This window comes from Kogia breviceps, chromosome 10, assembly GCF_026419965.1.
Source record: "Kogia breviceps isolate mKogBre1 chromosome 10, mKogBre1 haplotype 1, whole genome shotgun sequence".
NCBI lineage: Eukaryota > Metazoa > Chordata > Mammalia > Artiodactyla > Physeteridae > Kogia > Kogia breviceps.
Window position 1 is genome coordinate 59,995,666 of NC_081319.1, and position 72,089 is coordinate 60,067,754.

Sequence of the window (72,089 nt, forward strand, 5' to 3'; positions counted from 1 at the left end):
AACCAACTGGTTGAGATGGGGGTAAGGGTGAGAGGTGGGTACAGTAATTATTTTGAGCCTGAAAAAATAATTCCTCTAAAGACCACCTATTCTATGACACCATTTATAGGACGTGCCCAGGGTTGGCAAACCCATAGGGACAGAAAGAAGGTTAGTGGGTAGGGAGTGCTAATGGGTATGGGATTCTTTGGGGTTATGACAATGTTTGAAAACTGACTGTGGTGATGGGATGTGAATACACTACCACTGAAGAACACACTTTAAAAGGATGAACCCACATGGCAAGTGCATTATAGCTCATCATTGGCCAGTGTTTGCGAGTGCATTGATTACACGAGCCCTGCTGGTTCCAGGAGGAACCGTGCACCATGTGTATTTATTGACCTGACTGAATTTTCACCTACATACAGACTGCCTTGACACACCTGTATTTGGGGCCGCTGTCTCACCTGTCTACTGTTTGGGCGCACTGTAGGCCTCGTGTCCCAAGAGGGGCGGACCGCATGGCACCCTGTGGATACATGGACTCGTGGTGAAGGGTTACCTGGAGAGGCGCCTCTTGCATGCGCCCTGATACCTGGCCAGGCCCCGGGCGGCCCCGCGGACACTCGACCCAGATGTCTGACCATCGGACACTGGACTCGGGCGTTTGGCCCCTTGGACATTGGGATGTGGGCGGCCCGGCCCTGCGGACACTAGACCCGGGTGGTCTGGCCCCTCAGGCACTGGACTTGGACGGCCTGGCCCCGCGCGCCGCAGTCTCGCCACCCACCACCCGCGACCCCGACCTGCGCGTGCAGCTCCGGACCGGGCGCAGCGGAGGGGGTGGGGCGGGCGGTTGGTGCGGCCAGGCTGCAGGGCGGGGCCCTGCAGGGGAGGGGCTGCCCTGCGGGCGGGCGGCGCAGGCGCACTGCGGCCGGCGGTTTCTGCGACCCTGCCCTCCAGGCCTGCCCCAACAGGCCCAGCCGCGCGCCCCACGCCATTGGCACCGGCTTGTCAGGCCCCGGGCAGCGGGAGCCGCCGCAGGTGGGTGGGCCGGCGGGCCCCGAGGGCGCGGACGCAGCGCCGGGCGAGGCGGGGCAGAGTTTCACGACCACCGACCTGAGCCTTGTGGAGATGACCGAGATCGAGTACACGCAGCTGCAGCACATCCTCTACTCGCACATGGAGGCGGCGGCGGCCGACAGCGAGCTCGAGACGCGCCTCAACTCGGCCTTCCTGGCGGCGGCGGTGCCGGGCGGCGCGCCGCCCGTGTACCTGGTGCTGTGCCCGCCTGCGCTGGCCGATGGTAGCTTCGCGGGCGCCAGCCAGTGCCTGGGTCACATCGACTTCCAGGAGCTGCGCATGATGCTGCTGAGCGAGGCGGGCGCGCCCCCCGCTGCCGAGAAGACGCCGGGCGCCGACGGCCCGGGCGCCAGCGCACCCCGGCCCAAGGCGCCCGACGGCGCCGGCAAGGAGAACCTGGAGGGCGCGCCCGAGACGCGGGCCAAGTCGGCCGTGCGCGTCCGCCTGGAGGACCGCTTCAATAGCATCGCAGCCGAGCCCCCGCCAGCCCCGCGCGGCGTGGATCCCCCCGAGCCCGGCATGGCGCTCAGCAAGTGGGTGCATCCCCCAGGGAGCGGGCCCGTCTGGGTCAGGGTGTAGACCAGGGTCCTCTGCAGAGGCCACCAGCCCCAGCCTGGGTTCGGGTGTAACTAAGGTCCTCTGCAGAGAGACAGCAGCCTGGGTCCGGGTGTAGACCAGGGTCCTGTGCAGAGAAGCACCAGCCTCGGTCTGGGTGTAGACCAGAGTTCTCTGCAGAGGCCAGCGGCCTCACTGCAGCTTGCATCTTAACAGGGAGCAGACCTCAGTGGGTCTGGAGGCTGAGCTGAAAGTTTGTGTGCTCTGTGCAAGCACAGCAAGCAGATATTAAGTACACAGCCTGCAGCATTACCTTTGCGGTGTGCACTCTGCGTCTGCATGTGGAAGGGAGATGAGTTAAGTGCACACATGTTCCTGAGGAACAAAGGTTTTGCCCCCAAGTCACCCACCTAAATGTCAGGAGAGACCTCTGCTTCCCCCTCTGTTGACTCAGGTTGAGGCTGACCTCATCTTGCACAGATGCATCCCCTGGGAGGAAAGACGTCATGTTGTGAGGCTTTGAGTGTAAAATGCAGCTTCATCCTTCAGCCAGACTGCCAGCCCATAAGTGATCTCGCAGCAACAACTATCGGAGAGGAGTAGCCTGTCTGCTAGGGTGTCTCCTCAGCTTTCTGTCTGTCCCCACCCTGTAGTTTTCCCCATTTTGCCCATAGTTGTCAGATTTTGGAGGACGGCCAAAATAACAGAGATTGGTGTCAGAAGTGTTATGGGAAGGGAGGTGTAACTAACAGGTGACACACAGCCACACCTTCCAATGTGAGGAAGAAAGTTTGAACTTGTCCCCTACACCACTAGCCGATAATTGTTTTGTAGAGATTTCCATGATGGGGGGCATTGATGGTAACAGATTTGAGTTCCTATCTAGAAAATCAAACGTTAGCCATTAGAGTGTGATAGTTAGTGATTGTGGTGTTTCCGGAAACTTACCTGCCACATACTCTTTATGTGTTTCTGGGTTTCTTTTGTCTTGGCAGTTTGGTACCTCTTATTCGCCATCCCTCCGAATTAATGTACGTTCCTCTTCATCAGCAACAAAACAAATGTACAACATTAGTGAAAAATAAAACTGCTGCTGCAACTACTGCCCTGCAATTTAGACACCCTCTGCTTACTGCCAATAGTTGCTCTACTAGTGGAAATTCTCATCTTTCACAAACACAGGTAGGGAAAATGATTTGTGAAGCTTTGCTCTTTTGTATTAAATGGATAAATTGTATTTTAGTTAGGTCCCAAGGATTTTTTTTTCTTTCATTGAGCTCAATAACTTTTTAAAATCACGAGTATTTATGTGGTTCGGGGATATTTAAAAATCCTTAGTGCACCGAAAGTTCTTCAAGTTCATGTGAATAGCTTTGACTTTACTTCTATTAAAGTGCATTTTATTTGTGCATAGAGAGGAGATTGTCACCTGTTGATAAAGTTCCTGTTGCTTCATTTTTTTCCAGAGTTCTAGTAACTCATGTTCTGTACTTGAAGCTACCGAGCATCAGGATATTGGATTGCCGAGGACATTTTCTTTCTGTTATCAGCAAGAAATTGAATCCACTAAACAGACTTTGGGTAGTAGAAACAAGGCTTTGCCTGAGCAGCTTTGGATTAAAGTAGGAGGTAAGCGATGAAACAGAAGGTGGCAGGTGCTTTCTCCTCCTGCCTGATGTCTTTGCCCACCTTTTTTTCCGGCCATGGGTGGGGGAGGGGAGAGAGGTGGTTTATAAACAAAGAAAGGATCTCGGAAGCCTGCTTGCATCTTAGGGATCCTTCCATTCCTCTAGCCAGTCACCTCACTTTGAACATCCTTGCGAATTTTGAACATCACGTTTATACTTGGCCTGGAAACGTTGAGTTTAGGGGCTGCTTTTTCTTAACAGTAACCTCCTTAAACAGAAAAATGATAGACTTAGGTACATTTTCGTTACCTTCAGGTTACTGACAGCACTTTTAGGTGTTTTTTTTCTCTTATTTCATACTTCATGAGCGAGGCAGGAGTCTGAAATCCACTCAGAGCTTTAGGGGACGATCTGCAGATGGGCAAAGGATTGAGCTGGGAGCAAGAGGCCATAAGGTGATACAGAAAGTTTTAGAAATAAGGAAACTTCTGAAGGCAAACTTTGCTTACCCCGACGTAAACCCTCAATCCGTTTTTCCTGGAAAACATTCTTTTTCGAGTTATCCAACAATAACACAGCTTACACTCAGCTTTTCAGGAGCTGATAAAGACAGGGTAGGGATGGAACTCTCCTTCTTTGTCCCACGCCAGTGATTAATTTTCCATTGTTCACGGAAGTATACATTCACGTTTGTAAGGTATAAAGGTTAATATTAAAATAGTCCCTGTAGTGACTACTCAGCTGAAGAACCAAAATATTACCAATACTTGTGAATTCCTCTCTATGTCTTTTTTTTTGCAGTTACTGGGCCTCTCACTGTTGTGGCCTCTCCCGTTGTGGGGCACAGGCTCAGTGGCCATGGCTTATGGGCCCAGCCGCTCTGCGGCATGTGGGATCTTCCTGGACCGGGACACAGACCCGTGTCCCCTGCATCAGCAGGCGGATTCTCAACCACTGCGCCACCAGGGAAGCCCCTGTCTATGTCTTTTGAAAAGTTACCACTATTCTGAAATTTGTGTTAAGTGATTCTTTCGCTGTAGAGGGTTTGGCTTTGTCCGGTACCTCGGGAACGCACATCACCACAGGTTTTTTAGACGCCTGCTGTACTTTGATAGAAATTTGACCTATTTCTGTAGTGCAGGTCAGAGCTATGATGTGATTACTCCTTTTGTGGGGGGAATCTCACTTGTAAGGTGAGGGCATGTTTAATCCTAAACCACTTAGGTTTTGTCCTCTTCTGAGCATTGCAGTTAGCATATCGGTTGTCATATTAGAATAATTACATATCAAGAAAATCTTTTGGAGAAAATATTTCTAGGTTTTGTTTTTTTTCCCATTCTGAATATCAGAAAAATCAAACAACTTCTTGGTATTTTTATTCATAGATGACAGTTAAAATGCCTTTTGATTTAAAAGGGGGACTTTTGACCATATTGCTCTATAATCTGTATTGATTACATAATAGCTGGGGTGCTTTAATTTAGTTCATGTTCAGTTTTATAGTTTGAAACCTAGAGCCTTGTGCCAACTGTTTCTATGGAATTTTGGAGTGCTTCCTGTTTGGTTCTGTGTGCTCCTTACCCATTCATGTTTATATCTTGGATCAAAAATACCAAAAAATATATTCAGCATTCACGAGGGTAAGTTTAGAAGAACAAAAAAATTAAAATATCACTCTTTCCTACTTTTTCAAAGAAGAAGCGCTACGTAAACAAGAAATACATAAGAGGAGTCAGAGTAGGATACGTCAGTTGGACACAAACATAGAGCGAAGAGCCCTTGGAGAGCTCCAGAATGTGGGTGACGGCTCCACAGCAGCGCAGGGTGCTTGGCAGTCAGTGGAGTCGTCCCAGACCACCCTCGGGGAGCAGACCCAGAGCTGGCCCCGGGGGGGCAGGTCCCAGCACAGGGAGAGGCACAACCACATGGAAGGAGATAGAAGGTAATGCGTGGAGTTGCTGGTGTACAGTTGTCTTAGACGCCAAGCTGATGACAGTCAGTGGTGGTAACAGGCGCCTTTGTGTAGAAAACAATGGTGTAGCCGTTTCTGTGTTCAAGGGCGGGAAAGCTGGCAAGAGTCAATGGTCACCTCGCTTTGCTAGGTGGATGGGGGTACCCAAGACCACCCCCAGGTTTGATGATTCATTAGGAGGACTCATGGCTTTGATTTATTTTGGACAAAGAACCCAGTAAAGTCAGCAGAGGCGCATGGGGAGAGGTCTAGGGGCCCCAGGCGCCAGCTCCACAGAACACCTCTCAGTGGAGCCACTCAGGATGCCTGTCACCCCCCCAGCACTGGTGACATGTTCCCGGACAGCAAAGCTCCTTAGTGACTTGGGGCCCTGGATCCTACTGGGGGCTGGTCGTGGGGGGCATTCCCTACCTGGCACGTGGCCAAATCCCAGATGCCCAGAAGGAAAGCTGGTGTTTAGCATATGCCAGCGAACAATGGTGGCAGGAACCCCTCCCCGAAATCTGAGTTCCCAGGTGCTGGCTGGGGCAGCCTTCCTGGGAGGGAGTCTGCCTGTGCGCTGGGTTACTCAGTTTTGCTTGGTTCCTTTAAGGATATTGAAGAAGCAGGAAGTTACGGCTTATGTCAGTTGTTTTATCTGTGGATTTTATTTGTGCTGTTCTGTGTAGAAGCAAAAGGTGGTTAATTTTTCTGTTATAGATGGGTACAGGATGATTCCCTAACATATAGTTAATTAACGTGGTCATTTATTGAGTACTTTGTACCAGTTTCTGTTTTAGGCTCAGGAAATAGAGCATTGAGCAAGACAGATATTCATCTCTGAACCTACAGTGTTGAGCAGTGGAAATTTGTTTATTTAAAGGGATATATTAAAGCTAGGCAGCTAGATACCTTTCCTAAGGATGTGTCCGCATATACACGCCAAGTGACGGCCATCACTGAACTCACCGTGGAGTATAACAGGCATTGTTTATATTTATTTAATAAACATTTACTGAATACCTACCATCTGAGAAAAAGCCTCATGTGTACTACGTGTTGATGGCAAAAGTTTAAATTCTTACTCTGCCATTTCCTAGTTTAACAACTTCCTACACATTCTTTACCTCTCCACCTGAGTCTCTCGTCTATAAAATAGGGATATTACCTACTGCGTAGATGGGACACAAGAATGAAACAAGCTGAAATGTAGTGTCTGGCCCAGTGCCTGCAGTTACAGAGCATCTAGTGAATTACTGCTGTTGTTGTTACCTTACCAAGTTGCTCTAAAGTTCTGAGGGTGCAGGTGGGGAAATAGAAACAAGGGCCGTATTATCTGAATGTAATCCGTGAAAGTTAAAAATGGTCTAAGACTCGAGTTGTGATGTAAATCATCCCGAAAATGACCAGGTTTGGGGATATTAACAGGCTGGTAGTCTATGGTCCTTTATGAACCGGGGTCCCTTGGAGAATCAAAGCTGTGAATCCTAGCTTGGCACCTGGAGGGCAGGTGAGTGAAAGAAGGTCCTGCCCAGAAGAAACACACACAATTTTGCTTCCAGTTTCAGGGGGTTTGGGTCCATCCTTGGTCTAGAGACTTGGACCTGGTCCTTGCTCCTGGCCCAGGAGAAGTAAACGGGAAACTTTCCAGGGAGTGCGACTGGGCTTAGTGGGCCACTGGGGGGAGTGGGTGGTGGCTGGCCGCTGTAGAGGGGAGCCCCGAGGTGAGGGGCTGCCCTTCCTATGCTCTCAGTGGCCAGGCCACGAGCTGATTCCTCAGGACACACAGACACCTGCTTTATTCCTTTGTTCTGCTTCAGCTTCTCTATGTGATTACTTTGGGTTTTGACTGTAGGTGCAGAATCCACATTTGCTGTGATGAGTTGAATCTTTTAGTCCCATTCTGCAACGCTGAGACCGATAAGGCAACGACCCTGCAGTGGACCACAGTTCCTGAAATATATTCAGGAAAGACATGGAGATTCTCTTAAAAAGGTTAGTATCTAGGCCAGGACATTTTCAAAATCCTGTAAATGTATCAGTGTTGTTATTTATCCTTTTTCCTCTAAGATGTCCCAAACTGTCCTTTGTTTTCTGGAACCAAATGTCAGATGCTGAGTCCAGTGTGAATAACACCCTGCTCATCACTTATCAAGGTACTAACGACAGCCTGGATTTGTGGTCAGCTAGCAGTTAGGCACCTGCTCTGTGCAGTGGAGTGTTTGGGGGCTTAAAGGGGTTTCAGAGACCTGCCTGTAGGATATGATTTTTTTCCCCTCAGAAGATGTTGTGAAAGGGATAAAACACAAATAGAAAAAAAAGAGGCAATTAAATGTCAAATAAATAATCTGGATTTCAAACATGTTCAGAAGGCAGAGAAGACAAACACTGTGGCCTGGGGGATCCGGGGGCACTCGGGGGCTCGCGGGGGCTCGCGGGGGCTCGAGCGTCTCAGTTCCTTAGTACAGCCAGCTCGACCTTGACCCTGTCTGTTTGGACCGAGGAGCCATTGATTCCCTGCAAGCCAGCTGGGCTCCCGGTGGGAGCGGATGCTGGGTGTGAGTGAGGGTCCCAACTGCCCCGTCCTTGGGGGTTCACATGGGAGAACATCCCCTGCACTGGCTTCTGTGCTCTGCCTTGGGGAGACCTTGGGTCCAGGTACCGGCCTCAGAACTCTGGGTATCGGGGCGCATGGGATGAGGCCTTAGTGAAGAGCGTCCTGGTTTGGCTGCTGGTCCGGCTCCCGTGTAGTCGCCACCGTTGACAGCAGCACGAGTCTGATTAGAGAACTGAGCTGAGGTTGGCACTATAAACGTGGAACCTTTTTAAAAAGAGCCTTCCGTATCTAGATCCTGGGGCAGCGGGCGGCCCAGCACCCCAGGCTGCCTGGAATGAGGCCCCTTGGGCTGAGTGCTAAGAGTTTGTCTTCTCCGGTTCCCTTTTCTGTGCCCACGTGCATTTCCATCTTGTGTGTTTGGTAATTTCATCAAGTTCCTTATTTTCATTGTATATTTAATTGCCTTTTAAAGCAATACCTGTGTCAAGTTTGTGCTGATTGGATCATTTATGGTTATTTATAATGTAGTTACTCTTTAACATTATTTTTTAGTGATAGACTTGGTTTATTGTAATAAAAGAAAGCTTTTATATTTTAAAAAATGATTTAATGGTTGGCTCTGTGTACCTAATAGTGGTAAATTATTATTTATATGATTCATTCAAATATGATGGTGTTTCCAACAATAAAAAAACTTAACTATCTATAGCCAAAGATTAAATAGGTTCAAAACTTATGGACATTAATTTTTATGTGTATTAGGCTTCCTGAATATTTCTGAAATTTAGTTATATTGAATTTGTAGATTGTTTCTGGGTTGGATTACGAGACCCATCAAGAAACAGGCTGAAGCGACGTCAGTAGCAATTTGGGGGGGAATTAGAATGTAGGTAGCTTAAACCCTTGTGTCCTTCCTGTTTCCTTAGTGACTTTCCCCCTCTTACTTGCATGAACATTTTTGTTGTGAAAGATGTTATACACAAAAGTCTTCAGTGATTTTCCTAAATGATTTCAGTACACATCTCATCCCACAGGTCTGTTCCGACTCTAACCAGGCTTCTGTCCCAGACACTGGGGGCACCTTGACTAAGACAGAGACCCCGTGGGCTGGAGGGAAGCGGCTAACAGGTCGAGGGTGAATGGACCAGCTCCATCCCAGTGTGGGGTCTGGTTGACATGCTGCAAAGATGGCTCTCCCTGCTGTGCAGCAGGGAGACTGGACTCCAGGAGGAGAGGTTGGGGGTGGACAGGAGTGGAGACACAGACCCTGGTCAGAGGCCGCAGCTGCTCTGCTGAGACTGGCCAGGGCCTGTGGTGCTGGATGTAGGGCTGCTGGGCAGAGGAATTGGGGACCACGGTGGGGCGTCTGGCTGGAGCAGCTGGGCGGGTGGCGCTGTTTCCTGAGATGGGAAGAGGTGTGGAGAAGCAGGATGGGGTGGGGCGGAATCCACGTTCTGTGTCCGGCAGGCTAGGTTTTCAGTGCCCAGGAGGCGTCCGGTGGAGAAGTTGAGAAGGTAAAGGAGTCTGCAAGCAGGTGGTTCCCTTTGTTTTATTTTTCTAATGAGCACAGAGTTCACTGAACACCTGCCCTCCCCTCACCTAGTCTGAGCCGACAACATTTACCATGTTTAACACACACGTGCACGCGCACAGCACAATTTCAAAGACAATGACAGATGTCATGACCCTTCACCTCTAAATATTTACGCCTGTGTCTCCCATGTAACGCCAGTGCCGTTTTCACACCTCACGAGGTCGATAGTCATTCTCTTATACCATCTACTACCCAGTCCATATTCCCATGTCCCCCAGATGTTCTAAAGGTGACTTTTATGGCTGCATTTTTTTCCAAACCAGCAGCCAGCCATGCTTCTGTGTTGCATTCAGTGACGTTTTTCTGAGTCTAAGCTATAGCAGTCCTCCCTACCCCACAGTTTCTATTATGGCACTGAGATTTTGAAGAGATCAGGCCAGACAGGTGCCTGTAGAACCCTGGATTTAGATGATTCATTGTATTTATTTATGGTAATTAAAATTTTTATATAATTTCAAACTTGCAGGAAAATTCCAAGATGAGTGTTAAGAGCTCCTTGTGTGCCCACCCAGCTTTACCCAGAATCCCCAGTTGTTCACATTTTGCCCCATTTGTTCTGTCTCACGCAGTCTAAACCATTTGATGGTAAACTGTGGGCACCATAAGCCCCTTGATACCCAAACGCTTCAGTCTGTGATTTTAAAGAATATCACATTATCTTACATAACCAGAATACAATGGCCAAAATCAGGGCACTTAACATTGGTGTAATACTCTTATCTAAATCAAATTTTGTCTCTTGTCCCAATAACATCGTCTACACCATTTTCCCCTGTCCAGCCCCAATCCAGGATCACTGGTGACACAGTTGTTGTGAGGTGACATTTTGGGGTCGTGACCTTGAGCCCTAGCCAGGCTCTGGGGCTGCGGGGCAGTCTCTCACTCTGTGCTTCCCTCTCCTCTGTCTTGTCACCATCACAGTCTCTGGGCAGGACAGTGGCGCTGCCCCCCTGCTTTGTCTTCCCTCTTCCACCTGAAGTTGGGCTGGGGGCCGCCCCACACCCACTTGTCCTTGAGCACCAGCCCCAGTGATCAGGTGCAGCTGTACTGTTACTTCTGCCATTCCTGTCCAGTAGGAATTCAGTCCTTCTTATTTTAAATTTATCTTATTGAAGTATAGTTGATTTAAAATGCTGTGTTAATTTCTGCTGTAGAGCCAAGTGACTCAGTTGCATATATATATACACACACACACACACGTATATATATACATGTATTCTTTTTCATGTTCTTTTCCGTTATGGTTTATCACAGGATACTGAATATAGTTCCCTGTGCTATACAGGGAACTGCAACCCTATATAGGGTTAGGACCTTGTTTATCCATCCTATATATAATAGTTTGCATCTGTTAACCCCAAGCTCCCACTCCATCAATCCCCCACCCCCACCCCCTTGGCAACCATCAGTCTGTTCTCTATGTTTGTGAGTCTGTTTCTGTTTTGTGGATAAGACTGTTCTTTTTAAGAACAGCATTTTATCTATTTCTCACATTTATTTATCACATTCTGATCAGTGAAGATGGTAGTTTTTAAAAACTTCTTGAGACTTCCATTGTGACCTCTTCTGTGGTCAATTTTTAAAAATTCTGTGTTTATTTGGAAAGGACGTGCATTCTCTGTTTGGCGAATTCTGTATGTTTATTCGGTTGAGGTTATGAATTATGGTTCAGGCCTTTCCTGTCCTCTCTTCTCTCTTGTTGGTCCAAGCTGCGGCACTGGTACCGACAAGGACCCCCCTCCATGACCGCATCCACGCTCCCTGGGCCTTCGAGCAGCTGCTGGGGGTTCGTGGCCTGGTGGGTGACCCAGACCTTTGCTCCTGCCGGGTCTGAGCCACAGCATCCACCGACGGCCCCCCGGAAGCCTCACTGCGTCCCCACGAGGAAGCTCTCTTCCCCTTGGGACTGAGCCCTCTAGAACTGAGACTCACAGAACAGGAAGCACAGATTCTGTGGGGCATCAGGAGAGGTAACTGGGAGAGGGACCACCCCATTCGCACCCCTTGATTCCAGATCCCGCAATCCTGGAGCGAGAGCAACACTGGTTGCGGAGCCCAGACCGTGTCCCGGGAGACATGGCCCCCACCCTGCCCCGCACGGGGTTGCCACCTAGCTGGCACAGTAACTGAGTCTTCAAGCCTAAGATCCTGCGCTTTCACAGCCTCCCGGCTGGCTGTGCCCCAGCTCCCGTCCTGGAACCTCTGCATGCCTGGGTGTACCTGCTCTCCCTGTTCATCACCAGCTTTGCCAGGGAGCTGCTGCGTCCTGTATTGCTTGCTGTACGCCAGAGTACCTAGACCCTTCATGTACATGAAGTACACCCTCATACCGTGTGTGCACACCCATCCCCTTACCTTATATCCTGCCTCTCAGCCAGGCTTGGGGGTGACTACAGTGTGCATTCAGCTATGTTAGGTGCAGGGATCAAAGTGAAGTTCCCAACTTTTGAAGTTGCAGGCTTGAGGGGCACACAGTGATTTAAAGTCGGGCCACCTGACTTAAAGAGGGGGGTGGGGGGCTGACTGATTTAAAGCCAGGGCAGCTGACTTAAAGCCTGCCTGCATCCCTCCGCTGCAGGACGAGACCAACTTTGGCGGTGTATGTGTTTGCTCCAAGCCAGCACTGCTGTTCGGGAAGAGCTTCCAGTAGCGCCCTCGTGCAGGGGGAATTGGTCCCTTGTCCTGCACGTGCCCTCAGAGGTGGGCCACCTGCTCTTCTGGAGGAGAATCAGGGAGGGGGAAGTGCAGAGTCCTGGGGCTGGTGTTGGGGCACCCGTTTTCTGATGGCAGGGAAAGTGGGGAGGGGCTGTGTGGTGTCCTGCGGCTGGACTCACCAGGTCAAGTCAGCCTCTCAGCCTCCTAACCTCCCCCCCCGCCCCCACACACACAGCCCACAAGAGTCTCCAATAATATGTAATTGCAGGTTAGGTTCTCGGTCTTCAAACTCACGCCCAGGCTGCCAGGTCCCTTGATTGAGGCAGTGCTTCTGTGCTCTTTATTCTGTTAGATACAGACCCAGAGGGAGGGGCCAGGGGATGGGACTGGAGTGTCCCCTGAAGCACTGACCTCAGCCCAGTGCATAGATCCCGGGCCTGTGCTCTTACACACGTGCGCGGACCCTTAAGGCGGAATCGAGGGGGCCAGTTAGAGGCAGTCCTTGCTGCCTCAAGTGAGTATGGATCACCGTTGGGTGGGGATCCTGCTGAGCCCTGAGAAGTACTGTTAGGAGGATGTGTTCCTCTCTGGGCTTCAAGGACGTGGGTGGGCTTAGGGCTCCAGTTCCTCTCCAGGCCTCCAGGGCCGACTGCACCCCAGCGGCCTTGCAGACCTGCCTTCCTGTTTCAGAACGTGCCAGGCTCCAGGAAGAATCCAGACTGCAGAGATGGTGCCTGAGTGCTCCAGCTTAAGAAGTGCTATCCCTGGGGAGCCAACAGTGGAGGCAGGAAGGGTGAAGGGAGTAGGGGGGTGGGTTAGGGAGGGTTGGCTGCCCTGGGAGATGTTGAGAGAGAAATACCGCCCCCCCCACAGCCCCTGCCCCCTGCAACTGACCCACTGATGCCATAGGATCTCAGGGCCCTTTAGTCAGAGATGCCTCTGTTTCTTTACTCCTGTGTTCAAAACTATGCAAAACCAACTCTTCATCCTCTTGCTGCCTTGCAGGACTTTTGAAGCACTATTGTTCTGAAGCACTCGTTCCCTAAAGTGCAGTTTGGAGCTGCCCCAGCTATTTGAAAGTGTTTACCTTAAACTGAGACTAACTCCTACTCTTTTGGAAAACGAACCTTCACTTCAGAGGAGATCGTCTTCTCTGCGCATTCCTTCCTTCTACTGCCCTCTTAAAAACCCCTGTGCTTAAAGAGCTTGGTGATTTATGTTTTGCTTGATGTCAGAAAGAAACCTTCCCCATGCACCCCCAAAAGCTTTCCTGGAACATAGGTGTTTCAAACCATCAAAGTGTTTTGCAGTTAGTATACACTCGGTAGACTGCCTAGCGATCCCTCCAAGAGGCAGAGGTGAGCAACACCTTTACTTATTAGATTGGATGCCCTTCAAGTTTAGGAAGGTCCCATTCTTATGACCCAGCAGGTAAGACAGAGCCCTGGATGGCTGTAGCTGTGATTAGATAACTTGTGGTGATCTGATTTCCCTTCCTGAGCTGCTGCTTCTAGGTTAAATTCATTTTCTTTCCTGTCCATTTTTAAGGAAAGACTGACAAAGTCACTGTACTAGGTCAGGAGTCTGAGCTCAGGGTTGGTCAAAGGTACTCACAGGGAGGAAGGTGGATAAAACTAGGTGGGTAGAATAGGAGGCTTGGCAAGTACAGCCAGGACACCCGTGTTCACCGTGCATACTAGTAAAGGTCAGAACCTCCTCGTTTATCTCTGGTGGGAAGTTCTGATGGTTTCACAGGATCAAACTCAAACCATATTGAAACTAGGGGATATTCTGGAGCATAAAATGAAGTATCCATCCCTAGCAGGAGTCGCTGCAGGGGAATAAAGACGTAGAGAATGGACTTGAGGACACAGTGAGGGGGAAAGTTAAGCTGGGATGAAGTGAGAGAGTGGCATGGACATATATACACTAGCAAAGGTGAAGTAGATAGCTAATGGGAAGCAGCTGCATAGAGCACAGGGAGATCAGCTGGGTGCTCTGTGACCACCTAGAGAGGTGGGATAGGGAGGGTGGGAGGCAGACACAAGAGGGCGGGGATATGGGGATATAAGTACACGAATAGCGGATTCACTTTGTTATACAGCAGAAGCTACCACAACATGGTAAAGCAGTTGTACTCCAATGAGGATGTTAACAACAACAACAACAAAACCCAAAAAAACTAAGTCAGTCAAGCCAAGGGAGACATTGTATATGCTTAGAGTTCAAGAAATCCACCAGAGAATCCTTTATTCTGTATTTAATGAATGGACCATTCGAAAAGAAAAAAAAAAAACTTTCTGAATATTGTTTTTCCGTTTATTGTTCAGAACGTCATTTCTTACCTCTGCATTTCTTACTATTCAAAGCCAAGTCACCTGAGTTACAGGGAAGCAGCTGATTGATTTAATGTTGGGTCATGTGATTTAAAAACCAGTGACAGTTGATTGATTTAAATCCCAGTCCTATGACATGAGGAGAGGGTGATAAAAACTGCTTTTTCATCTCTGGCTCAGAATATCATATTTACCTTGGTTTTTCTTACGATTTAAAAAACTTGAGCTGCTTCTCCTTGGAATGATCAGGAGAACAATATAGTGTATCAGGTTCATTATTGAAAGAAACTTCTCACTGTTAAGGTGTATTGACTAGAAGATCTTCCGAGCCCACCTGCCACTTCCAGTTTGGTACTCCAGGGTCAGATTTGGGTTTGGAGATGGGGTTGCTGTAACCCCAAGGAGGTGAGCAGAGAGGAGGAGTTGATTACCAGTCTCCTCCGAGTCTCTGGCCAAAATTGCCTGGCTTCACAAGGGGATCAGAGTTTAGCTTTCAGCAACTGAAGGGGCATTTCGCGGCTGGTCGGGTCGCCCAGTGGCCTGACAGACTGACTGCGGTGTGACCACCCTTTGTTTCTCCAGAATGTGTACATCAGGAGGTGCATGGTTGTAGGAGCCCATTCACCGCCACCCAGCCACTCACCCACCCCCCACAGGGGGGGCTGGCACCTTCCCTGGCTGTGCCCTATGATCACCAGGTACTTGAAATGAATGCAAGTTTTTTTTGACTTCAAGGAAAAGCTCACATAACTGCTTCTGCCTCATAATGTGTGGGATTTACTGTAATGGGAGGACATTATAAAGAACAGGTAGAAAACTCACCTGTTGGTCTCCATGTAGGAGTTTATTTTGCATGAATCCCTTCTACATGAGTAGGTAGCAGAGGTTTATTTTTGTGTCCGTGTGTGTAGTTGTGGCAGAGGATGTAGGTATGGTGATTTGAAGCCCTCAAAGAAATTTTCTCAGAACTCTCAAGACTTCTCTTGATTGGAACCCAAAGAGACCTGGAAAAGGAAGAAAAGAAAAGGAGGAGGGAGAATGAATGGCTGTTTGTCAGTGAATTCACCTTCCTGGTTGATTGTTCTGTCTTCTGCTTTCTTTTAACTTCTATGTATGTCTAATGGAATAATGCAGAAAGGCTGATTTTTCTGCTTTAAAAGATTTTACATCACAAAGAAACTAGAAGTGGCTAAGAGAACTTATTCAGATCAATTTGACATGGAGACTTTGATATTAAATTTGTATACTAAAATGGATTAATCCAAATTTTCTCTTTCTTTTTGAGTGAATATTTGTAACATATTTTTGTAGATAATAATTTACCCTAGCTATAGAAAAGTGTGAGAATGGGTACCATTTTTCACCACTTAAATGATTTCTTTTAAATAAATAGATTGTACACTTCAAATGCCAATGTTGTGTCTTACATGTTGTTTTTTAATTCCTTGATTTTCAAAACTTGTGTTTATTTAATTGATTTCTATCTAATAAGTTGTGTCTCCTCTTTATTGTTTCTTAGTTTAGATTTTATTGATCTATAGTTAATTTACATTATTATAGTAGTTTCAGAGGTACAACATAGTGATTCATAAATGTTTTGGTTCTTTTCCATTGATACTTATTGTAAAAGAGGGGCTGTATACCCCATGCTATACAGTACATCCCTGTACATTATTGATTTTATACATAGTGATTATACCTCAAAATCTCCTACCACTATTTTGCTCCTCCACGCTATCTCTCCCCGCTGGTAACCACTAGTCTGTTCTTTAATCTGTGAGTCTGTTTTTTTGTTGTTGTTGTCGCTGTATTCAATTTTTTAGACGCCACGTGTAAGTGATAACCTACCATGCCTGTTTTCTCTGTGGCTTATTTTACTGACCATAATACCCTCCCAGTCCATCCATGTACTTGCAAATGGTAAAATTTCATTTTTTCCTGAAGTCATCATAAAAAATCTTTTTTATCCCCTAACCTATTGATGAACACTTAGTTTGACTCTATATCTTGGCTATGGCAGACAACACTGTTATGAATATCGGTGTGCAGTTTGTTTTTTGAAATAGTGTTTTTGTTTTCTTCTGATATAGGCAAGATTGAAATTGCTGGATATGATGGTAGTTCTATTTTTCATTTACTGTTTAACCTCCATTCTGCTTTCAACAGTAGCTGCACTACTTCCTCTTCACATCAAGAGTGTACAAGTGTTTCCCTTTCTCCACATCCTCACTTACCTTTCTTTTTTGTGATCTTTCTGATGACAGCCATCCTGACAAGACTGAGGTGATATATCTCGTACTTTTGATTTGCATTTCACTGCCGATTAGCCATGTTTAGCATCTTTGTTAGTTCTGGCTGTCTATCTGTGTTTTGTCCTTGGAAAAATGTTTATTTAGGTCTTCTCATTAAAAAAAAGATTTTGGGTGTTTTTTTGATATTGAGTTGTATGTGCTCTTTCTGTAGATTAGACATGAACCCTTGCTTGGTCATCTTTTTGATGTTAACGTCTTATCATGTGCGAATACTGTCACTACTTCAGCAGGTTGTCTTTTCATTTTGTCTTTAGTTTCCTTTGCTGTGCAAAATATTTTAAGTTTAGTGAAGTCCCATTTGTTTCTTTTTGCTTTTGTTTCATTTGCCTTAGTAGACTGAACGTAAAACTGTTGCTGTCCTTTATGTTCAAGAGTGCTCTACAGTTTCCTCTAGGGGTTTTATGGTTTCTAGTCCTACATTTAGGTCTTTATTCAGTTTTGCATTTATTTTATATATGGTGTGCTACAATAATCTAATTTTATTCTTTTTCATGTAGCTGACCAGTTTCCCAGTAGCACTTATTGAAGAGACAGTTTTTTCTCCATATTGCCTGCTTTGTCATAAATGAATTAATTATAAGTGTGTGGGCTTATTTTTGGGATATCTCTTCTATTCCACTGATCGTTGTGTCTGTATTTGCTCTGGTACGATTGATTCTCTTTGATTCCTGTCACGTTGCAGTCTAATCTGAAGTCAAGGTGCCTGCTGCCTCCAGCTCTGTGTCGTCACATGCTCTAGTGTCATCAAGTTTACAATGTTGTGGGTCATTTTAATACATGTTTATTGGAGTATAATTGCTTTCTCACACTGTATTAGTTTGTGCTTTACAACAGCTCAGGAGTATACAACAATTTCAGATGAAACTAATATTCAGTGACTAACTCCTCAGTTGTTGACTTCTGTTATTCATTGTTCTCCTGGTGTGAGCTCTGATGTGGGGATTACAGAGGAGTCAACATTTAAATCTTCATCATCTGTGTATTTGTAGCTTCAGTATCATTAGTGCCGCATAGTTTTTATGGTTTGGGAAGAGTTATTGATTTCATGTATCATGTAAAGGATTCACCATGATGATAGGGCAATTAAGATGACAATAATGGATGGTAAATTGTTCACATTTTCTCTACCTGTGCATCTATTGTATGTATATGAGTTAGTTTAGTTGTCAATATTAGTGAAATAATATAGAGGACTAGAGAACTTATTTTAAAAATCACTATTAATATGTGACGATGAAAATGTAAATGTTCCTCCATAATCGGATATGTTGTATCTTGAGAGCCTAGATGAAATTGATATGCCTTAGTGACATACAGGATTTTAGCCTATGATTTAACGTTCACAAAGCTACATCACTTTTCACTTTTATCTCTTTTATTGAGAAAGACATAATTGTTATGGTGTTGGCTTGGAAGTGGTTGAAAAGGACTTGAGACCTTCCTTATTTTACATTTACATAGGTAGGATCTTGAAACATAGGATATGGTGGAGGGCATTCGTGTCACCATTCTAGGTTAGGAGTAGCCATTTCCAGTGCTAAGACTTCTTGTTTTGAGGCAAATGCTTTTCCAAGTATGAAGATTATTATTATCATTCCTGCTGCTACTGAGATGAGTGAGCCGAAAGACAAAATATTTCATGTTGTGTGTGCTGCCTCAGAGTACTGAGACTAATGTCATGACATCCCTGAGAGGCCAGAAAGTGCTGCTGCGGGAAGTCATATTTGCTACTACAAATATACTTGTGAAGTGAATTTTTGCTCATGCTGAGTTAACTTGTATAACCTGAGAATAGTGGGAATCCGTGTAGGAAGCCTCCTATAATGGTGAAGACTGCTCCCATGGACATTAGGTCATGGAAGTGTGCTGCTACATAGTATGTATCCTGGAGGACAGTGTCCGCAGATGAGTTGGCTAAGGTGATTCCTGTCAAACCTACTACTGTAAAAAGAGAAACTCAAGCCTAAAACTCATAATATATTGGACGTCATATAATACTACCTCCGTGAAGAGTTGCTAACCAGGGACTTCCGTGTTGGTGCAGTGGTTAAGAATTTGCCTGCCAATGCAGGGGACATGGGTTCGACCCCTCTTCTGGGAAGATTGCGCCTGCCGCGGAGCAAAATGCCCCTGTGCCACAAGTACCGAGCCTCCCCTCCGGAGCCGGCAAACCACAACTACTGAAGCCCACACACCTAGAGGCTGTGCTCTGCAACAAAGTCAACTTTTGCAGTGAAAAGTCCGTGCCGTGCAATGAAGAGTAGCTGCCGCTCCCTGCAACCAGAGAAAGCACGCTTCTGTAGGGGTAGAAGCAATTACGGTAGCTTTTGCAAAGTATGCTCCTGAGTGGACAGCTATCCCTATGGTAAAAATCTGATGGGCCCACGAGAGAAATCCTAAAAAGCCAGGGGGCATGACTCATACTATTCCCAAATAGCTGAAAGGCACTTTTTGTCCGAAATAGTATGTGATGATATGTGAGTTTATAACAAACCCCGGTAGGCCATGAATACAGACTTCAGGGTGACCAAAGAATCACAGTAGGTGTTGGTACAGGATACAGTCTCCTCCTGCAGTGTCAGAGAAAGTAGTGTTGAGATTTCTATCTCTTAATAGTATGGCAATTCTGGCTGCTCAGACTCAGAGTGGTAGTTATAGTAATATGGCTATAGTTGGGGAAGATTAAACAAATAATGGTGCTTGGTATTGGGATATGACTGCTGGTTTTGTATGAAAGACTGTACTAATAAAAATAATAGCACCAAGTAGAGAAGAGGCACCTGCTAAATGTAAGGAGGAAATGGTTAGGTCGACCGAGGCTCCTGCGTGGGCCAGATTGCAGGCTAGATTTGAATGCACGGTCCACTGGTACCAGAACCAGCTTCTACTATTGGTGATATGAGTAGGAGTAAGAACGATGGGGGAAGTAGTCAAAAGTTGACATGATTTACTCGGGGAAATGCTACCTGAGTTGTCTGAGTTCTTAGTGGCCCAAGTGAGTTTTCAAACCCTGCAATATAATGGGTACAAGTATAAAGAAAATGATTACAAGTGCAGGGACTGTTAATGAGCACGTTACCGATTTGGGCATCTCCAAGTAGCGCTCCAGGTTAGCATAGCTCAGCCTGGATTAATATACTTAGTGTACTGCGTGCTACTCCAGCTCAATCACCAAATAGTAATTATAAAATGCTGATATCTTTGTGATTTGTTGAAAATAATCAGCAGCGTATGAACAGAGGAAAACTGACCGAGCTAGCATTCGACTGTAAATCTAAAGACAGAGATTGAGCCCTCTTTCTCGCAAACCCTGTGGTGAATCAACACATTGAATTGTAAGTTCAGAGAAGCAGCTTCAATGCTGCCGGTGATTTTCCTGCCTTTTATTTCTTGTTTTCTTTTTCAAATGAAGGAGACCTAGACTGAAGCCAGGTGACTAGAGGATTTGCCTGTTAACTAAAGTTTCCTGGGGTTAAGACTCACCAGTCTCATAAGGATTTGGCTTAATTAGAATGTTTGCTTTACATTCAATTGATGTAGGATAAAGTCTTCCAATCCTTATTTTTAGGAATTAAGTAAATTTTACTTGTTTAGGATTTTGAAAGTTCTTGGTGTGACCTAACCTAAATTCCTAGTCCAGCACGGATAGAATGTGTGTTACATGTAGTAATGGTCTGGGTATTATGTTTGGTAATGATAGGAAGGTTATTTCTTTGAATGTTCAAATTGTTTTGTTTTTGTGTTGTGTAATGAAGGGAATACACTTAGTGATGTGGAGTATGTTAGCTGCGAGTAGAAATATATGCTGAGGACTGCTAGGATGGCTATTAATGTTGGTAGAATGATGTGGTCATTTTTGTTATCTCTTGGATAAATGTTCATTTGGGTCAACACCCTGACAGTGATGGACTGTTTCCCAATGATACTGTAATGGTGAGGGAAAGGAGTGTGATGGGAGGCGTTTGACCTCATGTGTGTGATAATGATACTCTTGTAGTACCTGATCTTGGCATAAATAAGAAGTAGATAGTGTTGTTATGATATAAATTAGTATGTTTAGGATTGTCATAATCTGAATATACATTGTAATAGCTGTTATTCATCCTACATGGGGAATTGATGAGGAGAGTGTAAGTTTTTCCAGGTGAGTATGGCTAAGTGTGCCTCTGCCTCCAGCTACAACTTATATCATCACTATGATCAATAGTATATTTAGGTTGATGGATGGTGACATGTGATATAAAACTGATGTGGGTACAATTTTATCATGTTGTTAGCATCAGGTCTGCTGTTCACGGGATGCCTTGTGTGACTTCAGGCCCTCGGAAGTGAAATGGGGAAAGTCCTACTTTTGTGACAAGGGCGATTGCCATGGGGGTGGATGCTGCTGGATTAAAGATTTTTGTTATTCATTGTGTTCCTTGACCAGAGTATATTAGATTAATGATAATAGCCGTTATAAGTAGTATTGGTGTGGTGGATTGTTTTAGGAAATATTTGTTGGATGCTTCTGTAGCTTATGGGTCCGTGGTTTTTTTATTAGAATGGGGATACCATTAACCAGTGTGAGCTTGTTATGCAATTATATTTCCTGAGATAGTGGTCAGTAGAATGAGAGTAAAAACAATGAGGGTTTATTAGTACAGGAAGGATATAGGACAACATTTTGGGGGTATGGGCCTGAAGCTTACTTAGAGAACCTTACTATATAGCATGTGGTGTAATGTGGTAGCATGGAGAATGTAAAATTCTCAAGAAGAATTCAATTCCAGGAATAAGAGCATTGAACCCTCTATGATTTACTCTATCAAAGGAACTCTTTTGTCAGACATATTTCTGAAGTTTGTGGTGGGTTGCCTGGTATGATGCCACGTTTTGAAAACTCTCATATACATCGGGCTAATGTTAGTAGTAAAAAAAAAAAAAAATTATAAGAGATGTAGACATTGATCCTATCAAAACTGTGGGTAGGAAGCTCAAATTCATAGAAAGGAGATTGTTAGATATGTTTTAATGATGACTTGGGGTGTGTATAATTCTGGCACCTAGGGATTGTCGAATGCTCCTAAAAACGGATTGTTGTGGAAATGTCTATCATAAGGAGATTGACATATTCTCTCGGAAGGACGGGGTGAATGGGCCTGCTAGATTTTCTACATTGAAGGCAATTACAGGTTTTGATTCTACTTCTGTTAGATCAAGTGGGACTTCATTGGCTTTCTGCTACTGCGGAGATAATAGAATTCTGGGTAGGGGTCAGGAGAAAATTAGTCATAGGTGTTCTTGTGTAATAATTCCTGTTGAAAGTGTAAATGATCCATTTATCAGTAAGACTGAGAATAGAATAACTGCTACGTTACTTCGTATGAGATTGTCTATGCTACTGTCCCTAGAGCTCCAGTGAGTGAGTATTTTGAATGTGAAGCTCATCCAGAACTGAGGATGGAATAAATGGCTAGGTGTGATATGGCTAATATAAATAATATGCCTACGTTTATATTAATTAGTGGATAAGTTATGGGAAGGAGGGATTCATGTAGTGAGAGCCAGGGTTAAGGCTAGCATTGGGGCAATAATATATAAGTTGATGATGTTGATGGACATAGTGGTTCTTTAATAAGTAATTTGAATGCCTCAGCAGTGGGTTGTAGTAATCCATGTGGGCTGATGATTTTGGGCCCTTTCTGGATTTGCATATAGACTAGGATTTTCCATTTAGTGAATATAAGGAATGCTGTGGTGAATTAAATTGGGTAATTTGTGAAAGAATGTTGATTGTAAACATATTCTTAGGAAGAGGACTTGAACCAGTGCAGATAAAAGTTTCCGATTTACATAATTACCGGGCTCTGCCACCAAAACAAACCCTGCTCTACTGTAGGGTATGTATAAATTAATTGAATGTAGATTATATCATCATTTAGTTTGAAGACATTGTGTAAAGTAAGCTGTATTGCTCTTGTCCTTTCATACAGGAAGAAATCTGCAATAGACAGACACCAACAAGGATGACTCCAGTCTGATCTCAGATCACGTGAGACTTTAATCGTTGAACAAAGAGACGATGAATAGCAGTTATACCATTGAAATGTCGTGATCCAGCGTCCAGGTCATAAACCATATTGCCGATATGAACTCTACAATGCAATTACACTGTTATCCCTAGTAAAACTTGTTCCGTTGATCAGTGTTTGAGAAGAAACAGGTGATAAAGAATTTTGACTAGCTGGTCTAAATTGTAATCACTCAGAGGTGGCTAATTCTCCGAAAATAAATGGTGCACGGGCTCAAGGCACAGCAGCTTCAGTAGTTGTGGCACGCAGGCTCAGTAGTTGTGGCCCACTGGCTTTGTTGCTCCGTGACAGGTGGGATCTTCCCGGACCAGGGATCGAAGCCGTGTCCCTTGAATTAGCAGGTGCCTTCTTAACCACGGCATCACCAGCGAAGTCCCAGAATCGCAGTCTCCCTTTTAATGTACCTTAAGCCCAAAGAATCCATGGAAGATTGTTACAGAAAATAAGAGAATAAAATATTGTAAGGACTATAACAGAAGCATATAGTACACTGTTCCTATAGACACATCCTAAGCAGTTACAAAGTCTATTAACAAAAGAGGCTGTAATTTTCAGAGAATAAGCTAAGTTATACCCACAAACTCCCAGTCATTCCTGAAACGTTGCAATCTGGAACCCTGTTGTAGGAAGCAGAAGAATCCAAGAGACATTCTACAAATGAAGGACTCTAATCCCTGTGGGTGGATAAGGAATTCTGGAAGGAAGGTATCCTCACCCAAGGAGAGCAGGTTCCTATACTTTGCTCACATCACATCCCTTTACAATTCCCATTGATCTTGGTCCAGGCATTCCCAGTCCTCTTGAGAGAAATCTATGGGCACATCCTGGAATGTCAGCAGTCCCTGAAATTAAAAGTACACCTGCCATGTGGCCACGGGAAGAGTTCATAATGTGACCCAAGAAGAAAACAGCAAATTAAGAGAACTGGTTTTAATTTAACTTAGAAGAATGTCTTCAATTCTCCACTAATATATATATATATATATATATATATATATATATATATATATATAATTTTTTTTGCAAAGTAACTCTCTCTATTTCTAAGTACAAAAAAAGAGTATGCTATGTGATCCGCAAAACCAGTATAGAGACTATACTTATCTGGAAAAGAAATGATAAAATGATGGTTTCAACACTGGCATATGCATTTTTGAGTGTTTGATTTATAACAAACTGGATACAATGTGTGTATTTCTCAGACAGAAAAGACATGTCGAGGTAGAAATGTACCTTTCAACTATTCCTGGGTCCACGAGTACACTGGCGAGATTGTAAGATTGCAGATACTGATACAGTAGGTCCGGTGGGCCTGAGTTGTATTTTTTTTTTTTTTTTTTTTGCGGTATGCGGGCCTCCCACTGCCGCGGCCTCCCCCGCCGCGGAGCACAGGCTCCGGATGCGCAGGCTCAGCGGCCATGGCTCACGGGCCCAGCCGCTCCGCGGCACGCGGGATCCTCCGGACCAGGGCACGAACCCGCGCCCCCCGCATCGGCAGGCGGACCCTCAACCACCGCGCCGCCAGGGAAGCCCTGAGTTGTATTTTTTTAACAAACTCCTTTTTAACTAGTGATGCCACAGTCTCTGATTCATTAACGACAATTGTGAATAGCAGAGACATAATGAGGAAAGGTAAACATTCATAGTTAAGTTTTCACTTCAAGTGTTTTATGGATTTCACACGTTTAATACGATAGTAAGCACTGCAGCAACAATCATGTGTGATCATTTACTGTAGACCGTGTATCTTTCTGACTTTTTGTGTAGGATTCCAGGAAACAGGCCTGCGCTGCGTCCACAGTGGGCGGGGCCCCCAGGCCAGGCCGCCCCTCCAGGACCCCCGACAGGGCCCTGTGCTCCTGGCGGCTCCTCCCCCTGGCGCCCCGCTGCCTCCCAGAAGGCCTCCGCCGAAACGGAGCCCGCTTTTTCGCAGAGCTGGAGCTCCCGGCTGGGCTCGGGGTCTCTTCCGTCCGCCTCCGCCATCACGGAGCTGCCCCGGGGCCCGTGGGGAGGGCGGCCTCACCTAGGCTGCCGGCTGCGGAGGGGCCCCGGCGGCCGAAGCCGCGACAGTCGTGGGGACGGCGGGCCAGGTAAGTGGGTCTGGTGCCCGGGCAGCAGCGCAAGAGCAGCCTCTGAGGGGCAGGGGTTCGCTGCCACCCGCCGCTGCCATGCAGAACGAGCGGCCCTGGGCGGCGTGTGGTCCCGGGGAACTTCGGCCCGTCCTCTCGGCCCTGCCCTCGGCCTGGCTCGCGGGGCCTGGGGGGCGTGGGGAGGGGGCGGCCTGAGTGTCCTGAGGGAACACGGGGCAAGGGAGGCGCAGGGTCTGGCTGCAGCATCAGCGCCCCTCCTCCCGAGGCCCAGGAAAGCTCCCAAAAACTCCTCCCAAGGGCTCGCAGGCCCCTTATTCAGCCGAGCCCCTCTGTGGCCCTTCCTGCCTGAGCTAAAGTACTGGGCAGAGGGGAAAGGGCTGCTGGGGGTGGGGGTGGGGGTGGGGGCTAGTGCAGGTGATGGGGAAGGTGAAAAGGTGATTGTCAGCTAAGGAAAACCAGCTCTCCCAAGGTGAGGAATGCAAGGCTTTCCTTTTTGTAGGAAGATGCCAGAGTTGGGCTCACCGAATTCCTTCCTTTGATATGCACCTCAGCTCTCTGGGGCCTGCATTATGTATTTGCATATCCTGAGTTCCTCAGGGCCCGCTGGCTAACATTGGAGGGATGGAAGTGCTGATGATGTGACAGCCTTTGTTTACTGAGATGGCAAGAATTATTCCATTTCTCACAGGCTTGAGGGGCAGACAGTGAAGAAGAGTGGGAGAATCTCACTTGGCATGTACTTTGGTTTACATATGGGTAATATTTATACTTAACTGTGCTAATAGAGGCTCTCCAGTCGAATCAACTTTTACTACTGCTCTCTATGTATTAATTTCATCAATATCATAAGATAAATGCCTATAGAATTGACTTAATCCAGTTAAATAGGATGATGACTTTTAAAGGAAACATAATAGAAATGTAACAACAAAACCTTTACCACTAAAGGCTGGGTCTGCAACAACCCAAAGAAATGTTCCATTGTTAAAATAGTGAAAGAGTATTCAATAGAAATATCAACAAAAATGACAAATAATAAGGGCAGCAGAATGTTGAAATGTTGTATCTTTTATCGTTAAAGTGGCAAAAAATCATGTGTTAGTAGGCACTGAGACAGAAGATGCCTGATTTTATATCTTTGTCCTATTTGTGCAGTTGTTTCCACAAGTAACTTAAAGAGAAAATGGGAAAAAAAAAAAGGAGATTTGTGCCTGAGATCATGTTGATATGAAACCAGGGATGGCCGCCTTGTGCCATGTGAGTTAAGTTTACCTGGCAAGTAGACCTCAGAGCTCCTGAGAAACAAGGGTTGGAATGTTTCTGCTGGGTGCCCCTTAGGTTCTGTGACTGGATTGATTGTGAGTCATGTTTCGGGAAAGAGCTGATCACAGGGAGAGGGTGGGAATAGGGTGATTTGGGGAGCAGCTGACAACATTCATCACAGCTCATGGCCTGAATGGATTTTAAAGAAACAGGAAAACAAATGATTCTTATGGAATCAGAGAATGTGAGGGCTGGACAATCCCAGGAAATGAGGAACACACATCGCATTTTCCAGATGAGAGAACAGAGGCCCAGCAAGGGGAAATCCCTTGCCCAAGTTGCACCCATCTCTCCTCCCCACTACATGGTTCATGAAAGCCTGACTCTTCCTGTCTTGATCACTGTTGAACCCCAAAAAGGGCCACGCATCTAGCAGCTGCTCCAAAACTTGTGATCGACTGTATGAACAGTGCTATTTCTTTCTTTCTCACTCTTACTCAGGATTGTGCCAAGAACTCCCCAGGTTGCAATGTAATTCGATAAATGTAAATATTAATTGAGTTTTGTTGTGATGAGGACTTAGGCTTTGAAGGTGACAGACTTGCTTCAGATCCTGGTTCTGCCACTCAGTAGCTGTTTGGCTTTGGGAAAATTACTAAACGTCTCTGAGCTTATTTCCTTCTTTGTAAAGTGGGGGTAAAACTATCTGAGCCAGCCCAGCAGCTGCATGAGACGTGTGCACTAAGTATTGGTCTTTCTCACTGTCCCACACCATGTCTCTGTCCTTCCCAGAGAATTTGTACAGAAGGATATAGCACTTTAAAAAAAATAATTCTTTCTTTCTTTTTGGCTGTGTTGGGTCTTCGTTGCTATGTGTGGGCTTTCTCTAGTTGCAGCAAGCAGGGACTCCTCTTTGTTGCAGTGTGCGGGCTTCTCATTGCAGTGGTTTCTTTGGCTGCGCTTGTTGTGGAGCACCGGCTGTAGGCGTGCGGGCTTCAGCAGTTGTGGCCGGCAGGCTCAATGGTTGTGGCGCATGGTCTTAGCTGCTCTGCGGCATGTGGTATCTTCCCTGACCAGGGCTCGAACCCATGTCCCCTGTCTTGGCAGGCAGATTATTAACCGCTGCGCCACCAGGGAAGTCCGATACAGTACCTTCTAAAGAGGGGTTTTAATTTAATTGAGATAGTGTACATGTTTCTTGTAGAAAAGTTTATTCCACTATAGAAACCTTAACATGCAATACCACTGCAAATGCAGTATTCTATGGGTTAGATATTATTATCAGTAAATTTTATAAGGAATTGGGCAAATGCCAAAGCACTAGCAACTGGGGAGTAAGAGGATTCAAATCTGGGGTGCCCCCCACCCCAATTTGAAGAGCGGCGTGTGTTTCTCAAATCCATGTTTCATCTGGTCTTTGTTTCTTATCCATCCTCTGGGTCTGCCTTTCTCAAGAAGGCTCAGATCGTCCACTTTCACAGCCTCCCGGCTGGCTGTGCCCCAGCTCCCGTCCTGGAACCTCTGCATGCCTGGGTGTGCCTGCTCTCCCTGTTCATCACCAGCTTTGCCAGGGAGCTGCTGCGTCCTGTATTGCTTGCTGTACGCCAGAGTACCTAGACCCTTCTGGTACATGAAGTACACCCTCATACCGTGTGTGCCCACCCATCCCCTTACCTTATATCCTGCCTCTAAGCCAGGCTTGGGGGTGACTACAGTGCATTCAGCTATGGTAGGTGCTGGGATCAAAGTGAAGTTCCCAACTTTTGAAGTTGCAGGCTTGAGGGGCACACAGTGATTTAAAGTCAGGCCACCTGACTTAAAGAGGGGGGTGGGGGGCTGACTGATTTAAAGCCAGGGCAGCTGACTTAAAGCCTGCCTGCATCCCTCCGCTGCAGGACGAGACCAACTTTGGCGGTGTATGTGTTTGCTCCAAGCCAGCACTGCTGTTCGGGAAGAGCTTCCAGTAGCGCCCTCGTGCAGGGGGAATTGGTCCCTTGTCCTGCACGTGCCCTCAGAGGTGGGCCACCTGCTCTTCTGGAGGAGAATCAGGGAGGGGGAAGTGCAGAGTCCTGGGGCTGGTGTTGGGGCACCCGTTTTCTGATGGCAGGGAAAGTGGGGAGGGGCTGTGTGGTGTCCTGCGGCTGGACTCACCAGGTCAAGTCAGCCTCTCAGCCTCCTAACCTCCCCCCGCCACCCCCGCACACACAGCCCACAAGAGTCTCCAATAATATGTAATTGCAGGTTAGGTTCTCGGTCTTCAAACTCACGCCCAGGCTGCCAGGTCCCTTGATTCAGGCAGTTCTTCTGTGCTCTTTCTTCTATTAGATACAGACCCAGAGGGAGGGGCCAGGGGATGGGACTGGAGGGTCCCCTGAAGCACTGACCTCAGCCCAGTGCATAGATCCCGGGCCTGTGCTCTCACACATGTGCGCGGACCCTTAAGGCGGAATCGAGGGGGCCAGTTAGAGGCAGTCCTTGCTGCCTCAAGTGAGTATGGATCACCGTTGGGTGGGGATCCCGCTGAGCCCTGAGAAGTACTGTTAGGAGGATGTGTTCCTCTCTGGGCTTCAAGGACGTGGGTGGGCTTAGGGCTCCAGTTCCTCTCCAGGCCTCCAGGGCCGACTGCACCCCAGCGGCCTTGCAGACCTGCCTTCCTGTTTCAGAACGTGCCAGGCTCCAGGAAGAATCCAGACTGCAGAGATGGTGCCTGAGTGCTCCAGCTTAAGAAGTGCTGTCCCTGGGGACCCAACAGTGGAGGCAGGAAGGGTGAAGGGAGTAGGGGGGGTGGGTTAGGGAGGGTTGGCTGCCCTGGGAGATGTTGAGAGAGAAATACTGCCCCCCACACCCCCTGCCCCCTGCAACTGACCCACTGAGGCCATAGGATCTCAGGGCCCTTTAGTCAGAGATGCCTCTGTTTCTTTACTCCTGTGTTCAAAACTATGCAAAACCAACTCTTCATCCTCTTGCTGCCTTGCAGGACTTTTGAAGCACTATTGTTCTGAAGCACTCGTTCCCTAAAGTGCAGTTTGGAGCTGCCCCAGCTATTTGAAAGTGTTTTCCTTAAACTGAGACTAACTCCTACTCTTTTGGAAAATGAACCTTCACTTCAGAGGAGATCGTCTTCTCTGCGCATTCCTTCCTTCTACTGCCCTCTTAAAAACCCCTGTGCTTAAAGAGCTTGGTGATTTATGTTTTGCTTGATGTCAGAAAGAAACCTTCCCCATGCACCCCAAAAGCTTTCCTGGAACATAGGTGTTTCAAAACCATCAAAGTGTTTTGCAGTTAGTATACACTCGGTAGACTGCCTAGCAATCCCTCCAAGAGGCAGAGGTGAGCAACACCTTTACTTATTAGATTGGATGCCCTTCAAGTTTAGGAAGGTCCCATTCTTATGACCCAGCAGGTAAGACAGAGCCCTGGATGGCTGTAGCTGTGATTAGATAACTTGTGGTGATCTGATTTCCCTTCCTGAGCTGCTGCTTCTAGGTTAAATTCATTTTATTTCCTGTCTATTTTTAAGGAAAGACTGACAAAGTCACTGTAATAGGTCAGGAGTCTGAGCTCAGGGTTGGTCAAAGGTACTCACAGGGAGGAAGGTGGATAAAACTACGTGGGTAGAATAGGAGGGTTGGCAAGTACAGCCTGGACATCCGTGTTCACCGTGCATACGAGTAAAGGTCAGAACCTCCTCGTTTATCTCTGGTGGGAAGTTCTGATGGTTTCACAGGGTCAAACTCAAATCCTATTGAAACTAGGGGATATTCTGGAGCATAAAATGAAGTATCCATCCCTAGCAGGAGTCGCTGCAGGGGAATAAAGATGTAGAGAACGGACTTGAGCACACAGGGAGGGGGAAGGGTCAGCTGGGATGAAGTGAGAGAGTGGCATGGACATATATACACTAGCAAAGGTGAAGTAGATAGCTGGTGGGAAGCAGCTGCATAGAGCACAGGGAGATCAGCTGGGTGCTCTGTGACCACCTAGAGAGGTGGGATAGGGAGGGTGGGAGGCAGACACAAGAGGGCGGGGATATGGGGATATAAGTACACGAATAGCGGATTCACTTTGTTATACAGCAGAAGCTACCACAACATGGTAAAGCAGTTGTACTCCAATGAGGATGTTAACAACAACAACAACAAAACCCAAAAAAACTAAGTCAGTCAAGCCAAGGGAGACATTGTATATGCTTAGAGTTCAAGAAATCCACCAGAGAATCCTTTATTCTGTATTTAATGAATGGACCATTCGAAAAGAAAAAAAAAAAACTTTCTGAATATTGTTTTTCCGTTTATTGTTCAGAACGTCATTTCTTACCTCTGCATTTCTTACTATTCAAAGCCAAGTCACCTGAGTTACAGGGAAGCAGCTGATTGATTTAATGTTGGGTCATGTGATTTAAAAACCAGTGGCAGTTGATTGATTTAAATCCCAGTCCTATGACATGAGGAGAGGGTGCTAAAAACTGCTTTTTCATCTCTGGCTCAGAATATCATATTTACCTTGGTTTCTCTTACGATTTCGAAAACTTGAGCTGCCTCTCCTTGGAATCTTCAGGAGAACAATACAGTGTATCAGGTTCATTTTTGAAAGCAACTTCTCACTGTTAAGGTGTATTGACTAGAAGATCTTCCGAGCCCACTTGCCACTTCCAGTTTGGCGCTCCAGGGTCAGATTTGGGTTTGGAGATGGGGTTGCTGTAACCCCAAGGAGGTGAGCAGAGAGGAGGAGTTGATTACCAGTCTGCTCTGAGTCTGTGGCCAAACTTGCCTGGCTTCAGAGGGGGGACAGAGTTTTGCTTTCAGCAACTGATGGGGCACTTCCAGGCTGGTCGGGTCGCCCAGCGGCCCGACAGCCTGACAGGCTGACTGCGGTGTGACCGCCCTTTGTTTCTTCAGAATGTGTACATCAGGAGGTGCATGGTTGTGGGAGCCCATTCAGCGACACCCAGCCCCCCACCCCCCACCCACAGGGGGTGCTGGCACCTTCCCTGGCCGTGCCCTATGATCACCAGGCACTTGAAATGAATGCAAGTATTTTTCACTTCAAGGAAAAGCTCACATAACTGCTTCTGCCTCAAACTGTGCGGGATTTACTGTAATGGGAGGACATTATAAAGAACAAGTAGAAAACTAACCTGTTGGTCTCCTTGTAGGAGTTTATTTTGCATGAATCCCTCCTACATGAGTAGGTAGCAGAGGTTTATTTTTGTGTCCGTGTGTGTAGTTGTGGCAGAGGATGTAGGTATGGTGATTTGAAGCCCTCAAAGAAATTTTCTCTGAACTCTCAAGACTTCTCTTGATGGGAACCGAAAGAGACCTGGAAAAGGAGGAAAAGAAAAGGAGGAGGGAGAATGAATGGCTGTTTGTCAGTGAATTCACCTTCCTGGTTGATTGTTCTGTCTTCTGCTTTCTTTTAACTTCTATGTATGTCTAATGGAATAATGCAGAAAGGCTGATTTTTCTGCTTTAAAAGATTTTACATCACAAAGAAACTAGAAGTGGCTAAGAGAACTTATTCAGATCAATTTGACATGGAGACTTTGATATTAAATTTGTATACTAAAATGGATTAATCCAAATTTTCTCTTTCTTTTTGAGTGAATATTTGTAACATATTTTTGTAGATAATAATTTACCCTAGATATAGGAAAGTGTGAGAATGGGTACCATTTTTCACCACTTAAATGATTTCTTTTTAATAAATAGATTGTACACTTCAAATGCCAATGTTGTGTCTTACATGTTGTTTTTTAATTCCTTGATTTTCAAAACTTGTGTTCATTCAGTTGATTTCTATCTAATAAGCTCTGTCTCCCCTTTATTGTTTCTTACCTTAAATTTTATTGATCTATAGTTAATTTACATTATTATAGTAGTTTCAGAGGTACAACATAGTGATTCATAAATGTTTAGGTTCTTCTCCATTTATACTTATTATAAAAGAGTGGCTATATTCCCCATGCTATACAGTACATCACTGTAGATTATTGATTTTATACATAGTGATTTATACCTCAAAATCTCCTACCACTATTTTTCTCCTCCACCCTATCTCTCCCTGCTGGTAACCACTAGTCTGTTCTTTAATCTGTGAGTCTGTTTTTTTTTGTTGTTGTGTCGTTGTATTCAATTTTTTAGATGCCACGTGTAAGTGATAACCTACCATGCTTCTTTTCTCTGCGGCTTATTTTACTGAGCATAATACCCTCCCAGTCCATCCATGTACTTGCAAATGGTAAAATTTCATTTTTTCCTGAAGTCATCATAAAAAATCTTTTTTATCCCCTAACCTATTGATGAACACTTAGTTTGACTCTATATCTTGGCTATGGCAGACAACACTGTTATGAATATCGGTGTGCAGTTTGTTTTTTGAAATAGTGTTTTTGTTTTCTTCTGATATAGGCAAGAGTGAAATTGCTGGATATGATGGTAGTTCTATTTTTCATTTTCTGTGGAACCTCCATTCTGCTTTCCACAGTAGCTGCACTACTTCCCCTTCACATCAAGAGTGTACATGTGTTTCCTTTTCTCCACATCCTCACTAACTTTTGTTATTTGCGATTTTTTTTTTTTTTTTTTTTTTTGCGTTATTCGGGCCTCTCGCTGCTGTGGACTCTCCCGTTGTGGAGTACAGGCTTCGGACACACAGGCTTAGCAGCCACGGGCCCAGCCGCTCTGCGGCATGTGGGATCTTCCCGGACCGGGGCACGAACCTGTGTCCCCTGCATTGACAGGCAGACTCTCAACCACTGTGCCACCAGGGAAGCCCTATTTGTGATCTTTTTGATGATAGCCATTCTGACAAGACTGAGGTGATATATCTCGTACTTTTGATTTGCATTTCACTGCCGATTAGCTATGTGTAGCATCTTTGTGAGTTCTGGCTGTCTCTCTGTGTTTTGTCCTTGGAAAAATGTCTATTTAGGTCTTCTCATTTTAAAAAAAAGATTTTGAAAAAAATAAAAATAAAAAAAATAAAAATAAAAAAAAGATTTTGGGTATTTTTTTGATATTGAGTTGTATGTGCTGTTTCTGTAGATTAGACATGAACCCTTGCTCCGTCATCTTTTTTTTTTTTTTTTTTTTTTTTTTTTTTGCGGTATGCGGGCCTCTCACTGTTGTGGCCTCTCCCGTTGCGGAGCACAGGCTCCGGACACGCAGGCCCAGCGGCCATGGCTCACGGGCTTAGTTGCTCCGCGGCATGTGGGATCTTCCCGGACCAGGGCACGAACCCGTGTCTCCTGCATCGGCAGGCGGATTCTCAACCACTGCGCCACCAGGGAAGCCCGCGTCATCTTTTTGATGTTAACGTTTTATCATGTGCAAATACTGTCACTACTTCAGCAGGTTGTCTTTTCATTTTGTCTTTCGTTTCCTTTGCTGTGCAAAATCTTTTAAGTTTAGTGAAGTCCCATTTGTTTCTTTTTGCTTTTGTTTCACTTGCCTTAGTTGACTGAATGTAAAACTGTTGCTGTCCTTTATGTTCAAGAATGTTCTACAGTTTCCTCTAGGAATTTTATGGTTTCTGGTCCTACATTTAGGTCATTATTCAGTTTTGCATTTATTTTATATATGGTGTGCTACAATAATCTAATTTTATTCTTTTCCATGTAGCTGACCAGTTTTCCCAGTACCACTTATTGAAGAGACAGTTTTTTCTCCATATTGCCTGCTTTGTCATAAATGAATTAAGTATAAGTGTGTGGGCTTATTTCTGGGATATCTCTTCTATTCCAGTGATCTTTGTGTCTGTTTTTGCTCCGGCACGATTCTCTTTGATTCCTGTCGCTTTGCAGTCTAATCTGAAGTCAAGGTGCGTTATGCATCCAGCTCTGTTGTTTGTCAAGATTGTTTGGCTATTTGGGGTCTTTGTGTTTCTATAGAAGTTTTAAAATTACTTTTTCAAGGTCTGTGAAAATGCTTTGGTATTCTGATAGGGATTGCATTAAATCTGTAGATTGTCTTTGGTAGTATGGTTATTTTAACAGTATTGATTCTTCCAGTCCATGCACACGCTCTATTTTCCCATCTTTTCCTGTTGCCTTCAGCTTCTTTCACCAATGGCTGATAGATTTCTGAGTACTTGTCTTTTACTGCTTAGGTGTGTTTGTTCCTAGGTATCTTATTCTTTTTGGTGTGATTGCATATGGTATTGTTTTCTTAATTTTTCCTTTCTGACAGCTTTGAGTTTTGTTTTCTTCTTCTTTTTCTAATTCCTTCACGTGTAATGTTAGGTGTTTATTTGATTATTTGTCTTGTTTTCTAACAATAAGCTTGTATCACTATAACTTCCCCCTGTGAACTGCGTTGGCTGTGTCCCATAGATTTGGGATCATTGTGTGTTCATTTCCATTTGTCTTGGGTATTTTTAGAATCCCTCTTTAATTTCTTCAGTGTTCCTTTCCTCTCCTTTTATTCCCCTCATCTGTGACGTGAGGACTCTCTTGAATATTATGTTTGGATTTCTTGCAGTTTTTTTTTTTTTTTGTGTGTGTGTGTGTGTGTGTGTGTGTCTGTGTGTGTGTGTGTGATTATTTAAGTTGCTGACCTCTTAATTTCACATGGACACTAACAACCCTGCATTGGTTCTCTGCTCCCCCACAGTTACTGAATTTGACCTTATATTTTACATCTACTTGTTTTGTGTGTCCCTGAACTTCTTATTGTGAATATAGATGATTTTATTAGTATTTTCTTTCATCCTTCCTACTAGCTGTGTACATGGTTGGTTTACTACCTTTGTTGAATATTTGCCTTATCCAATGAGGTTTTTCCTTTAGTAAGTTTCCTTTCCTAATTTTTATGTTTCAGTCGTGGCCTTTTCTTTTTCACTTAGAAAAGCCCCTTTCAGATTTCTCATCCAGCTGGTTTGACGATGCTGAGCTCTTTTAGTTTTGCTTCTATGTAAAACTTTAGATCTCACCAGCAAATCTGAAGGAGAGCCTTGCTGGGTAGAGTATTTTTGGTTATATGCCTTTCCCTTTCATGACTTTAAATATACCATGCCACTCCCTTCTGGCAGGCAGAGGATATCCTGAAAAGTCAGCCGATAACTTTATGCAAGTTCCCATGTTTGTAACTTGTTGCTTTTCCTTTGCTCCTTTTAATAGTGTCTTTTTATCTTTATTTTTTTGCCATTTTAATTACCATGAGTCTTGGTGTGGTCCTCTTTGGGTTGATCCTGTTTTGGCCTTACTGTGTTTACTGGACTTGGATGTCTGTTTTCTTTCCCAGGTTACAGAAGTTTTCAGCTCTTATGTCTTCGGGTATGTTCTACATTGCTTTCTCTTACCTTTTTGCTTCTGGGACCAGTATAATGCAAATATTAGTACGCTTGATGTTGTTTCACACGTCTGTTCAACTTTGCTCATTTCATTTTAATCTGTTGTTTTACATTCATCTTCAGTGATTGCCAGTACTCTGTCCTTCAGTTTTCTGATGCATTCCTCTGTATCATTTTGTCTACAGTAGTTTCCTTTGAGTGTATTTTTCATTTCAGTTATTGTATTCCTAATCTCTGTTTTGTTGTTCTTTAATGGTCTAACGCTTTTTAAAAAAAATTCTAACTTCTTGCTCTGGTTTGTTGTCCATTCTTCTCCTGAGTTCTCTGATCATCTGTACAGTCATTACCTTGAACGCTTTGTTGAGGAGATTGGCTATCTCCACTTGGCTTAGATCTTCTTCTGAGTTCTTATCTTGTTCCTTCATTTGGATCGTGTTTCTGTATCACCTCATTTTTCTTAACTTGCTGTTTTTATTGCTCTGTATGTAGTAGGTTCGTTCCATTTCCTGACCTTGGAGAAGTGGCCTTTTGTAGGAGAGGTCCTCTGTGTCCCAGCAGCGCACTGTCCCCTGGTCACTAGAACTATATGTTCTGGGTGTACCCCATATGTGGGCTGCTTGGGCTCTTCTGTTGTGGTGGGCTGACCACTGTGGGTGGTCTTGTAGGCTTGGCTGCCCCCAGAGTGCTTGTTTGCCAGACTCTGCCTTGTATGGAGGCTGTCTGTGCTGCTTGGTGAGGCTAAATCATAAGGCAGCTGGCTGCACCACTCTGGGGGACACCAAATCTAGTGCTGGTTCACTTATGGGTAGAATTGCAGTCCAGGTGATACCAGGGCTAGTGCCCAGTCACTGGTCCTGGGGCTATGCCGGCTACTGGGAGGAAGACACCGGTCCTGAGTTCTGGCTGCAGGCCCCAGGAGTCGCAGAGTTGGTGTTGGATCACTATCCCTGACACAGCTCTCTGAAGGGTCTGGGGTATCCCTAAACTTGTGTTGGCGTTCTGACGGGCAGGGTCAGGATGCAGCTGAGCCCATGGCTGCTTCTGGCCTGCAAGGGAGTGTTCTGGTCACACAGGTTGCTGGGCCGTGGTATTCCTGGAGTTGGTGTGTGCCTGTTGGTGTATGAGGCTGATGCCACTGCTAGAGCAGGTTTGCGGTTGTGTACGTCCAAGCTCCATCCAGTCCCTGTGCAGTAATCACCTGCCGACGGCGAGGCTGATTCCAAGGCCAGAGGAGGCTCACTTGTCAGAGGGGTCAGGGACTCTGGGTCTGGTGCCTGTCCACTGAGGTGTGGAGGCTGGTCCTGGGGCTTTTGGTGGCTGGGCCCATGTCCAGGGGCAGCTGTGCACTGAGGGTCTGAGGCCATCCTGTTTGCTGGTTGATGTGGCTATGCCCCTGCTCAGTTAGTTGCTTGGCCTGCAGCCCGCTAGTGCTTGCGTCTATAGTGTGGTGGAAATGGGTAAGGCTAGGTCCTGAGGCTAAAAAGATAGAGGGAGGATTCTGAAATTTTGCTTGCTGGTACCAGTGGCCACGAGGTAGAAGGAGCTCCCCCAGATGGCTGCTGCCAGTGTCCAAGTCCCTGAGGCTGTGCTGTCGAGTTGCCTCTTGCATCTCTGGGAGACTCTGCATGATCAGGAGGTAGGTGTAACCCAGGATCCTTTCAAATGACTGCTTCTGTTCTGATTCTCGGATCATGTGGGATTTTGTGAGCGTCTTTTAAGAGTGGAATCTCTATTTCCCACAACCCTCTGGCTCTCTGGAAAATAAGCACTACTGGTGTTCAAAGCCCAACTTTCTAGGGACTCTTCTTTGCAGCACAGGATCCCTGGGCCTGGGAGCCTGGTGTTGGGTTCATAGCCCTTGCTACCTGGGAGCACCTCAGAAATTGTAATAATTCTCCCATGTGCGGGCCACCCCCCTGGTGGTGTGGGTCTTGACTCTATTGAGATGTTGCCCTTCCTTCCTTCCTTGCCGAGGGGCCTTCCTTATGTCTATAGCTGTAAAACAGCTTTCATGGTGGGTCCTGGCCTTTTTCATCAATTGCTGTTCTGTAAACAGTTGTGACTTTGGTGTGCGCATGAGAGACATCCAGCTCTGGGTCTCTGAACGCTACCATCTTGGACAATCTCTCCACTTCATTCTTAAATTATATTATTTAATTTTTCTTAGTGTCTTACTTGATTAACGACAGTTTGAAATTTAGTATCACTCATGTTTACTTCGCCTGTTTAAAAAATTGAATAGTGCATTCATTCATTTAGAAATGAAGGGAGTTACCTGTGAATTTCCAAACCTCAAAAATCAAGGATAGGACAAAAGCCTTTTTCTTCCTGTGTTACCCTCAAACTCTGCACCCCAGCCCAGCCTGAGGATTAACCTCTCGCTCCCATGCTCACCTTGTTTTTGGACCGTAAACCATCACTGCATCTGTGTGTGTGTGTTGACCGAGTGAACTCTAATCTTTCCAGTTTTTGTGTTTTGTTTTTTGGGTTAGGGAACAGTCCTACTATGAATGTACATTTACTGGTCTGCTGAAGTTCATATATAAACCTGTCAAACACATTACCAGAATTGGAATTGCTTGTATATCCACTTTGCTAAATTTTAGAGACAATGTGAGAAGAGAAGTAAATTGTATTTCAAATCCCACAATATTCTCACACCATGAAAACCCTTCCCTTTTTAACATATTTGTGTGTAGTTTATCTTTATACCCATACTATATTTCCCAGAGAAGGGTGAGTGTTCTGTTTCTTGCCAGCACATTTCCGTACCATTGAAAGTCAGGAGTTTAGTGGTTTTAGCATGATCATATTTCCATGAACTCACAAATACAAGATCTTCTCTCACACTGTCTTTTACTCCCTGCTGTTTTATATTGCCCTCCTAATTCTCAGTCCTGGTGTTTCTTTATGTTCTTCATCAACCTGGATAGGTTATACTATTTTCTCCTTTATTCAAGACCAATAGAATAGAATAGAACACCTAGAAATAAACCCTGATATATGGCCAAATGACTTTTGACAAGTTGCCAAGACTTTTCAAAGTAGAAAGGATAGTATTTTCAACAGATGGTGCTGAGAAGTCTTGTTATCAACGTGCAAAATAAGGAACATGGACCCTTACCTAACATCATATGCCAAAATTAATGAAAACGTATCAAGAAACTAAATTTAAGACCTAATAAAGAGTCTTAGAAGAAGGCACAAGACAAGAGCTTCATGACATTGCATTTGGCAGTGTTTTCCTCAGTATGAAATGAAGGAACAACAAAGGTACAGCTAACAAAAAAATAAACAATTTGCAGTACATAATTCAAAACTAATGTGTATGAACGAAATGTAAACAGAATAAAATGGTAACCCACAGATGGGAGAAAATATTTGAAAGCCATCTATCTGACAAGAGATTTCTCTTCAGAATATACCAAGAGCTTCTAGAACTCAGCAAAAAGCAAGCACCCTGATTCAAAACTGGATAAAAGACTTGAATAGATGGTTCTTCAAAAAGATGTACAAATGACTAAGCACTTGAATAGATGCTCCATATCACTAAATGCATATTTATATATTTGTGTGCATGCATACGCACAAAAGCACACACACGAGTACACAAGCAGAAAGCAAGTATTGGTGAGGATGTGAGGGAGTGGGAAGCATTGTCCTATGTCAGTGGGAATGTAGAATGATACAGCTGCTTTGTAAAAGAGTATGGCAGTTTTTCAGATATTGAAAAATAGAATTACTACATGATCCAGGAATCTTACTCTGAGGTATACCCAAAGGAATTGAAATCACGTTCTTAAATATTTGTACTCCAGTGTTTAGAGCAGTAATAATCAGAGTAGCTAAAATATGAAAGCAACCTAAGTGTTCATCCACGAGTTCCTGGATAAGCAAAGTGTGGTATACCATATAATACAATCTTATTCAGTGTTAAGAAGGAAAAGATCTAGGAATGTGCTACAACATGGATGAATCTTGAGGAAATTTAGCTTCCCAAAATGCCATTTTTGTGACTTTTAGTGAGTCATAACAATACAACTACTTATTTCAATTATGTGGGATACTTAGTGTAGTGAAAACCATAGAAATTGGGAGGGTAATGATGCTTTTCAGGTGGTTATGGAACAGAAAGGAAAGTTAAGTTTAAAGGATATAGAGTTACAGTTTTAAAGGTAGAAAAGAATTAGAAAGATAAATGGCGATGTTGATCGCCCAATAATATGAATGTATTTAATATTACTGAATGGTGCAGTTTATAATAATTAACATGTTATATTTTATGTTATTTGATTTTACCAACATACAAAATTGGGAAAGAATGTAATATGAGGAAAGGGAGTGGACCTGGGATAGAGCAGAGAGTAATCAGAAGGGTGAGACACTGCATATGTTGAAGAAGAAGAGGTGAGAGTCTTCATTGGCCAGAAGAGACTTTATAAAATAGAAAAAAAAATTACTCTGAGGGTGTATTAAATAGATATCTGTGGGTGTACTGCTCTCTCCCATGGGTTATCTTAAAGAGTCTTTAATAAAGTCCAGAAGCCTTGCTGAGGCTTTTTTTAAAAACTGGAGAACCTAGGAGACAATTAGAGGGTGGTACTTAAGCCTATGTCTAGGTTGACAGATTTTGCAGGGAACACGAACCTGAGAACAGTGGAGGTCCTGAGAGTGTAAGTACATGGAAATTGGAAAAAAAATAATAAAGGGAATTAGGAAAACTTTGGACTTCGAAGGTCATGTATTAATGAGTCAGACCTGAGATTTCTAAGGAGTTATATACACAGTTGCTATTTGGATTACTTGATAAAGATGAGTGGAAAATCTAGAGTCGTTTCCAAGTGTAGGTAAGATATAATGAGAGGATGGAGGTGGAAAGTAGGGAGGCCCAGAGAAAAGTGGGAAGGTCATATTGGGCTAAGGTGGTGGTAATATCCAGCAGAACAGATGGTAGGGGAGAGTATGGATTCATCTTTCTTCTTTTGGTTCCCCACCTCATCCTTAATAATGCTTTGGGAATATTTCATTGCTCTGTGATGCGGGTACAGAATTCGAGTGAGGAGACTACACCCTTAGTGTCCAGCTGTCTGAGTCCTCAGTGTGCTTCAAATGATGGAGAAATATTTCTTCTTTACGAGAAGAGTTAGTACCTCGTAGCGAAGCTTAAGCTGCAGCTTATGCAATGTTGATTCCATTTCATATATACTGTTGGCATAGAGGTTCCTCCTCCTCTTTTCTTGACCATTATGAAATGAATCTATATTTCTCAATATTTGGGTAAATCAGATAAATACATTAAGTAAAGGAATCTTATATATTGCTCCCTGCATAGTTTGCTCTTTGTTGTTTCTCCTTTACCTTTACTAAATTAGCACAGGGAGAGACCTTGAAATGTTCTAATCAGGAGAGATTAGAACATCCTATTTCTCGAGAGGTTGGTTGGACGGAGCAGGGGTCCCAGAGAGAATCAAAGCTTCTGTTTCTACTTGGAAGTGTACCTGTATAGAGTAGAGGGCTCCAGGAAATACCCTGGATTATTCCAGTGTCCCTGCGGGAGATCATTAAGAGAGGCGGGATCTGGTACCAGATCAGGGTCCTAAGATATGTTTGTCAATCATCTGATGTGAGATTCTCAGAGCCAATCCCGTATGGTAGGTCTGAGTGCAGAGTGATGAAGAAACTGTGAAAGCCCTTGATTGCATGTTGAAGATGAAGCTCTGATTTTGGGGAGAATTTTCTTACCTGACTGAATGTCGCCCTTCTGTGGGGATGAGATTCTGTGTGTTTCTTCTCTTGACGAGCACTGACTGAAAATCATTAGAGGATCATGTCTAGAAAGCATACTTTATTTAATTTCTTAAGGAAGAAAACATAGAAAACATTTTTATCCACTTTCAAATTGAGGATCAAGGGGAATGACATCAGTGAAAATGTCAGAGTAGGGAGCTCTGGCTTGTGTCCATCGCCAGAAACACTGACATACGTGGTAAATCCTGTCAGAATGATCTTTTCAACACATGTAAGTTTTCTTTTCTTTTCACCCTGTAGATTTATCTTTCACTGAAACTTAACTTACTACAGGATGTGGAGAATAAACAGGGAAGGTGAAAGTCTATTTCCTGATGAGAGAATCAGTAAGTCACATTAGCTGTCCTGAGCTATGTCTCACTCACTGTGACTGTAATTAAAACAAACAAACAAACCGCTTTTTTTTTTTTTTTTTGGTAAGTCAGTTCTGCCATTTCCTCGTTAAGGACAAGGTAAGAGATACAGACTGAGATCTACCAGAATTGAGCAAAATTTTGATTGTCCCTGTGCTGAATATATGAGCATGACCTGCTATAACTCTTCATTATACTTATTGCCACAACTGACAAATTCCCTTTTTCCACTCCTGATATGTTGCATGTAACGAATGCATAGGTCACTAACCCCAGCTGGTCACAGGTAAACTCTGCCACATGGATTACTGAATGATTTCCTGCCGGAAGACTATACATTCTCGAGTATCATGCCTGCAGAGTATCTGGGCTCTTCTTTTTTCTGGATCATTTTATGAGAAATATATAAATTGTATTTGCATATTCTTCCTGTTTTTATTTATCCATTCTCTTTCAAGTCCTAAGTGCAAATATTAAAATGATTTCCAAGAGGGTGGTAAATAAGACAGCTACGTTTATGCTCCAAAATTAACAATAAAGCATAATACAATTGTAAATGCATTAATGTGTGGTTAATATGTAGATATTTATGTAAATGTAATTTTAGTAATGCTTTGTGGAGAGCTTCAGCATGTAGGTATTAAAATAAAGAAGAAGGAGTTCTTGAAACTCTCAGGGAATTATAGAGACGTCTTTGTGTCTATAAATATCCATCTGAAATAATGCATATTCTCAGAAATAAACTAGGTATAAAATTGTAGGAAAAAACTTCGTGAAATGAAAGAGCATGTGTTGGCCATACAAGAAAAATACTATTCTCAGAGAATAATGGACAGTATTCAGAGTTCAGCAGAAGGGTAATAGAGATTCAGAGAGTAAATCTTTGGAGAGCCTAATTATGAGTTCCTCATATTTCATCTTTGGAGAGACAGTAGCCAGTCATTTGAAATACGATGTTATAAGATGACGTTAACATACTGAATTACTTTCGTTTAGAAATGACCGCTTGGAACCAGAATAAATGGAAGAGATCACAACATTATGTTTCTGTTGATTTTTTTTTCCGGTATATAGGCCTCGCACTGTTGTGGCCTCTCCCGTTGCGGAGCCCAGGCTCCGGACGCGCAGGCTCAGTGGCCATGGCTCCTGGGCCCAGCCGCTCCATGGCATGTGGGATCTTCCCGGACCGGGGCACGAACCCATGTCCCCCGCATCGACAGGCGGATTCTCAACCACCGCGCCACCAGGGAAGCCCTCTGTTGATTTTTAAAGATGTCAGGTGAGTGCTGATAATTTAAAAATACATGATGTCTTTCACTGCAAAGTAGAGAAGCTGTTCCACTGGAGGATTACTGGACTGAATGTCAATATTATGACATAGTATGAGTGCGTTTCGTGTTTGGTAATTGCAATCATTGTTGCTGTTGTTGTGGTCATCCATTTACAATGCTTGATGTCAGTTGATTTATCTGCTGTAAAAATAAAATACAGTCTGTGTGTGTAAATAAACATACGTGATGTCTTGATAAAGTTGTATGGAAATTGAGATCTGGAAAAAAGCATTTATTTTCTGTAATGCTAGGATGCTAATTGGACATTTTTGCAAGAAAGGGATTTCAGGATGCAAATCTCGTGTCTCTAAGGTGGGAAGTCAGTTCCTTGCGGAACATTCTATTAAACTTGTGTGAGTGGAGCAATAATTCTTTGCAAGGAAGAGGTCTCGAATCCCTTTTCAATAGTTAGTGGTTTATAGTATACCGAATGAGGAAAATGGCTCTTTCTGAAGTTTAGAGAAAAATAATATAGTTTTTCTGCATTTATATTAAGAATCTGATGTAGAATATCAAGGATTCTTTATTTTGAAAAACAATGTAATTAATTTGACATAATTCATATATAATTGAAGCTGTGGTACACACACACAATAAAACTTACATTCAAAAAATTTTTTGCACTTAGGAAATATTTTCTAGTGTCGTCAATTTACAATGTTGTGGGTTTTTTAAAAATACATGTTTATTGGAGTATAATTGCTTTCTCACACTGTATTAGTTTGTGCTTTACAACAGAGTGAATCACCTATAGGTATACATATATTCCCTATATCCCCCCTCTTGAGCCTCCCTCCACCCTCCTTATCCCACCCCTCTGTGGGTCATAAAGCACCATGCTGATCTCCCTGTGCTATGCGGCAGCTTACCACTAGCTCTCTTACATTTGGTAATGTGTATATGTCAGTGCTACTCTTTCACTACGTCCCTGTCTCTCCTTCTGCCCTGTGTCCTTAAGCCCGTTCTCTACATCTGTGTTTGTAGTTCTGTCCCATCAGTAGGTTCGTCAGTACCATTTTTCTAGATTCCATATATATGTGTTCATGTATGGTATTTGTTTTTCTCTTTCTAACTTACTTCACTCTGTATGACAGACTCTAGGTCCAACAACCTCACTACAAATAACTCAATTTTGTTCCTTTTTAATGCTGAGTAATACTCCCATTATATATATGGGCCACATCTTCTTTATATATTCATCTGTCAGTGGACATTTAGGTTGATTCTATATGTCCTGGCTGTTGTAAATAGTGCTACAGTGAACATTGTGGTACATGTATCTTTTTGAATTATGATTTTCTCCAGGTATATGCCCAGTAGTGGGATTGCTGGGTCATATGATAGTTCTATTTTTAGCTTTAAAGGAACCTCCATACTGTTCTCCATAGTGGCTGTATCAGTTTACATTCCCACCAACAGTGCAGGAGGGTTCCCTTTTCTCCACACCCTCTGCAGCCTTTATACATTGTTGTATTAATTTCTGCTGTGCAGCAAAGTGATTCAGTTATATGTATACACACACACACACACACACACATATATATATCCTTTTCCATTATGGTTTATCACAGGATATTGACTATAGTTTCCTCTGCTATACAGTAGGTCTTTGTGGGTTGTCCATCCTATGTAGAATAGTTTGCTTCTGCTATTCCAACACTCCCAATCGTTCCTTCGCTCTCTCCTTGGCAACCACAACTCTGTTTTCTGTATCTGTGTGTTTGTTTCTGTTTTGCTGACATGTTCATTTGTGTCCTGTTTTTGATTCCACATATAAGTGATATTATATGGTATTTGTCTTTCTCTTTCTGACTTACTTCACTTAGTGTCATTATTTCTAGGTCCATCCATGTTGCTGCAAATGCCATTATTTCATTCTTTTTTATGTCTGAGTAATATCTATTGTATACGTATACCACACCTTCTTTATACATTCATTTTTCAATGAACATTTGGGTTGTTTCCAAGTCTTGGCTATTATAAATAGTGCTACTATGAACATAGGGTTTCATGTATCTTTTTGAATTATAGTTTTTTCTGGATATACGTCCACAAGTGGGATTGCTAGATCATATGGCAACTCTCTTTATAGTATTTTTGAGGAACCTCCATGCCGTTTTCCATAGTGGGTGCACCTACTTACATGGCCACCAACAGTGTAGAAGGGCTCCTTTTTCTCCATACCCCCTCCAGCATTTATTTGTTAATTGTAGATTTTTTTAATGATGGCCATTCTGATCAGTGTGAAGTGATACCTCATTGTAATTTGGATTTGCATTTCTCTAATCATTAGTGATGATGAGCATCTTTTCATGTGCCTATTGGCTATACTTAAGTCTTCTTCGGAGAAATGTTTATTTAGGTCTTCTACCCATTTTTCCATTGAGTTATTTGTTATTTTGTTATTGAGTTGTATGAGCTGTTTGTATAGTTTGGAAATTAAGCCCTTGTCAGTCTCATCATGTGCCAATATTTTCTCCCAGTCCATAGGGTGTATTTTCATTTTGATTATGGTTTCCTTTGCTGTGCAACAGCTTATAAGTTTGATTAGTTCTTGTTTCTTTTTTGCTTTTACAGTAAGTCCCCTACATATGACCAAGTTCTGTTCCAAGAGTGCGTTTGTAAGTCCAATTTGTTTGTAAGTCCCACAAAGTTAGCCTAGGTACCCAACTTACACAGTCGGCTACATGGTATTGTATCGTAATATGTTTATAATACTTTCCACGCAAACAATACATAGAAAACAAACAGAAAAATAAAGAAAACATTTTTAATCTGATAGTACAGTAAATTGAAAAGTACAGTAATGCAGTATGACAGCTGGGATACTCGGGCTGGCATGGAGGGAAGAGGCAAGAAGAGTTACTGACTGGAGGAGGCAGAGGAGGTGGGAGAAGGTAGAGGTGAAGGATTATCAGCAGTAGGAGACAGAGGGAAAGCTGCCATTTCACTCACGCCTGACGTTGATGGCACAGGTTGTGTTTCCTTGCTGGATTTAATTCTATCTACCCTCTTGAAAAGATGATCCATTGATGTCTGGGTAAGAGTTCCTTTTTTCTCATCATAGGTGACAAGGTAGCACCGGATTGCATTCTGAATGGCTGCTACCACCTTTGGGTAGCATTCTAGGTTCGGGTCCTGTGCCTCAAAAACTAACAATGCTTCCTCAAATAAAGAAGATTCCGTTGCCATTTTCTGTGTTGTGAATCTCTTCAGTTCTTCAGTTATCTCTTCTTCCTCCTGTCCCTCTTCATCCTTTCTGTGGGCCTCCAATTCCATCAGTAAGCTCCTCATGTTGCCCAGTAAGGAGTTCAGTGAAATCGTCCTCTTGCAGATCTAGCTGCAGCTTCTCGCTGTGGGTCACTATGTTGCTGAAGAACTCTTCAGACTTCTGATCTCCCTTCTCAAATCCACAAAAATCACGAACAAACTGTGGGCCAAGGTTCTTCCAAAGTCCGTCCATGGTGCCCACCGTACCCTCACACCGTGCAAAGTCAGTGTTTTTTATGGTCTTGTAGATGTTATAGTTCTTCCAAAGTTGTCTGTAGGTTGTTCCTGATTTGTCACTTACCTTTACTGCCTGCCAAAAAGTGTGACATAAGTAATATTTCTTGAAAGTCGCTCTAACTCCCTGGTCCATAGGTTGGATGAGAAATGTAGTATTTGGTGACAGGTGCACTACTTTGACGTTGGGATGAAAGTCATCCACGGATGGGGCATGGCCCATAGCATTGTCGAGCAGCAAAAGAATGTTTTGCTGGAACGTCCTTCTCCAAGCAGTATTTCTCTACATGTGGGATAAAGTGGTGGTAAAAGCAGTCCTGGAACGTGGCCTGTGCAATCCAGGATTTAGGGTTATGCTTCCACACAACAGGAAGAGAGCCCTTGGGTATGTTTTTAAGGGTTCTTGGGTTCTCTGAATGATAAAGTAAGAGAGGCTTCAGCTTCAATTCACCAGAAGCATTGCCACGAAACAACAGTTAGCCTATCCTTTGCTGTTTTACAGCCCGGCATCAACTTTTCCTCCTTACAGATGTAATTTTGGTCTGGCATCATCCAGTACAGCTGTGTCTCATACACATTAAAAACCTGGTCGGGTAAATACACACCATCATAAATAATTTCTTAAAGTGTTTCCGGAAGTTCCTGGACAGCTACCCTATATGCACTTGCTGCCTCTCCACTTACTTTTACATTGTGAAATTTGGCTCTAGCCTTGAACTGACGAAACCAGCCATGGCTGGCATTAAAAGATATGCCCTCTGATTCTTTGCCATGTTTCTTCTTCAAGTCTTCCGAAAGGCCTTTAGCTTTCTCTTGAATCAGCATTAAGCTGAGCAGGACTCGGCGCTGATGTTGATCCTGCAAGTGCACACTGAGAAGTTTCTCCATATCCTCCATCACTTTTCCACGCTTCTTTGATATTTTGTCAACATCGTCGGCACAGCAGACTTCACACGTTCCATGATGTTATCCTTGTTCTTGAGATTCGTGCCAATGATTGAATGATTCATGTTATAAGAATGAGCGATGTCTAACAGCTTTTTGCCTCGATCCACTCTCTCAATTACTTTCACTTTTGTTTCCATCATTATCGCTTGGTGCTTCTTAACAGTACCAGCTACATCACCGCTGCTTTTACGCTTGCCTCCAGACATCTTGGGCTTGAAATAAAGGTACTGTACTACTGTACTCTATACGGTACTGTAAAGTACACAAAAGCACCACCACTTATAGAGGATGCGTGCACGTGACGATGTATGCCAGACACGTGAACTAACTTACATGGTTGGACATGCGAATGGACGTTTGCATCTTTGAAAGTTTTCAACTTGAAAGTTCGTATGTAGGTGGCTTACTGTATTTCTCCTGCCTAGGTAGAACTACCTAGGAAAACTGTGGTATGAGTTATGTCAGAGAATGTTTTGCTTATATTCTCTTCTAGGATTTTTAAGGTGTCTTATCTTTAAGCATATAAGCCATTTAGAGTTGATTTTTGTGTATGCTGTGAGGGTATGTTCTGACTTCACTGATTTGCATACGGCTGTCCAACTTTCAAAACACCACTTGCTGAAGAGACTATCTTTTCTCCATTGTACATTCTTGCCTCCTTTGTCAAAGGTTAACTGACCATAGGTGTGTGGGTTTATTTCTGGGCTCTCTATTCCATTCCATTGATCCATGTATCTCTTTCTGTGCCAATACCATGCAGTTGTGATTACTTTAACTTTGTAGTATTGTCTGAAATTTAGGAGGGTTATGCCTCCTGCTTTGTTCTTTTCCCTCAGGATTGTGTTGACAGTTCTGACTTTGTATGGTTCCAGATACATTTTAGGATTATTTGTTCTAGTTCTGGGGAAAATGTCATGGGTAATTTGATAGGGATCACATTAAATCTGTAGATTGCTTTGGGTAGTATAGCCATTTTAACAGTATTAATTCTTCCCATCCAAGAGCGTGGGATGTCTTTCCATTTCTTTGAATCATCTTCAGTTTCCTTTACTAATGTTTTGTAGTTCTCAGCATATAAATTTTTCACCTCCTTGATGAGTTTTATTCCTAAGTCTTTTATTTTTTTGATGCCATTTAAAAAAGGATTGCTGGGTTTCCCTGGTGGCGCAGTGGTTGAGAATCCGCCTGCCGATGCAGGGGACACGGGTTCATGCCCTGGTCCGGGAAGATCCCACATGCCGCGGAGTGGCGGGGCCCGTGAGCCATGGCCGCTGAGCCTGCGCATTCGGAGCCTGTGCTCCGCAACGGGAGAGGCCACAACAGTGAGAGGCCCGCGTGCCACAAAAAAAAAAAAAAAGGATTGATTGTTTACATTTCCGTTCTGGTATTTCATTGTTAGTGTAAAGAAATGCAGCCAAGGACTTCCCTGGTGCCTCCATGGTTGAGAATCCGCCTGCCAATTCAGGGGACATGGGCTTGAGCCCTGGTGCAGGAAGATCTCATATGCTGTGGAGCAACTAAACCTGTGTGCCACAACTACTTAGCCTGCACACTAGAGCCCGTGAGCCACAAATACTGAGCCCGTGTGTCACAACTACTTATGCCCGCGTGCCTAGAGCCCATGCTCTGCAACAAGAGAAGCCACTGCAATGAGCAGCCTGTGCACCACAACGAAGACTAGCCCCCAGTGGCCACAACTAGTGAAAGCCCGTGCACAGCAATGAAGACCCAATGCAGCCAAAATAAATTAACAAAAAAGAAAACCAAGAAATGCAACCAATTTATGTATGTTAATCTTGTATCCTGCTACTTTGCTGAATTTGTTTATCAGTTCTAGTAGTTTTTGTGTGGAATTTTTAGGCTTTCCTTTATGTATATTATCATGTCATCTGCATATAAGGACAACTTTACCTCTTCCCTTGCAATTTGGTTAGATTTTTTTCTTTTTCTGGTCTGCTTGTTGTGGCTAGGACTTCCAATACTATGTTGAAGAGAAGAGGTGAGCGTGGGAATCCTCGTCTTGTTCCAGATTTTAGCGGGAAGGCTTTGACCTATGAACATTGAGTATTATATCGCCTGTGGGTTTGTCATAAATAGCTTTTATTATATTGAGATATGTTTCCTCTCTACCCACTTTGGTAAGTATTTTTATGATGAATGGATGTTGAAGTTTTTCAAATGCTTTTTTGGCATCTATTGAGATGATCATTTGTTTTGTTGTTTTCCTTTGTTGATGGGGTGTATCATGTTGATTGATTTGCATATGTTGAAACAACTTTGTGACACTGGGGTGAATCAAATTTGGTCATGGTGTATGATCCTCTTATGTGTTGTCAGATTCGGTTTTCTAATATTCAGTTGAGAATTTTTACATCTATATTTATCAAAGATATTGGCCTGCAATTTTCTTTTTTGATAGTGTCTTTCTCTTCTGCTTTTTTTTTAAAGTCTTTATTGAATGTGTTCCAATATTGCTACTGTTTTGTTTTGGTTTCTTAGTTGTGAGGCATGTGGGATCTTAGCTCCACCACCAGGGATTGTACTCACACCCCCTGCACTGGAAGGCGAACTCTTAACAGCTGGACCACCAGAAAAGTCCTCATCTGTTTTTTGTTTGTTTGTTTGTTTGTTTGAGTAAATTTCTTTATTTTTGGATGCATTGGGTGTTCGTTGCTCTACACGGGCTCTCTCTAGTTGCGGCGAGCGGGGGCTGCTCTTCATTGTGGTGTGCAGGCTGTTCATTGCCGTGGCTTCTTTTGTCGCAGAGCATGGGCTCTAGGTGTGCGGGCTTCAGCAGTTGTGGCTATCAAGCTCAGTAGTTTTGGCTCGTGGGCTGTAGAGTGCAGGCTCAGTAGTTGTGGCACACAGGCTTAGTTGCCCCACGGCATGTGGGATCTTCCCAGACCAGGGCTCAAACTTGTGTCCCCTACATTGGCAGATGGATTCTTTAACCACTGTGCCACCAGGTAACTCCCCCCACCTGTTTTTGATATCAAGGTGGTGGTGGCTTCATAGAATGTCTTTGGAAGTATTCCTTACTCTTCAGTCTTTTTGAAGAGTTCGAGAAGAATTAGTGTAAGTTCTGCTTTGTATATTTGGTAGAATTTGCCTGTGAAACCATCTGATCCTGGACTTTTGTTGGTAGGGAGTTCTTTTTTAAATTACAGATTCTGTTTTGCTTTTACTGATCAGTATGTTCAAGTTATCTGTTTCTTCTTGATTCAGTTTTGTTTGGCTGTAAAAAACCAACATATATTTTTACATTATGTTAGCACCTAAATACTTACCATGTATCAGACCACAAGAGTGAAGAAAAAAATAAAACAGTTTTTCAAATAGAAAAAGTATTGAAATATTTTTAAGAAATTGGGATAATAATGCTAATTACAATAATGACAAATTGTTCTGAACTTAAAGACTACTTTATCGGGCTTCCCAGGTGGCGCAGTGGTTGCGAGACTGCCTGTCAATGCCAGGGACATGGGTTCATGCCCCGGTCTGGGAGGATGCTATGTGCCATGGAGCGGCTGGGCCCGTGAGCCATGGCCACTGAGCCTCCGTGTCCAGAGCCTGTGCTCCACAATGGGAGAGCCCACAACAGTAAGAGGCCCGTGTACCACACACACAAAAAAGACTATCTCAAATGCTTATTTTAAGCATGATATTATATGCTTATATATGCTTATATATGCTTATTACATGCTTATTATAGGCATGATATATGCTTATTGTTTTATTGTTTTTAAATACACGGTATGTTTTCTCGTTTCTAATGTAATTCTTTTATTTTACCTGTATATTGTGAAAAAAATTTAGTTGCACATAATAGAAAAGTTATACTTTAATAGGAGATATTAATCCATTTACATTTACTATAGTACTGAAAACACTTAGGTTTAGAGTTACCATGTTATTGAGTGCTCTTATTTATTTATTTAAAAAATATTTAATTTGGGGGACATAAGTTATTTATTTATTTATTTATTATCTTTATTGGACTATTATTGTTTTACAATGGTGTGTTAGTTTCTGCTTTATAACAAAGTGAACAAGCTCTACATGTACATATATCCCCATATCTCCTCCCTCTTGCGTCTCCCTCCCACCCTCCTTATCCCACCGTGTAAGTGGTCACAAAGCACTGAGCTGATCTCTGTGCTATGCAGCTGTTTCCTACCAGTTATCTATTTTACATTTGGTAGTATATATAAGTCCATGCCACTCTCTCACTTCGTCAAGGCTTACCCTTCCCCCTCCCCCATCCTCAAGTCCATTCTCCATGTCTGCGTCTTTATTCCTATCCTGCCCCTAGGTTCTTCCCAACCTTGTTTTTCTTTTTTTTAGAGTCTATATATATGTGTTAGCATACAGTATTTGTTTTTCTCTTTCTGACTTACTTCACTCTCTATGACAGATTCTAAGTCCATCCACCTCAGTACAATTAACTCCATTTCTTTTTATGTCTGAGTAGTACTCCATTTTATATTGAAGATGTGCAACATCTTCTTTATCCATTCATCAGTTGATGGACATGTAGATTGCTTCCATGTGCTGGCTATTGCAAATAGAGCTGCAATGAACATTATGGAACATGACTCTGTTTGAATTATGGTTTTCTCTAGGTATATGCCCAGTATTGGAATTGCTGTGTCATATGGTAGTTCTATTTTTAGGTTTTTACAGAACCTCCATACTGTTCTTGATAGTGGCTGTATCAATTTACACTCCCACCAATGGGGCAAGAGGGTTCTCTTTTCTCCACACCTCTGCAGCATTTATTGTTTCTAGAATTTTTTTGATGATGGCCATTCTTACCTGTGTGTGGTGATACCTCATTGTAATTTTGATTTGCATTTCTCTGATGATCAGTAATGTTGAGCATTCTTTCACGTGTTTGTTGGCAATCTGTATATCTTCTTTGTAGAAATGTCTATTTAGGTCTTCTGCCCATTTATGTATTGAGTTGTTTGTTTTTTCGATATTGATCTGCATGGGCTGCTTGTAAAGTTTGGAGATTAATCCTTTGTCAGTTGCTTCGTTGGAAAATATTTTCTCCCATTCTGAGGGTTGTCTTTTCATCTTGTTTACGTTTTCCTTTGTTGTGCAAAAGCTTTTAAGTCTCATTAGGTCTCATTTGTTTATTTTTCTTTTTACTTCCATTTCTCTAGGAGGTGGGTCAAAAAGGATCTTGCTGTGATTGATGTCATAGAGTGTTCTGCCTATGTTTTTCTCTAAGAGTTTGATAGTGTCTGGGCTTACCTTTAGGTCTTTAATCCATTTTGAATTTATTTTTGTGTATGGTGTTAGGGAGTCTTCTAATTTCATTCTTTTACCTGTAGATGTCCAGTTTCCCCAGCACCACTTATTGAAGAGGGCATGATTTCTCCATTGTATATTTTTGTCTGCTTTATCAAAAATAAGGTGACGATATGTGCATGGGATTATCTCTGGGCTTTCTCTCCTGTTCCATTGATCTATATTTCTGCTTTTGTGCCAGTACCATACTGTCTTGACTACTGTAACTTTGTAGTATTGTCTGACGTCAGGGAGCCTGATTTTTCTAGCTCTGATTTTCTTCTCAAGATTGCTTTGGCTGTTCGGGGTCTTTTGTGTTTCCATACATATTGTGAAATTTTTTGTTCCAGTTCTCTGAAAAATGCCATTGGTAGTTTGATATGGATTGCATTGAATCTTTAGATTGCTTTGGGTAGTATAGTCATTTTCACTATGTTGATTCTTCCAATCCAAGAACATGGTATATCTCTCTATCTGTTTGTGTCATCCTTGATTTCTTTCCTCAGTGTCTTATAGTTCGTTGAGTAAACATCTTTTGTCTCCTTAGGTAGGTTTATTCCTAGGTAGTTTATTCCTTTTTTTTTTTTTTTTGTTTTGCGGTACGCGGGCCTCTCACTGCTGTGTCCCCTCCCGTTGTGGAGCACAGGCTCCGGACACGCAGGATCAGTGGCCATGGCTCACAGGCCCAGCCGCTCCACGGCATGTGGGATCTTCCTGGACCAGGGCACGAACCTGTGTCCCCTGCATCAGCAGGCGGATTCTCAACCACTGCGCCACCAGGGAAACCCTATTTTATTCTTTTTGTTGCAGTGGCAAATGGGTGTGTTTCCTTAATTTCTCTTTCAGATTTTTCATCTTTAGTGTGTTGGAATGAAAGAGATATGTGTACATTAATTTTGTATGCTGCCACCTTACCAGATTCATTGATTCACTCTAGTAGGTTTCTGGTAGCATCTTTAGGATTCTGTATGTATAGTATCATGTCATCTGCAAACAGTGAGAGCTCAACGTCTTATTTTCCTATTTGGATTCCTTTTATTTCTGTTTCTTCTCTGGTTGCTGTAGCTAAAAATTCCAGAAGTGTGTTGAATAATAGTGGTGAGAGTGGGCAACCTTGTCTTGCTCCTGATATTGGTGGAAATGGTTTCACTTTTTCACCATTGAGAATGATGTTGGCTGTGGGTTTCTCATATATGCCCTTTATTATGTTGAGGAAAGTTCCCTCTATGCCTACTTTCTTGGGCTTTTTAAAATCATAAATGGTTGTTTAATATTGTTGGAAGAATTTTCTGCCTCTATGGAGATGATCATATGGTTTTTATCCTTCAGGTTTTAGTATGGTGTATCACATTGATTTGCATGTATTTAAGAATCCTTGCATCCCTGGGATAGACCCCACTTGATCTTGGTGTATGATCCTTTGAATGCGCTGTTGGATTCTGTTTGCTAGTATTTTGGTGTGGATTTTCCCGTCTATGTTAATCAGTGATATTGGCCTGTAGTTTTCTTTGTTTGTGACGTCTTTGTCTGGTTTTGGTATCAGGGAGATGGTGGTCTCATAGAATAAGTTTGGGAGAGTTCCTCCCTCTTCTCTGTTTTGGAAGAGTTTGAGAAGGATAGGTGTTAACTCCTCTCTAAATGTTTGATAGAATTTGCCTGTGAAGCCATCTGGTACTGGGCTTTTGTTTGTTGGAATATTTATAATCACAGTCTCAACTTCAGTGCTTGGGATTGGTTTGTTTATAGTTTCTACTTCTTCCTGGTTCAGTCTTGGAAGGCTGTGCTTTTCTAAGAATTTGTCCATTTCTTCCAGGTTGTCCATTTTATTGGCATATAGTTGCTTGCAGTAATCTCTCATGATCCTTTGTATTTCTGCAGTGTCAGTTGTTACTTCTCCTTTTTCATTTGCAATTCTATTGATTTGAGTCTTCTCCCTTGTTTTCTTGATGAGTCTGGCTAATGGTTTATCAATTTTGTCTATCTGCTCAGAGAACCAGCTTTTAGTTTGTTTGATCTTTGCTGTTGTTTCCTTCATTTCTTTTTCATTTATTTCTGATCTGATCTTTATGATTTCTTTGCTCTGCTGACTTTGTTTTTTTTCTTTCTTTCCCTAATTGCCTTAGGTGTAAGGTTAGCTTGTTTATTTGAGATGTGTCTTGCTTCCTGAGGTAGGATTGTATTGCTATGAACTTCCCTCTTAGAACTGCTTTTGCTGCATCCCATAGGTTTGGGGTCTTCATGTTTTCATTGCCAGTTGTTTCTAGGTATTTTTAAATTTCCTATTTGATTTCATCAGTGATGTCTTGGTTATTAAGTAGAGTGTTGTTTAGTGTGCATGTGTTTGTAATTTTTTACAGATTTTTTTCCTGTAATTGATATCTAGTCTGATAGCATTGTGGTTGGAAAAGATACTTGATAATGATTTCAGTGTTCATAAATTTCCCAGGCTTGATTTGTGACCCAAGATATGCTCTATCCTGGAGAATGTTCCACGAGCCTTTGAGAAAAAGTGTATTCTGTTGTTTTTGGATGGAATGTCCTGTGAATATCAAGTAAGTCCATCTTGTTTAATGTATCATTTAAAACTTGTGTTTCCTTATTTATTTTCATTTTGGGTGATCTGTTCATTGGTGACAGAGGGGTGCTAAAGTTCCCTACTATGATTGTGTTACTGTCAATTTCCCCATTTATGGCTGTTAGCATTTGCCTTATGTATTGAGTTGCTCCTGTGTTGGGTGCATAAGTATATAGAATTGTTATATCTTTTTCTTGGATTGATCCGTTGATCATTATGTCGTGTCCTTCTTTGTTTCCTGGAATAGTCTTTATTTGAAAGTCTTTTTTGTCTGATATGAGAATTGCTACTCTAGCTTTCTTTCGATTTCCATTTGCATGGATTATCTTATTCCATCCCCTAACTCTCAGTCTGCATGTGTCCCTAGGTCTAAAGTGGGTCTCTTTTATACCACATATATACGAGTCATGTTTTTGGTTCCATTCAGCCAGTCTATGTCTTTTGGTTGGAGCATTTAATCCACTTACATTTAAGGTAGTTATTGATATGTATGTTCTTTTTACCATTTTCTCAATTGTTTTGGGTTTGTTATTGTAGGTCTTTTCCTTCTCTTGTGTTTCCTGCCTAGAGAAGTTCCTTTAGCATTTGTTGTAAAGGTGGTTTGGTGGTGCTAAATTCTCTTAGCTTTTGCTTGTCTGTAAATATTTTAATTTCTCTGTCAAATCTGAATGAGATCTTTGCTGGGTAGACTAATGTTGGTTGTAGCTTTTCCCCTTTCATCACTTTAAATATGTCCTTCCAGTCCCTTCTGGCTTGCAGAGTTTCTGCTGAAAGATCATCTGTTCACCTTTTAGGGATTCCCTTGTATGTTATTTGTTGTTTTTCCCTTGCTGCTTTTAATATATTTTCTTTGTATTTAATTTTGATAGTTTGATTAATATATATTTTGGCATGTTTCTCCTTGGGTTTATCTTGTATGGGACTCTCTGGCACTTCCTGGACTTGATTAATGATTTCCTTTCCCATATTAGGGAACTTTTCAACTATAATCTCGTGAAATATTTTCTCAGTCTCTTTCTATTTCTCTTTTACTTCCAGGACCCTGATATTCGAATGTTGGTGTGTTTAATGTTGTCCCAGAAGTGTCTCAGATTGTCCTCAATTCTTTTCATCCTTTTTCCTTTATTCTGCTCTACAGTAGTTATTTCCACTATTTCATCTTCCAGGTCATTTATCCATTCTTCTGCCTCAGTTATTCTGCTATTGTTTCCTTCTAGAGAATTTTAAATTCCATTTATTGTGTTGTTCATCATTGTTTGTTTGCTCTTTAGTTCTAGGTCCTTGTTAAACGTTTCTTGTATATTCTTCATTCCAGTTCCAAGATTTGGGATCATCTTTACTATCATTACCCTGAATTCTTTTTCAGGTAGACTGCCTGTTTTCTCTACACTTGTTTGGTCCGGTGGGTTTTTACCTTGCTCCTTCATCTGCTGTGTTTTCTCTGTCTTCTCATTTGGCTTTGGGGACTGTGTTTGGGGTCACCTTTTTGCAGACTGCAGATTCGTAATTCCCATTGTTTTGGTGTCTGCCCCCAGTGGCTAAGGTTGGTTCAGTGGGTTGTGTAGGCTTTCTGGTGGAGGGGACTGGTGCCTGTGTTCTGGTGGGTGTTTCTGGATCTTGTCTTTCTGGTGGACAGGTCCGCATCCGGTGGTGTGTTTCAGGGTGTCTGTGGCCTTATTATGATTATAGGCAGCCCCTCTGCTAATGGGTGGACCTGCATTCCTGTCTTGCTAGTTGTTTGGCATGGGATGTCCAGCACTGTATCTTACTGCTCTCTGACTGGAGCTGGGTCTTAGCATTGAGACGGATATCTCTGGGAGAGTTTTCATCATTTGATATTATAAGGTGCTGGAGGTCTCTGGTAGACAGATGTCCTGAACTTGGCTCTCTCACCTCAGAAGCACAGGCCTGACACCTGGCCGGAGCAGCAAGATGGCTGCTGTCAGCCACACGGCTGGGGGTGAGAGCAAGAGGTAGCTTTGGTACATCTCAAAGACCGCCAATGGAATTCACTGACCATTTTCTCTCCAGAAGTGAAGAAAACAAAATTCAGCCTTCGGCTAGTCAGCCACTTTGGTAGCCAGCCTCCAAGATGGCCCTAATTATCCCCTAATTATCTCCCAGTCTTCATCTACCTGTGTGGCTCCTCGCACTTGAAAAGGGCTCACTGTTTAACTAACAAGAAATTGCAGAAATGACAAAGTGCAGCTTCCAAGGTTATCAAAGATATTGCAGCTTCTGCTTTGGTTTCTGCTAGATCACTCATCCTGGGGTACGCCAGCTTCCATGTCATGAGGACACTCAAGCAGCCCTAAGGAGAGATCCATGTGTCAAGGAACTGAGGCCTCTTACCTACAGCCATGTGAGTGAGTCACCTCAGAATTCAAAAGATTTAATTTTATGTATTTTTCTTTGTTGCTGCACAGGGTTTCTCTAGTTGTGTCAAGCAGGGATTATTCATCATTGCGGTGCACGGGCTTCTCCTTGCGGTGTTTTCTCTTCTTGTAGAGTATGGGCTCTAGTTGCATGGGCTTCAGTAATTGTGTCTTGCAGTCTCAATAGTTGTTGCTTGCAGGCTCTAGAGTGCAGGCTCAGTAGTTGTGGCACATGGGCTTAGTTGCTCTGCGACATGTGGGATCTTCCCAGACCAGGGATTGAACCCCTGTCCCCTGCATTGGCAGGCAAATTCTTACCCACTGTGCCACCAGGGAATTCCAGTGTGCTCTTTTTTAAACCTAGTCTGTTTTCATTATTTTTCTATCTTAATGATTCTGTAGTAAATAGAACAAATAATAATCCTTTCTACCCCTCCTCTTTGAGGATCATATATGAAGAAGTATGTCTTATTTATTAATCTCAAATTTTCAGCTTACTTTTAAGAAGTAATCAGAATGTCAAGTATTTAATACCTTTCACTTCCGCCTTGAAAAGCATGGATATTAAAGTGCTAATATAATTTGCTTCCCTAGTCTATCTTTTTTACTTTTTGTTATGTATAAAAAACAACTGAAACATGCACGGTTTCTAAGGAAATGACAAATTTCAGAAAATTCAGAATCTGAATACACTCTATACATAGCTTCTAGATAAAGACACAGAAAATTGCCAGATACTCAGAGGCCCCCGGTCCCATTCTAGTGACTCCCCTTAAGGTTTAATATTGTTCTTGTATCTAACAAAAAGATCACGTTACCTGTAGTTTGTATTTTATATAAATGTCATGGCACAGTGAAATCACTTTTGGATTGGGCTTTTTTCTTTTACATTGCTTGTGAATATGCCTATATGGTTGCCTGTTGTAGTGATCATGCATTGCCACTGTTGCAAAGGATGCCATAGAGTAAATATTTAACTATTAATGAATTTATTCCAATGTGTATTACAATATGAGTGATTTTCAGGTTGTGTCTATTGAGAATAGCACTGGTATATAAATTCTAGAACTTGAGCTTTGGTGGTGTGTGTATAAATTATTGTTCAGTATACATGTAGTAGTAAAATTTTTGAGTCATAGCTTTCATGTGTTTATCTTTTATGTATTTCTAAATATTTTCAAAACACTTGTATGATTTTTCATCCTCAGCAACAGTGAATGAGATTCAAGGATTATACACATTCTTGTCAAACTTGATAATACCTGTCGTTTTCATTTGGACTTTCTGGTTGGTGAGTGATAATATCAGGTATCAGTTTTTTGCATTTAATTGACTACTAAAAAGCCAAGCATCTTTTGATATGTTTACTTAACATTCTGTACTCTCTTATTTGAAATACCTTTTGGTATATTTTCTGCATTTTTGCTATTACACTGTCTTCTTATTGAAGACTTCTTTTTTTTAACATCTGAAGACTTCTTATTTAGGAGTTTTTAATATATGCTTGCTATGAGTTCTTCTCTCTTTCTGTCTTTCCTTCTCTTTCTTTAGATGAGTGTCAGTTTTTAATGTTAATAACATCTAATTTGTTATTTTCCTCTTTATTTGTTTAGTCTTATTTCTATTTTTATGTAGTCTTCTTATCTGTAACAGAAGACATTATTTATTCTAAACCACAAAGATGTTTTCATTTCTTCAGTAAATCTAATTATTAAGCTTTAAACTTACGTTAACTTTCTAAACTAAATATGTTGTGTCATAGTGAGTATTAATTTTTCTATGACAGCTGAAAGGTTACATTTATTCAGAAAATGTTGTATTCAGCTTTCTTTTCATTTTCTCCTACTTCTTATTGATTCACAGATGTAAACATCTCTTCATCCATGGATCTGACTTTTCTCTGATTTCTCATGGCCATTCTCACGAATTCGTCTTGCCTCCTGAAATCTTTAGCAATCCCATTATTCCAGAGAAGCAAAAACCTTCCTTGGGCCTTTTTCCTCAGAAGATTGATTATCCCACATGTTAAATGGGAGATTGCAATACCTTAGGAGTAAATGCCACAAGGGTCTCTCTTTTTTTTTCACATCTTGTATCAGCCTCTGCTTGCACTCTGTGTTCAAAGAATTTTGTACAACACACTGATGGAAGATGCCAGTTGTTTGTCTCCTTGGGGCAAAAGACAGATTAATTACCTGACCAATAAAATAAAGACAGTGTCTTGCTCTGTTCAAATATTGGACAGGATTGCTTCCATCTCAATTTAAAAGTTTCAGGTGACTGAAGCTTAAGATTCCTAAGCTTTAATGCATACTTGCACCATGCACAGCACCCAACAGGACTGCTTTACATAACCCCATGAGACTTTTGTGCACAAGTGGAACAGATAAAAATATAAAATTATTGCTTTCTTTGTGTGTCATAAAAATGATTTTTTGTCTCATTAAAATTTTTTTTTTCTAAAATCCAAAAACGTGTCAGGCTAAAATATTGGAATTTCAAATATGGTAAAATCTAAGACCCTTCAAATTTCTTTCCAGTTTTGTTGATGATGGGATCCCATCAGAGATATGACTTCATTAAACACAATAGGTAAGATTCCTTCATAGGCCTAATTGAGGAATATGAAAATAATCCCCAGAAAAGTCTGGACACTTTCTAGTTCTCAAGTATTGGTTAAGATGGTAGAAATTGCCCTTCATTGTGCTATATGTGCATGCAGATCAGTTGTGAGAGGTGGGGATAAAACAAGCAGCCTAAATATCCTTTCTGTTTCTTGTACTGCTAGTAGAAAGAGGAAGGGTCAACATGTCACCATGGTTGATATAGCAAACAATCTGCTTGAAACTATACAGAAATGTACCTGCTTGTATTTTCTGTGCAGTTACCCTCTCTTTTGGTGTGCCCTGATACCTCCCACAACTTATGTACCAACTCCAGAAGCATTAAGCAGAAATCCAAAGAAATCTATTCTTTGGAATTATGGGGAAGGGAAGAGTCGAAAGTTTTATAGCATGCTCTATACAAGTATACACGTCACTATCCTTACCTGTGTCATGCCATGCATGGGGAGGGTCAGTAGGTTCAGGGGATTCTGGAAGCACCAAGGTCTGTGTGGTTAATCACAGCTGCATTCATGGGCAGTAAATGAGAAGGGCCTTATCTTGGTCACGTTCTCAATGCTAGTAACCACAAAAAGAAGAGGACAGCAGACAGCTTAGGGAGAAGAGCCAACATTAAATGAAATGTCCCAATTACTCTAGGCAACCTCTCATGATAGCCTCCCATATAGCTCCTTGAATCCCTACATACTTGCACAAGGGATCATGTAATATTCCTTGAGCATGTGACTGCAGATTAACATGATTTTTGTTGAAAAAAATTAAAGTTGGTTCAAGTGATAGGGTTTGCAAAGGGTTCACAGTGCAAGGAAAACTACTGTAACAATGTGGACAGAACCCTTTGGATGGATTCATCATGTGTGTGTGTGTGTGTGTGTGTGTGTGTGTGTGTGTGTGTGTGTGTGTGTGTGTGTGCTGCTTCAGAATCTGTGATAGAGTTTGGTGTGTTTCATGATGCATTCCCGCTTCTTGTAAGTTTTAGATGGAATACCCCATTAGGAAGAAGTGCACGTAAACAGATTAGTGAGTCAATCTCCTCTGCCCTCTGTTAGCAGTAGGTGCAGAGGTATTTAGACCAAATACTTTGATCCTTTGATGTGTAGAGTTTTCACTATATGAATGATGTTTTGTTTGTTTGCAGGTCAGGAGCCTTGGTCTCAATATCCCTGTTTAAAAAGTGTTACCACATGTCTGGCAGAAAGAATTGCTGATGGTACTGGAAAAAATTGAGAGTTATCCTTAACAGTTAAGGGTTTTGTAGCAACATGGATAAACCTAGAGATTGTTATACTGAGTGAAGAAATTCAGACACAGAAAGACAGATATATGATATTGCTTATATGAGGAATCTAAAAAAGAAAGAAGATACAAATGAACTTATTCACAGAACAGAAATAGAGTCATGGATATAGAAAACAAACTTATGGTTACCAGGGGATAAGTGGGGAAGGGATACACTGGGAGATTGGGACTGACATATACACACTAGTATATACAAAATACATAAGTATTGATAAGGACCTGCTTTATAGCACAGGGAACTCTACTCAATGGTGTGTACTGGCGTATATGGGAAAAGAATCTTTAAAAAAACCAAGGGTTTTGGGATTATATAATAAATATAAATGTGCAAACCTTTAATAGGAAAGGAAAAATCAGTTAACTCTGGTCCCTGTTATGGTGTAAACATTTTGTACCTCTAATTTAAAAATTTTGAAACCCAGCTCCCATGTTGATGGTATTAGGAGGTGAGGCTTTTGGGAGGTGTTTAGGTCATGAGGCCAGAGACCCCAAACATGGGAGTAATGACCTAATAAATGTAGCACACAGAAGATCTCATGCCCATTACGTGATTTCATTGCCGAGCAAGAAGACCCAAATTATGAACCAGATATTTGTCCCTCACCAGGCAGTAAGTCAGCTGTCAACTTGTTCTTTTTTTAAAAAAAAAAAACTTAATTAATTAATTTTTTGGCTGTGTTAGCTCTTTGTTGCGGTGCGCCGGCTTCTCACTGGGTGGCTTCTCTTGTTGCGGAGCATGGTCTCTAGCCATGCGGGTTTCCGTTGTTGAGGCACACGGGCTCAGTAGTTCTGGCCTGTGGGCTCTAGAGCACAGGCTCAGTATTTGTGGTGAACGGGCTTAGTCGTTCCATGGCATGTGGGATCTTCCCAGACCAGGGCTCGAACCTGTGTCCCCTTTATTGGTAGGCAGATTCTTAACCACTGTGCCACCAGGGAAGCCCCTGGTAACTTGTTCTTGAGCTTTTCAGCCTCAGCAATTATGAGAAAACAGAAATATTCTGTTGTTTATAAAATACCAAGTCTCTCGTATTTTGTTTTAGCAGTCAAAGAGCCGGCTGAGGAGAAATATCTGTGAGCTTGAAGACATATCAAGAGAAACCTTTAAATCTCAAAAGAAAAGAGAAAATGGGCAGGAAAGAAATCAACAGAACAGAGTAGTCCATAATTGTGGAACAATGAAAATGCTGTGAACTCTACATAATGGGTATAGCAAGAGGAAAATAAAGATAACAGAACAGAAAGTATTTTTTTAAAATAACTGAGAATCTCCCGAAATGGATGTCTCACACTAAATCCACAACATCGAAACTTAGAGGAACATATGAATAGTGAAGAAAGCTGACCAATAACTCTCAGGAACCTCAATGCAAAAATCGCCAACAAAGTATTAACACATCAAATCCAACAATATTTTGAGAGAATTTTATATCATGAATGAGAGGGAATAATCCCAGTTAAGCAAGGCTGGTTCAACATTCTAAAATCAAATAATTATATCCATCATATCAACACCCTAAGACAACCATTAGCATATCACTAGATTCAGAAGACCTTTGAAAAAACCTAAAACCCATTTTTCATAAAAACTCTCAGTTAAGGAAATAGACTGGAGGTTTCTCAAGTTGATAATAAAGATCTACAAGAAACTTTTATCTTACATCATGATTAATGGTGAAAAACATGAAGCTTTTTCACTAAGTTCAGGTAAAAGCAAGGATGTCCTCTTTCATGACTCCTTTTCCATATTTTACTCCAAGTCCTTACTAATGCAATAAGGTATGAAAATAAATAAAACAATACAGATTGTTTAGAAAAAAATGAAAGCAGCCTAAATAAAATGTAAACCAATATACTTTATGGACACCTCACCAAAGAAAATAGACACTATGCATGTATGTATACAGAAGAATAATCCAGGTTACATGCTGCCATAAAAAAGCAAATTAAAAATACAATTACATACCACTATGTAACACTTACAATGGCTAAAATGTGAACAATGACAAGAACAAATTCCATAGGGGATGTGGATCATTGGGAAATGTCATTTGTTATTGGTGGGAATGAAAAATAATACAGCTACTTTGGTAGTCTGACTGACACTTGCTATAATATTGAACATTCCCTTACTGTACACTCCAGCAAGTGTTCTCATGGATATGAACTGGAAGTAGTTTAAAACATACTTCCAGATGAAAACCTGCATATGGATATTTATAGCAACAAATTCAATATTGCCAAAATGTGAATGAAACTGAGGTGTCCTCCAATAAGTGAGTGAAATGATATAGTATTAGTATATTCTGGGAGTGGGATAATATTGAGCACTAAGAAAGTAAGCTATCAAGCCATAAAAATATATGGGAATTCTTTTTTTTCTTTTGAAATATAGGTGATTTTCTTTATTTTGTAATTTAAATTTTATTGGAGTATAGTTGATTTACAATGTTGTGTTCATTTCAGCTGCACAGCAAGTGATTCAGTTACACATATGCATATATTCATTCTTTTTCAGACTCTTTTCTGATAAAGGTATTCCCAGAATATTGAATAGAGTTCCCTGTGCTATACAGTAGATCCTTGTTGCTTATCTATATTATATATAGTAGTATTCATATGTTTACCCCAAGTTCCTGATTTATCCCTACCCCCCACCTTTCCCCTTTGGTAACCATAAGTTTGTTTTCCAAGTCTGTGAGTCTGCCTCTGTTTCGTAAGTTAGTTCACTTGCATCAATTTTTAGTTTCCACCTAGAAGTGATATCATACGATATTTGTCTTACTCTATCTGACTGACTTCACTTAGTACAGTCATATCTAGGTCCATCCATGTTACTGTAATCGGCATTATTTTCTTCTTTTTTTTTTTTTTTTTTTTTTGCGGTACACAGGCCTCTCACTGTCGTGGCCTCTCCCATTGTGGGGCACAGGCTCAGGATGCACGGGCTCCGGACACGCAGGTTCAGTGGCCATGACTCACGGGCCTAGTCGCTCCATGGCATGTGGGATCTTCCGGGACCCGGGCACGAACCCGTATCCCCTGCATCGGCAGGCAGACTCTCAACCACTGCGCCACCAGGGAAGCCCCTATTTTCTTCTCTTTTATGGCTGAGTCATATGCCATTATATATATATATGTATCACATATTCTTTACCTATATTCGTATGTTGATGGACATTTTGGTTGCTTCCATGTCTTCGCTTTTGTAAAGAGTGTTGCAGTGAACATTGGGGAAGATGTGTCTTTTCGATTTATGCTTCCCTCTAGATATGCGCACAGGAGTGAACTTGCTGGATCATCTGGTAGCTCTATTTTATTTTATTTTATTTCATTTCACTTTCAATTTTCTTGGAGTATAGTTCATTTTACAATGTTGTGTTACTTTCTGCTGCACAGCAGTGTGAAGCAGTTATACATATATCCAATCCTTTTTGGATTCCTTTCCCATACAAGTCATTACAGAGTATTGAGTAGAGTTCCTCAAGTGCTATAGAGTAGGTCCTTATTTGTTATCTTTTTTTATATATAGTGGTGTGTATATGTCAATCCCGATTTATCCCTCCCACCTCCCCTTACTCTGGTAACCTCCATTCTGTGCTCCATAGTGGCTGTTACCAATTGGCATTGCCACCAATAGTGTGTAGTATTGGTTGCGCAGCGGTTAAGAATCTGCCTGCCAGTGCAGGGGACACAGGTTCGAGCCCTGGCCCAGGAAGATCCCACACTCCTCAGAGCAACTAAGCCTGTGTGCCACCACTACTGAGTCTGCACTCTAGAGCCCACGAGCCACAACTACTGAGCTCACGTGCCACAACTACTGAAGCCTGTGTGCCTAGAGCCTGTGCTCCACAACAAGAGAAGCCACTGCAAAGAGAAAGCTGCGTACCACAACGATGAGTAGCGCCCACTTGCTGCAACTATAGAAAAGCTGCGTGCAGCAACGGGGACCCAAAGCAGATTAAAAAATAAGAATAAGTAGTAGATTTCTCTTTTTTCCACACCTTCTGAAGAATTTCTTGTTTCTAGACATTGTGAGGATGGGTATTCAGAGTGGTTCTAGGTGATACTTCTTTGTACATCTGATTTGCATTTGTCTAACATAAAGCAATGGTGAGCATCTTCATATGTGCTTTTTGTTTGAACAGTGTGAGTAAAATTTACCCCTTGAAAAAGGGTTATTGTAAGGTTGCCTTGTTTTGAAGTCTATTTCGATGACCTACCCCAAGACTTTTTTTTTTTTTTTTGCGGTACACGTGCTTACTGCCGTGGCCTCTCCCATTGCAGAGCACAGGCTCCAGACGCACAGGCTCAGCGGCCATGGCCCACAGGCCCAGCCGCTCCACAGCATGTGGGATCCTCACGGACCAGGGCACGAACCCGTGTCCCCTGCATTGGCAGGCGTACTCTCAACCACTGTGCCACCAGGGAACCCCCCAAGACATTTTTTGAGGGCTATTGTCACAGCTCCCCAGGCATTGTGAATATGAAGTGCCTATAGGGTCCAGTTTTAGAATTTTTGTCATGGGAAAGAGAAGGTGGCAGGATTTCTCCTGCCCCTCTCTGGTTACTGACACAACCTTAGCTGTAGGGGAAGTCCTGTTCCTGGGTTTTAACTTAGAGTGGGATGTGCCTGACCGAACACGTAAGGGCTTCCGTCCCATTCCTCCTTCCCCCTTACCCTTCATCCCCCAGACAAGCATAAACCTCTGCAAAGTCACCTGTTGAGGGAGCTGTCTTGTAGAGTGCGATGACCCTAACAAAGGAGTCGGGAGGTCGGAACCCAAACACCGGGATATGTTGAGACCAGGTGAATTTCCAAATGGTGTCAGAGGGTTGGTTTAGTAGTATGAGGGCACACTTAGGTCTGGAGATTGTGATCCCAGGCAGAGGGGACCAGGTACTACATGTTCAAGGGGGGCGAATTAGCTGGCATATCCTCCCGAGGTCCTCAGGCCCACAGCAGTCCAGCCTTGGGACCAAATTGGGTCTGTGTCCAGGGATGTGACACTAGCACTTTCACCGTGACTAAACGAATTTAGTGATCATTTCTCTTTTCTATAATTTTAAATTTAGAATGGAGTATAGTGGATTTACCATGTTGTGTTCGTTTTTGCTATACACCAACATGATTCATTTATACAGAGATGACTATATATTCTTTTTGGAATTATTTTCCCATTGAGGTTACTAAAGGGTGTTGAGAAGAGTTCCAAGTGCTCTACAGCATGTCCAGTTTGATGACAAGTTTCCTGTCTGTAAATATGTATATACTAACTCCAACCTCATGATTTATGCCTCCAACACACCTTTCCAGCTTGGTAACCATAAGTTTGTGTTCTAAGTCTGGGACTCTGTTTCTGTGTTGTAAGATAGTACCTTTGTATCAATTTTTAGATTCCACCGATAAGTAATATCATATGATAGTTATCATTGTCTGATTTATGCCACTTAGTATGAATGTATCTAGGTCTTTCCGAGTGGCTGCAAATGGCCTTATTTCATTCATTGTATGGCTGAGTAATATTCCATTGTACATATCTACCATAATTTCTTTATCCAGTCTTCTTTCCAAGGATGTTTAGGTACCTTCCAAGTAGAGGCTCTTGTAAACAGGGCTGCATAAATTTTGGAGTGCCCGGGTACTGTCAATTTACCTTTTTTTTTTCCAAGATACAGGCCCAGGAGTGGAAGCACAATATGCTCTGAAGCTGTTGTTTAGATTTGTAAGGAATCCCCACCCACTTCTCCAGAGTGCCTATTAGCAATTTACATTCCCACCATCAGCTTGTCAGGGTTCCCTTTTATCCATGCCCTGTCCTGCCTTTCAGGTTTTACACTTTGTGAGGTTGGCCATTCTGACTGGTGCGAAGCGATACCTCTTCCAAACTCTTCCCGAACAGACGGTGTACCATCCTCTGGATGTCCCATTCATGTTTTAGCTGTAGGAAGGGTCCTCTGCACCTGGAGGTATGGGACCCATGGAACGGGGGCCAGGCAGTGTTACTCTAAAAGTGCTGCATTTGCTGTCCCATCCTCAGCAAGCCTCTCAGACCCACGAGTGTAGAGCCTTAGGTCCCATCCAGCTGTGTGTCTAGATGTGATCAGCCCAGGTTGCATCACAGCCCTTGAACACATTTGGTAAGAATTTCTCTCCCTCTCACTGTCTTTTTTTTGGTTCTTGTTATTTAATTTTATAATGGGGTATAGCTGATTTTCAATGCTATGATTCTTCATGCACTACATCTATCCACTTGATTCACTTAAGGAGAGGCATCAATAAATTCTTTTACAGATTCTTACAGTCTTATATACGCTTTTCCGGTGACAGCAGTGTGCTGAGTCCAGCTGTTTGAGCTATACAGCAAGTCCTGTTGATTACGTATTTTGTTTATGGAACCGTATCTATGCTAATTCCAACCTCCTGGTTTATGCATCACCCCACCCCACCTTTCTCTTTTAGCAGTCATAAGTGTGTTTTCTAAATGTGTGACTGTGTTCCTGTTTTGTAATTGAGTTCATGTGTAGTCATTTTTACATACCACCTATAAGTGATACCTTATGATAAGTCTCTAGAATGTCTGACTTATGTCACTTAGAATGATCGTACCTCAGTCTCCACGAGTTGCTGCAACTGGCCTTATTTCACTGATTTAATTGCTCAGGAATATTCCAGTGTACATAAGTACCACATCTTCTTTATCCATTTCTTCCTTCCAAGGACATGTATGTTGTACCCAAGTCGAGGCATTTCTAAGCAGAGCAGCACTAAACGTAGGGGTGCCTGTGTCCTGTAGATTTTTGGTTTTACCAAGATATACGCCCAAGATTGGAAGTGCCGTATGGTCTGTAGCTCTATTTTTTAGAACTTTTAGGAAACACCACACACTTCTCCAGAGTGGCCGTTGGCTATTTACATCCCCCCCACCCATCAGGGTAACAAGGCTTTCTTTTCTCCATGCCCTGAGCTGCATTTCTGGTTTTACACTTTTCCAAGATGGCCCTTTGGACGCATGCGAAGTCAGAATTCTTTGTAGCACTGATTTTCATTTCGCGGTTGTTTGGTTCGCCAAAGGGCCTATGTGTTTTTCCTCAATATATTTATTTTTATAATGGGGTTTAGCTGATTTTAACTGCTGTGGTTATGTCGCTTTACACTAACGTGATTCACTTCCACAGGGATATCAATAAATACTTTTTACTATTCGTACTACTCAGATATATTCTTCTGCAGTGAATAGGGTGCGTTGAGTCCAGATCATTGACCAATGAGTAGGTCTTGACGATTCCATATTTGGTTTATGGAACGGCATCTGTGCTAATTTCAAACTCTTGTTTTATGCATCATCCCACCTCACCTTTCCCCTTAAGCAAGCATCAGTGTGTTTTCTAAATGTGTGACTCTCTTCTGTTTTGTAATTCAGTTGATCTGTAGTGACTTTTACAGCGATGTTTCCTGCAATTGTGCCTTGCTTTCAAATCCTCTTCGTTGCCTAACATCAGTATATTTTTGGACGATAGTTATCATTTAGAACGCTGCAGGTATGTGAAGTGCAGACTCTGACGCTGCCCCTACCTGAAGCCCTGACACAGGTCCTAAATTAGGCCCTGATTCTCTAAGTAACTAAGGTTTTGACACTAATCCTAGGTCATTACTTGACACTAGCACTAGACCTTAACCTAAGGTTTCGTGGTATTCTTAGGTCTGCTTAGGAAATGGAGCCGTTTTCAGCTGACAGGGCATTTGCACTTAGAAGTGTGAAGATATAAAAGTATCTCTTGGGCATCTCTGCGCCCATCTCTGGAGCTCCTTTAAGCAGCGCACTTAATCCCCTCTCCTGGCGCACCCCAAAACAATGGTCTCTTGCCTCTTCCAGGGCTACAGACTTCTCCCAGACTCCCTCCCAGCTAGCCGTGGTGCACTCACCCCTTCAGGCTGTGTTCACTCTGCCAACCCGAGTCCTCTCCCTGGGATCCCATTGAAGCCCTAGGCTCAGCTCCCAGCCCCCGCCCGCCCTGGTAGGTGAGCAGAGGAGCCTCTGGGGCTGGTGACTGCAGGTCTGCATGGATCCTCTCTGCGGCAGTCTCTCTGCTTTGCCCTCCGCACCCCTGTGGCTGCGCTCTCCTCCTCGGCTCCGAAGCTTCCCCTCTCTGCCGCCGGCAGTTTCCACCCGCGAAGGGGATCCTAGTGTGTGGAAACCTTTGCTCCTTCACAGCTCCCTCCCACTGGTGCAGGTCCCGTCCCTATTCTTTTGTCTCTGTTTATTCTTTTTTCTTTTGCCCTACCCAGGTACGTGGGGTGTTTCTTGCCTTTTGGGAGGTCTGAGGTCTTCTGCCAGCATTCAGTGGGTGTTCTATAGGAGCAGTTCCACGTGTAGATATATTTCTGATGTATCTGTGGGGAGCGAGGTGATCTCCGTGTCTTACACTTCTTCCATCTTCCAAACTGAGTCGACACCCACGTTTAATTGGGTGTCCTAGGTGTCGTTTCACAACCTTGCCCACAGAGCCTAGGCATGGGCGCCCTCTCAGCAGAGGCAGCAGTGGAATCCTCTCTCTCCTGGAGGCTCAGTTCCATTTTCAGGGTTTCCAGTTGATGACGTTGGACCCTTTGGACTAAATCAGAATCCTCTCACTTGGGATGTTAATTTCGTTGGTAAAGTCCCTGCCCATTTGCCCCATAAGGGAACCTGCTTGTGGTGTGAAATCCCATTGTGTTCAGAAGTGTGCAGCGTGCGTCCCGGGGTCCCCTTAGAGTTCTGCCTATCATGCGTGGCATGAAGGGCAGTTAAGAACTTGAGTGCCTTACTCAGGGGAGGTAGATTTGTGTGTTTTGGATAAAGAAAGGTACATTTTTATTCATAATTTTTCATACATGATTAAAAGCAGTAATCTCGGTACTCTAAATAGTTAGGTTACAAAGTGTCATACGCACCAAAGTGGGTGAGTACATTGAAGCCCTGTGTGATCCTGCAGGTCGTAGAGGCACCTGGTGCGGCCAGATGCATCGACCCCGGGCCCTCGAGCGTGGCGCAACCCGCCTCTGTCTACTGCCGCAGCGACCGTATCCTGAAACACGCTAAGGCTAGCAAGCACTTCCAGAGTGCAGGGAAAGGGCAGAAAGCAAAACCTAAAGAGAAACCCAAGACAAAGGCGGAAAAAATCATTCTTCGGAAATGTAGCGTTCAGGTAAGTTGACTGAGACCAACCATTTGTGTAGTTGAAACCAAAAGTGCCTGGAGGTTACAGCGTCGGTGGTTTGATGTGGAGTGTAGGGCACACAGGCCCAGACGGGATGCAGGCACCTTCACACTGCCCTCCGCCTTGCCCACCAGTGTTCTCGTCAGAATTACAAGCAGGCACGTGTTCTCATGTTTTCCTTCTCCGCCTCTAGCCGAGGGATTAATTGCTACAAACATGGGAACCGGCTGCTGCATGGAATATCTCTCCACCCACACACCAGCCCCGCTGGGAGGAGAGCGGTCCCCGTTGGAGTCTGTGTGGGGAGTTGATGCACAGGCAGCGGGTGGCTAGTGGGTTCTGGGGGTGCCGCACTGAGGACTTGGTGGGGTTCAGGGATGTCATTTGTATGCCTGTCCTTTCTCCACGTGCTGCTGTGTCTGCAGTTCCTGCCTATCAGTGTTGCTTGGGCGTGTTCTCACACGGGGCCCCAGTGCACCGTGCTCTCCACCTTGCTTCACTGCCTCACTCCATGGCCCCTCGGTTATTCTGGCGGCCTAGCACCTCATCAGGATGCTAGGATGACGGGTGATTCTGTCAGGGACCTTCTCATCGCTCGGATGTTGATGCGTGCCTGCTGGCTGTGGGGGAGTAGCCAAGGCCTCTGCCGAGCAGATGCAGTGTATTGGGCTTAGGATGGGCCAGGAGCTGATTGCGTCGTGACCCTCACTGCAGAGTGAAATGAGCAAATTAATTTTGGAAATACATATCCCACATGAGCAAGTGTTCTTTGGGGTCCTCAATTTTTAAGGGTATAAAGGGACCTCGACAGCAAAAAGTTGGAGAGCTGCCTGGGAGGTGGTGGGCTGCTTCCTGTCCTTGGGTGGCCTTGGGGAACCTAAGGTTTCAAGGTATTCAGAGGTCTGCTTAGGAACTGGAGCCGTTTTCAGCTGAGAGGGCATTTGCACTTAGAAATGTAAAGATATAAAACTACGTCAGTGCATCATGTTCTCCTCCAGGTTTTCTTTTCCCCAGTTTCACGGTTGCCCACCCACCGTTCTTTCCCTGTGGGGAAAAGTTGTTACCAGTACGGTGTGACCACCGTTTGGTGACCTGCTGTTGTGTGTGGACCCACATTTTAAGTTGTGTTAGGAACATAACACAATTTTTCTTTTTTAACTTTTGCCTTGATCATAGGGGTTTGTTTTTGTTTCATGACCTGAAATTTTACGTTAGAATTTCTGGAAAGAAATTATGAAAGCGATTTTGGAAATGTAAAATCAAAAAAAAGAACCAAAATGAACCAGATTATATAAAATGATACGATCTATTCTGAATAAAGTACTTCATTCCACTTAACAGAAATAACTGGATTTTCCCTTTCTGATTATTCAGAACTCACATCCAGAGGCATGGGGTTTTGCAGGGGGCG

At 43.1% G+C, this 72,089-nt stretch overlaps 1 protein-coding gene across 1 annotated transcript; it reads left to right on the plus strand.

Moving 5' to 3' along the window:
- Positions 1-617: 617 nt before the first annotated feature.
- Positions 618-28,047, plus strand: LOC131764148 (transcription factor-like 5 protein). The gene is given in 10 exon segments (XM_067043197.1): positions 618-841; positions 960-1,598; positions 2,616-2,802; positions 3,087-3,249; positions 4,947-5,190; positions 7,055-7,147; positions 7,149-7,194; positions 24,625-24,817; positions 27,585-27,667; positions 27,976-28,047. Coding segments are annotated over 10 exon segments (1,944 nt in total).
- The last annotated feature ends 44,042 nt before the right edge of the window (positions 28,048-72,089 follow it).